This window comes from Gossypium hirsutum, chromosome A12 (assembly GCF_007990345.1).
Source record: "Gossypium hirsutum isolate 1008001.06 chromosome A12, Gossypium_hirsutum_v2.1, whole genome shotgun sequence".
NCBI lineage: Eukaryota > Viridiplantae > Streptophyta > Magnoliopsida > Malvales > Malvaceae > Gossypium > Gossypium hirsutum.
Genome location: NC_053435.1, coordinates 80,306,821 through 80,378,909, shown reverse-complemented (window position 1 = coordinate 80,378,909; position 72,089 = coordinate 80,306,821). Strand labels below are relative to the sequence as shown.

At 32.6% G+C, this 72,089-nt stretch overlaps 2 protein-coding genes, 2 non-coding genes and 2 pseudogenes across 5 annotated transcripts; 3 read left to right on the top strand and 3 right to left on the bottom strand.

Annotated features, from left to right (window-relative positions):
• The first annotated feature begins 15,268 nt into the window (after nucleotides 1-15,268).
• On the top strand, nucleotides 15,269-16,146 carry LOC107923840 (RING-H2 finger protein ATL67). The gene has a single exon (XM_041082790.1). It carries the CDS (start codon nucleotides 15,426-15,428, stop codon nucleotides 16,023-16,025), a length of 600 nt encoding a protein of 199 aa, XP_040938724.1. The 5' UTR covers nucleotides 15,269-15,425; the 3' UTR covers nucleotides 16,026-16,146.
• Nucleotides 16,147-17,880: 1,734 nt separating this feature from the next.
• On the bottom strand, nucleotides 17,881-25,357 carry LOC107923851 (golgin candidate 4). 2 transcript variants are annotated; one of them, XM_016854011.2, is made up of 16 exons: nucleotides 25,212-25,357; nucleotides 24,929-25,141; nucleotides 23,940-24,038; nucleotides 23,562-23,690; nucleotides 22,852-22,968; nucleotides 22,458-22,596; nucleotides 22,289-22,353; nucleotides 21,539-21,706; nucleotides 21,331-21,417; nucleotides 20,981-21,127; nucleotides 20,128-20,424; nucleotides 19,965-20,030; nucleotides 19,635-19,837; nucleotides 19,337-19,391; nucleotides 18,988-19,173; nucleotides 17,881-18,417 (listed from the first exon to the last, which is right to left on the bottom strand). In XM_016854011.2, the coding sequence occupies exons 2-16, from the start codon at nucleotides 25,139-25,141 to the stop codon at nucleotides 18,109-18,111; spliced, it is 2,280 nt and encodes a 759-aa protein (XP_016709500.1). In that variant the 5' UTR covers nucleotides 25,212-25,357; the 3' UTR covers nucleotides 17,881-18,108. The 2 variants fall into 2 exon arrangements, with proteins under 2 accessions (XP_016709500.1, XP_016709494.1); XM_016854005.2 differs by having other exon boundaries at nucleotides 24,929-25,311.
• A 3,809-nt stretch (nucleotides 25,358-29,166) lies between these two features.
• Nucleotides 29,167-29,320, top strand: LOC121211620 (small nucleolar RNA snoR145). The gene has a single exon (XR_005906839.1). It is a non-coding gene; the product is annotated as a small nucleolar RNA snoR145 (small nucleolar RNA).
• Nucleotides 29,321-32,106: 2,786 nt separating this feature from the next.
• LOC107919523 (heat shock 70 kDa protein-like) lies at nucleotides 32,107-37,775 on the bottom strand (annotated as a pseudogene).
• A 20,877-nt stretch (nucleotides 37,776-58,652) lies between these two features.
• LOC107919534 (uncharacterized) lies at nucleotides 58,653-61,987 on the top strand (annotated as a pseudogene).
• A 4,372-nt stretch (nucleotides 61,988-66,359) lies between these two features.
• LOC121211710 (small nucleolar RNA R71) lies at nucleotides 66,360-66,466 on the bottom strand. Its single transcript, XR_005906929.1, has one exon. It is a non-coding gene; the product is annotated as a small nucleolar RNA R71 (small nucleolar RNA).
• Between the last annotated feature and the right edge of the window lie 5,623 nt (nucleotides 66,467-72,089).

Sequence of the window (72,089 nt, the reverse complement as noted above, 5' to 3'; positions counted from 1 at the left end):
TTAAAAAACAAGCCAAAAGTTTGAAAGGTGATTTCCAATTTTTTTATTTCTTTTGATTGGTTTGCAATTTTAGCACGAACACATGAAGAGGGACCCGAATCGACGCCAATGAAAGCCCAAACATCTCAGAGATGCATAGATGTGGGCGAGGGTCGAGCGGTGTTAAAGATTTGTTTAAATCTTCAAAACTTATTTCATTTTTTTGAAAGAATAGCATAAGATTCACATTTTAAAAAAAAAAAGAGAAAAAAAGGGAGCGAGGTTACCAGATCTCCAAGGTCGTGGCCTCCGTTGGCAAGATCCGGCCATTATCCGCGCCATTGGCCATCAAATTGATGGAGGTTAGTGGCTGCATGATGAAATAAGCCCTCACAGAGCAGGGGTTCTGTCTTTCATCTGCGTTTTGAAAAGAAAATAAATGGGAATAAGGATTTTAGCATCAAAATAAAAAACGATGCCGTTAAAGGAGGGGGTCCGCACGTCAACCCGCTTGGAGACCCGGATCCGCGTCTTTTCACTTTAAATGGTCAATTTGCACGATTGGTCCCTTCCTTTCGCATTAGAGCGCGATCAGGCCTACTTCAAATTTCTTTGTTTTTTAAATTTTGCCCCCAGAATTTCAACTGGATCCGCGCTTAAGCGTTGCATTTTGTTATTTGGATCATTTACATTTTCAATCCTAGTACATTCACACGCATTGCATTTTGACCCTTATTTTTGTTTTAATGATCTATTTTATTTATTAATTATCCCTTCTGATTTGATTTTATCTCAATTAAGTTTTATTTCAACTTGTATATTTCATTATTTTTTTTTTAAATTCACTTTAACATTCATCTTTTAAAAATTTTTATGTATATTTTGAATTACCTTGATAAGTTTACTTTGTTTTTTTTTTGTTTTTTTTCAAAATTATTTTTTAAATTCCTTTTTATATCATATCATTTTAACATTCTGCATAATATTTTATGTGTTCTTATACATTATTATATATGTATAAAATTCATGGTGAAGTTGATTTTATTCTACATATATTATTAATATTATGTTATTTTATACATATAATTTCTTTTAAATTTATTCACATATTTTATTATATATCTTTATTATTTAAAGGAAAAATCCTACATATTTTATGTATTATTTAAATTATTATATATATACATGTATATTGGTACATATGTTTGATTTATATACATCATTAAATCCATGTTATTTTATTCATATAATTTCTTTTAAATTTATTTGTATACATCATTATGTTTTTAAAATCTATTACATATACAATCTATGATAACATTAATTTAATTTTATATATATTATTAATCTCATGCTAATTTTTACAAATAATTATTCCTAATATATATGCATGTTTTGTGAATCTATTGTGTGTATTATATCCTATCATATATTTTTATTATTCTTTCATAGTTTATATATTATTTAAGTTGTCATGTACATTGTCAATTTTTAAATGAATTTATGTTTAAAATATTTTGCATATAATTTGATTCAAACTTTTATTCTATAATATTTATTTCAATAAATATATACCATTAGTTTTTATGCAAATTTGCCAACTTATATTATATATATATATTATGCGTTTATTAATTCATCATTACTTTGAAAATGTCTTATGCCACTTCAAATTTCCATTTTATTTTGTAAATGTTTTGTGAATTGTTTTATATTGTGCCATATTTATTGTTGATGTATATCATTTAGTCATTGTCTTATCCATTGTATCAATTATTCTCCATCCATGATTAAGAATTTGGTTGCATTTTACTTAGAATAGTTGTACATAATTGTTGGATTTATTAATTGTGGTTTATTGTACTATATTATTTCATGTTCATTAATCCTTTTCTATGCAAATGTTTCGATACAATGCATTAAGTATTCCATCTATTTTAAAACAAATAAACGTGTTTTGATCAAATTTCTAATTTTCCTTATTATTCAAAAATTCTGAAATAAGGCAGTATCCAATATTTGGGAATTCGGGAAATCGTGCCTTACCGTGCTGGGTATGATTTTTCGGTGAACTAAATATTTGGATATCCTTTTATAATTTTAGTGTACAAGTTTTTGAAAGTCAAAAATCAATCGTATTTTTGAAGGTATAAAGGATCGTATCCAATCGTGCTGGGTATGATACTACATATCTTTGAAACAAGAGAATTTTGACAGTTAACTTGAGCTATTCACACATTGTAAAGAGTCATGCTTTGAAAGATCTTTTTTCTTAAAATCTTTGATATAAGGATAGCATCGAATCAAATTGGTACCAATTTTTTTGGGCGTAATGAGGGTGCTCACCCTTCCTCATGCATAACCAACTCTCGAACCCATTTGTTTTTAAAATTTTTACGTGAACCAAAATTGTTTTAAGTGGAACAAAACATTTTAATAGGTTACCCAATCACACCTAAGCAAAGAGATTGGTGGCGACTCCACATTCGATTTTAAAAGTCAATCTGTTTTTTTCTTTCAAATAAAAAATGGTTTCGACAGCAGGTATCCCAAATCGCTCACTGTAGGCTAGCTGAGGGCCGTAACTACTCGCTATCAAGGCCCTTCAAGGCAAGAATCCAACTCGAGGCCAAATACAGAAAGCCTCCAATTCACACCCATCCCGATAACATATAGAGAGTTGTATCAGAATCTGTTTGACGCACATGTGGTATCCCCGTTCTACTTAGAACCCATGCAACTTCTGTTCTCAAAATGGTATAATGCGAAAACTTAATGTGAGTACCATGCAGGAATAAGAGGACACTCAATTGAAAACTGCACCACATTTAAAAAGTTAATTGAAAGATTCATCAAGATAGGCATCGTGAAATTTGACGATCCATCGGTACTTAATGTGGCAGGAAATCTGTTACCCAGTCATTCAGACCTAAGGGTAAACGCGATAATTGAGAGTGGAGGAAAGAGAACCAAAACCAATGTTGTAGAAGTAAAAGCCCTTACTGAAATTGATTTTGAAACAAATAATAGACATGGGATTAATCATTTAGGATTCGAATAAGATACCCAAAGGGATAATGAGCTACTGTGAGTTCCACGCGGAAAAAGGTCATGAAATCCATGAGTGCGCCGAATTCAAATTTTTGGTGCAAAGTCTAATGGATAACAAAGAGTTGGAATTCTTTAAAGAGGTCAAAGCCCGGAAGGAATGTTGGGAAATCTGAACATTAACACCGTATCCGAAGAAGGAACTGGGGAAGAAAACTTATCAGACATTTGTCCTTACATACCTGGGAATGTTTTTAACAATAGATCCCTGTATTTTTTTAGAGCTAATTCAGAGTAATGTTCAAAACACGCTTATTGCTCTAAGCCTAGGAGCGATAAGAATCCTCTTGTGAAATAGGCTTATGTCCAACATATTTATTTTAATAAAATGCATCTTTGCGTATCATCTTGAACAAATATTCTTTTATTCTTTTCATTTCATTCATAATCATACTATACAAATAATTATTTTTAGATTCTTTTGTTCTTTGTTTCTTCCTTCATCCCTATAACAGGTCTCCAGATATCAATAATATGAGCAACGCTGCTATTGACTTAAAGTCTCATTTTGAGCAAGATATGTGCCTAGAATAACCTTAGGACTTTGAAGAGGATCGAGACTGTAGCTTATCTCCTGATTTGTTAAGGAAGGTAGAACAAGATGAGAAAAATCCTACTTTACAAATAATCTGTGGAATCCATGGCCTTTCTTTTTGTGGGGCATGGATGTTATTGGGCCGATCTCGCCAAAAGCTTCTAATGGGCATTGATTCATCTTTATGGTTGTCAATTACTTCACTAAGTGGGTGAAAGCTACTCCATATGCCAATGTCACAAAGTCAATAGTCAACACATCCTTGAAAAAAATCATATGGAATACCAAAAAGAATCATATTTGACAATACACTAAATTTGAACAACAGCATGATATCAGAAGTTTGCAGTCTATTTAAGATTAAAACACCATATCGCCCCAAAATGAATTGTGTAATGGAGGCAAAAAAAACCATGGGGAAAATGATCTAGACTTGTAAAGATTGGTATGAAAATTTACCATTTACCCTCTATGTTTATAAAACGTCTGCCAGGACCTTCACCGGGGCAACACCTTCCTCATTGATTTATAAAATGGAAGCGGCTTTGTCCATTGAAGATGAGATTCATTCTCTCTGAGTTCTGGCTAAGCTGAATTTGGATGAAGCCAAATGGATCAAATCTCGATATGATCAATTGAATTTGGTTGAAGAGATAAGGTAAAAAGTTATCCATCATGTTCAGATGTACCAAAAAATGCAAGATACAAGATTACAACAAAAAGGGTTCATCCCAAAGAACTCTATGAAGGAAACCTATTATTGAAAAAGATCCTTCCTATACAAAAAGACTTCAGTGGAAAGTGGAGGCCAAATTGGGAAGGGCGTTATGTGGTAAAGAAAGCCTTCTTTGAAGGAGCGTCAATTTTGACCGAGATGGATGGCAAAGAATCTACCTAATCCTGTGACTTCGGATTCGATCAAGAAATATTTCACTAAAAAAATAAAAAAAAAACAAAAAGAAGAAAAAAGAAAAAAAAAGAGGTCAAGGTGAAAACCCGTAAAAGGGCGCCTTGAGACCAATAGGGTTTTGAGTTGAAAACCCAGGAAAGGGCAATTCAAATTTTGATCAAAGGTGGAGCATGTGGTAGTCTTGTCCTCTTTGAATTAACAAGAATGAAGGATGCTACATCTTGAGGCATTAACAAAGTACTATAGGTTTTCTAGACATATATCAAGTTCAAAGGGTCCTAGAGGAATTTGGGCGGAGAAGCTCATGCTACGATATCTGGGGAACCTATTTTCATCTTATTCATTTTGTACTTTAGCAGATTTTCCATCTTGATCAACTGATTCGTTTCAAGATTTGCTTTCAATAAAATTCCTTCTATCCATAGCGATAATCTTTTTCAAGCATTTTTCATTGAAATAACAATTAATGGACTAAATAATATTCAAGCAAAAGGAGTTCTGCATATTACTCTGAAAGCTTCTAAATAGTACGAGGACCTAAAACAGGACTGTTATTTAGAACTAACCAAACCTCAAGGTTGGAAACAATTGAGAAAGAATAGTCTAAATTGTGGTTATTTCTTCGGGTTTTCTATCAAAGATACCAGCTGAACAATAAAATAGGGTAATGCATCAGTGATAGAACCTTGATGAACAAAGAGCAATGACAACCTAAGCATTAAAAATGGATCATTCTCGAAAAATGACATTATGCATTCATTCAAATATCATTCATGCACATCTAGTTAGGAGCATTCGGTTCATCCTGATCATGACATCCTAATCACTAGGCATAAATAGGCCCATAAAATGGATTCTACAAGTCATGTTCCCCGGAGGGCAGTGTAATAGATCAGTGAAACCATAAATCCTATACCCCTGAAGTTGTAGTAGGATGGATTATAGTCATCATGGCAACTCTTATCTCCCTGAAATTGCAGTGGAGCAGATTGAAGCCACTAACCTTATTTCCTTGAAGTTACAGTGGAGTAGGTTAAAGTTACGAGTCTTATCTCCCTGAAGTTGCAGTAGAGCAGATTGTAGATAGCGAATCTTATTTCCCTGAAGTTGTAGTGGAATAGATTAAAGCTACAAATTACAAATCTTATCTCCCTGAAGTTGCAGTGAAGTAGATTGAATTTTAAATCTTATCTCCCTGAAGTTGTAGTAGAGCAGATTAAAAATAGTGAATCTTAGTTCCCTGAAGTTGCAGTAGAATATATTAAAGCTACAAGTTACAAATCCTATACCTCTGAAGTTGTAGTAGGTCGAACCAAATCTACCATGACGAATCTTATCTCCTTGAAGTTGCAGTAGAGCAGATTGAAGCCACTAATCTTGTCTCCCTGAAGTTGCAACAGAGAAGATCGAAGTTATCATGGCGAATCTTATCTCCCTGAAATTACAGTAGAGCAAATTAAGACCACAAATCCTATACCCCTGAAGTTACAGTGGGATGGATTGAAATCACTAAAACAAATCCTATCTCCCTGAAGTTGTAGTGGAGCGGACTGAAACCACAAATCTTATCTCCCTAGAGTTGTAGATGAGCATATTAAAGTTACAAATCTTATCTCCTTGAAGTTGCAGTGGAGTAGATCGAAGATAGCAAACCTTATCCCCCTAAAGTTGCAGTGGGGTAGGTTGAAGTTATGAAACCTATCTCCTTGAAGTTGCAGTGGAGCAGACTAAAGATAGCAAATCTTATTTCCCTAAAGTTTCAGTGAAATAGATTAAATCTACAAGTTACACTTCCTATACCCCTGAAGATGCAGTGGATTGGAATGAGGCTACTTGAAGAAGAGAAGCAACGAAAGAAATCGAAATCTTACAAAACCAGGCAAATTTGGCCCTTTTTAAAGTCTGCTCCATTCTCGTTACACGATAATGAGCAAAGAGGGGCAGTTGTAACGGGCCAAATCTACCTGGGCCCAACAAGTAGAAATCAAAACACCAAAAAAATAAAATACAAATAAATTAAAATAGTCCAAAATTAACCAGTTCAAAATTACAATGGCCCAATATAGACCAAAACCTAAAAACCCTAGACGGCCCAAAAGCTCACTACCTAAACCAATTTTAGGCAAAGTAAGAAACCCTAGCCCTAGGCGCACCGCTGCCCTCATGTACGTCCTCAGCGTGGCATCCGTTGCAGCTCTGCCACAGTCACCTGCAAACACTCAAAGCAGAACAGAACAACAAAGAATAGTAATAGAAACAGTAGCAAATAAAGACATGAACAATAACAGTTGTAACATAAAATGTTCGGCTATAAAAGCCATGAAAATAGCTTGTAACGGACACGATTTAAAACATAAAATAGAGAAATCAATCAAAGAACGAAAGTTTCAAAAGGTGCATCTTTTATTTATTTATTTTTATTTGAAATAAATATATAAATAAATAATGAAATTTTACCTTCGATTTTTTCGTCATCATTGAGAACAGTCAATCTTCCGTTGTTGTCGAGAAACTCCGGCAATCCAAACGTCATAGAACCCATTCGTGTTCCAACGAGGGTCGGAAAGGCAACGAAGACGAAGGTCTTCCTTTGCGATTGGCCTTTTTCTTTTTCCTGCTTTATTTTAAAAAATACATCCTAGACCTAGGTTTTAAAAGATTTAAAAAAAAGGTTTTACGATTTCCGGCCACCGTGGACGGCTGCGCTGTCGCTGTCGCCGGTGACCGGTGGCCAGTGAGGCAGTCACTCACTAGAGCCTTGGCCGGACTCAAGGGCCTTTCAGAAAAAAAAAGAAAAGGGAGAAGAGGTTTTTTTTAACAGGTTAAAAATGATTTTTTTTTCTTATTTTTCACTTAAATAGGCCATTGAAACGGCATCGTTTTGGCTAGTTCCAAAAACCCCAAAACAACGTTACGGACCGACCCGACCCGCTCCAACCTAGACCCGCGTGTTTTCCTATTTCGGGTTATTTACGCCTCTGGTCCTTCCGCATTTCTGGATTGAACCAAAGCTACAATACGGTGGACTGGAAAGAGACTACCTGAACAAGAAGAGCACCAATGAAGTCAAGACTCGGCAAGACGGAGCAAAACTGGCCTTTCATTATGTCTTTGCTCTATTCCCGTTATACGATAATGAGCAAAGAGGGGCAGCTGTTATAAGCCAATTTTGGCCCAGTCCATTTACAAATAAACCAAAATAAATAGTCCTTTTTTACAATGGCCCGGCAAGCCCAAAACCAAACCACCCGTACCCAATTCACAAACCCTAAACTAGCCCATTTACAACCAAAACCCTAGCCCCATTTTCGGCTTCCACTTGTTCTGACACCAACCATCAGCCCCATACCCTGGCGCCCCAGCTCTCCATGCCACCATGTCAGCCACCACGCCCCTCGCATGCGGAGCCACCACGCACGCCACCACGCCTCTGAGGGTCATCTGACACCTGCAAAGTGAAGCAAGCACTAAGACAGAAGCAGACAAATAGAGAATGACAAAAGAAAAACAATATTTTTCTACTATTGTAATCGACTATAAAGCCGAGAAGAAATCAAAACAAAGAGGGGATTTTGTCTCAATACCAAGGATTCTAATATACAAGCAGATTCAAAAAAATAAACAAGGAAAACACAAGAATAGCATTAATCCAGTAATCAAAACACAGACATCAAATATTAAGGTGATTTTTATTTTTTTTCTATTTTTAATTTCGCTTTCAGACCCTTTTTTACCTATATATATAGAACATATTAACATAAAAAAGAAAATTTTCAAAAAGAAATTACCTTTTGAACTTCCAGCCACTGCGCGCGGTGGCCGGCGCCGTCGACGCACGGTGGTCCGGCGACCGGACCGGTGCCCCCCACGCCGGAATCCCTCCCCTCTCCCTCCTCTCTCTTCTTCTCTCATTTTCTTTTTCTTTTTTTTCTCTTCCCTTCACAAATAATTTTTTTTTCTGAAATTGGGCCCATTTATAGCCCTCCAAAACGACGCCGTTTTGGGGGCTATACTTAAGGCCAAAACGACGTCGTTTTGGCCTAACCCGATCCGACCTGACCCGTCTTACCCTAGGATCCGTGTGTTTTTTGTTTGATGGTCTAATTGTGCAATTGGCCCTTTTGCCTTTTCATGTTTTAGCAATTGAGTTTTTTAATATTTCCTAATTAGGCCCCGAAATTTGTCGCGCTTTGTGATCTAGTCCTCTGCCATGCGCGGCGTTTTAGGAAGAGGGAATATTGCACTTTTGGTCCCCCAGAGTTGTCCGCGTGTTCATTTTGGCTCTTTGCCCTTTATTTCTTTTTAAATTTGCCCCAAAATTCTGTTCTTAGTTCGATTTAGTCCTTTTTTCGTTTATTTTCATTTCTTTTTTTTTTACATATTATTAATATTATTACTATTATTTTATTTATATTATTATCTTTATTATTACTGTTAGTATTATTTTCATTACTATTATTTTTATTAACATATTAATTATTTTCTAACGTATTATTATTACTAATTATTATTATTTCTAGTTTTTTTATTATTATTAATATTAGTGTATGTATATTATATATGTATGTATATATATTTATATATAGTACTATTTTAATTACTTTATTTTAATATTACTATCATATTATATTTGCTTTTTATATATTTCATTATTATTTCTAATATTATTATTATTATTAGTCGTTATTTATTTCTAATATGTATATATTATGCAAATGTTTAAATATTATATTATATATTCTTCATATATGTTATATATATATGTGTTCAATATTATATTTTTTATATATTATTATATATTTTAATATTATTAGTTATATTTTTTTATACTATTATATGTATATTTATAATATTATATTGTATATTTCTAATACTATTATTTATATATGTATATATGTGTGTATATATTTGTGTAGTGTACAAAGTAGTTTTTTATTGTTATTATCATTTTCAAGGTATGTATATATTGTACATGTTTTATGTATGTTATGTATATATTTTTAATATTACTAATTATATATATTTCTTACACATTTCCATGTACATGTTTTTATACCATCTTATGTATATATTTTTAAATACTATATTGTATATATATATTCTTAATACCATATTGTGTATATATCATTATTACATTTATTTTATTCCTACTATGTTTGTTATTAATATCAAGACATATATTTTATTATACTTGTATGCATATTTTATATATAGTATTATTTTCGTATATCATTATAATTATTATACCCATTATTTTCACTATTATCACTTATTATTTTATATTACTATGTATATATTTTTCATATACGTCATGTGCACACATTTTTCATATGTATATATGTATATATTATGTATATATTTTAACATTATTAGTTATATTCTTACCATCAAACATTATATATAGTTTACATACATATCCCTAATATCATGTATCTACATTCATTATTTCCATTTCATATTTAATTCTAGTATCATATATATCTTTATTGTTTATAATATTATTGTCACATTTATATTCGCTTCAATGTACCTCTAGATTTGTCTTTTATTTATTTTTTATTTATTAATTTGCTTTGCATTACTTCGAAAACCATATTCTTGTTTTCTAATTAATTTCAATAATCAAGGCAACGTACCGATTTAATATTAAGCCATTGATTTCATCGCTATGTTGGGTGAAAATTAATTGACTCGTGTTAAAACGGTATGTCCTTCTCAAAAATCAAAAGAATTGAAATTTCTCGTCTTTTCAATCGGATCACGATTAAATCTTACTTTGAACTTGCAATTTTGAAAATTAAGACAACGCTTGTTTAATAAGATACCAATTTTGGGCGTCGCGAGGGTGCTAACACCTTCCTCGCACGTAACTGACTCCCGAACCCAACTTTACTCTTGCTTTTGATGTAGACCTAAATTCGGCCTTCATTTCTGTGCAAGAATAAGTTTTCTTTTCTAAAAAAGGAGGATTTATTAGGTGTCCGGTTACACCTCGGAAAAAGATCAGTGGCGACTCCCTTTTTTTTAAAATCGAAAATTGGTTTTCAAATGTTTAATAAATCGCCACAATTAGCGACCGAAAACGAAAATTTTTACGTCACTACAATATCTTTTATATTTTATTAAACATATTATGTCATTATCACTATGAATTTATGTTGCATTATTATTATTTGCTAAACATGATTTTTTTTAACATTTCAGCCTTTTTACCATACCCAAATAAATTAATTACATGATATTTCAAATGTTATTTGTTTTCACACAATGCATATTAAAAAAATGGAGATTTTTAAACCGAGATTAATTTTCATTATTTTGGAATTAGAAAGATCGTATTCTAACTTACGGAATATGATTTCTTTTTAAAACCGAGATAACCAAATATCTTTTAAAATAAATAAAAATTTTGGTGTTTATTCTCGTTTCGAAGATTTAAGACATTGTGTCTTAACTTACGAGACGTGATCATTTTCCTTGGTTAACGTAAAATATACCCTTTTTTTGTAAAAATTTAATTCAATGATGTTTTAATAAACAATTGTATTTTTAAAATCTCTCCAAATTTTTAATTTTCGACATTAAGACATTAATTAATCAATTAGGTACCAATTTTGGGCGTTATGAGGATGCTAACCCTTCCTTGTAGTAATCGACTCCTGAACTATAGTTATTTAAATGTTTTCTATTTAATTCGATTCACAAATTCAAAAAAAAAACTATAGTTATTTGAAAATTTTTAAATTTTAAATTTATTATTTATTGGCTAGAAATTTCATTTTTATTTAATTTATGGTTAATTTCATTAATTTTTAATATAAAAATAAATATTTTATATTTAAATTAGATAAAAGAATTACTTAAAAATACTATATAAAAATATTAAAAACCAATGAACTAAATATTAAAATGGAAAATTGTTAATTAAGTGCTTATAAGATTATTAAATTAAATTTTAATTTATGGTAAAATTACATTTTGGCCCCTCAAAATAAATAAAATTATGTTTAATTGCTTAAAAAATACTAAAATAAAAAATTAATACATTATAAAATTATATTTTGATCTCTTAAAAATTTATTATTCAATTATGGCCACTTCTAAAAAAAATTCTAGATTCATCCCTATTTAAACTAATATAAAAATAGGAAGATCAAATTGTATATAACTAAAGTATGGTGACTAACTTCCTAATTTTAAAATAAATGAGTGACTAAATTAACAGTGCAAATTATAGACATATTTTCATATTTTCATTGACCAAACTATAGAGAACAATTTAACTTAATACTTGATTATACAACATCTCTAACATCTCTAATGTCGGTAAAAATAGAATTACGTAATAAATATATTTTATAAAAAATTGATATAAAAATTGAATTAATCTTTTTTAAAAATTATAATACTTTAAGTTTAAATCTCATTATAAATGTGTATTTTTTTTTATTTTTTATATAAAAGATATAAAACGACCAAAAACACACTTAAAGTAATTATATTACTTTGCAAACATGGTATCTTAGTCATTATCCAACTAAATTGGTGCTCAGTTGACTCATGGCTAGACTTGCACATGGGTCGGTCCACCCAGCCCGGCTTGAAGGCCCGCTTAAAAAGTGGGAGGGTTTGGGCAAAAATATAAGCTCGAAAAATGAGCTTGGGCAAAAAAAATAAGGCTCATTTAAAAAATGGATTAGGCCTCAGGTAAAGCATTTTTGGCCCCGGGTCCAGCCCGAATTCACAAAAGAACAAAAAAATTGCTATTTTTTGTTGTTTTAATGTTATTTTATTGTTGTTTTCTCCCTATTTTGCTACCATTTCACTATTATGTTACTACTATTTTGTTGTTATTGTTTGGATATTGTATAACGCTTGTTTATTCTTAATTTTGTTATTATTTTAGAGGCATTTGCTTGTTAAGTTGCATCTATCCTAGTGTTATTTAAGTATACATATTTTTTAAAATTTATTCAAGTTGTTGGGAAATATTTATTTTAATACTTTTAGTATTTTTGATGTATTATATATATTTAAAATTATATAAAAATTAATATAAAAAACTAATACAGGCAGGCCGAACTCAGGTTTTAGCATTTTTATTTTTTATATAAAAGATATAAAACGACCAGAAACACACTCAAAGTAATTATATTACTTTGTAAACAAGGTATCTTAGTATTATCCAACTGAGTTGGTGCTCGGTTGACTCATGGCATCAACTCAATTAAGTAATTAATATAAAGTATAGAAACACCCTCAAAATAATATAATTTACTTTGTAAAGCGATGTTATTTTAATCATTACCCAATGAATTGGTGCTTGGTTGACTCGTAATATCAACTCAATTAAAAACGTTTGATATATTTAGTATAGATAAATAAAATTATTTTTATAATTATTAGTAAGAAAAATGTGGTATTAAAGTAGATGGAAGTGTAAGAAAAAAGTGGGAGCCAATGATTTGCTTTTAGCCTTTAAAGAAGCATCAAACCCATGACTTAAAAAGAATAAACTATCAGACTGTAATACAGCTCCATTTTGTTAATTTGTTGTGCTTTTTTCATACAATCAAACCCCATTTTGTGGATTAAAGTTTTTTTGTAATTTTACTTTCATCATCTTATTAATGGTCATTAAACTCTTCATAACAAGATAGTGATAGAAAAAGTATTATGGAGTTTTTTGTATTAAGAATTAAATTGTATTTTGTTCTTTTTTTTAAAAATAGATAAATTAGTCTTTGTATATTAGATAAATAATAAATTAATCATTCTGTTAAAACTTTCATCAATTTCTACTATTAACCATGAATCACACATTTGGTTGTTCCGTTAATCATATTAGTTCTTAACAGTAAAAATGAATGAAATTTTTAACAAATATCACCAATTTACTTTTTGGTCTAACATACATAAATTAATTTCCTTATTTTTAAGTAAAAAATACAATTTTTTAATAGGAAAAAAAACATTAATAACCATTGAAAGCAGCTATGCATAATTGAATTGGTACATTAAAAATCTATCACACAACCTGTTTAAGTGGAGCCTCTCTAGTTTAGGTCACAGCTAATACAATTTTAAGGCTTATAGTTAAGGCAACAGCTGGTGGCTAATGTTTATTGCTTATTGGCTTTGAATGCATAGAGGTAAGCTATCTATAGTAGATTACTTGTATAAAACAAGATATTTGAAGAAATTTTGAACCCAATTTAAAAAAAAAAATCACTAATAATTTCACTCGATAAGATCACTATCATCAATTATTTACATTAGAGGTAAATCTGAAGAGGATAGATAGGAGTGTTGGCCTCCCAAATAAACTTGTATTTTAATCTCTAAAAGAAAAAAATATGTCTAATCCCTTTAAAAATGATGAAAATAATAAATTATTATTTAATTTCAACTTCCTCTAAAAATATTTAAGTTGTATCATTAACCTAACAAGAAAATTTTACACTACAAACACTTTACGATAATCCTCTAATAAAAAAAGAACACGTAACCTATATATCGTTAACCTATATACACATAACTCTATGAAGTTCAATCAAAGCAAGATAATCATCCTGTACTCGTATCTCTCTAGGCTCTCAATTCCCACAACTACCAAAGTCATTTTCACAACTCTTGACCTGTCAAATGAACTATCTTTGCAACCTTCTCCATCCTTAAATCCATCAACAAATACAATATATATAACACTTCAAAACCTAATGGTAATAAAAAAGTAATATCAATCTTCAAAAAAGAAAATCAACATGAGATCAACCTGCTATTTATAATTTATACGTTAGGATTTTATATTTGGGACTTAGGGTGCATGTTGTATCACGTTTTAGAAGTGTATATATATATGTATGTATGTATATTTGTGCATATATGTCCCCACTTTCGAAATACTTTATTTGAGTTAGAACACTTTTCCTTTTTTAGAGATTAAAAAGCAGGGAAAATTCTACCTTTGATTTCAAAAGAAAGAAAAGCACCCTCTACTCTTTTCACTTTTCTTTTCCTCTTTTTTACATTAGTCATAATAAAAATCCTTTAAAAAAAACTTACAATTATAGCATTTCAAACCCCAAAACTTACAATTTTGAGTTTGTGTATTATAGATGAAAATTAGTGCTCATAATTTTTTTTTGTGTAGAGATTAAATTCAACTCGATTTTGGATTTATTCATAGTAGAATGTGAGTAATGAAAAAGGAATTTCATCGATCTTAATAAGGAATTCAACAGAAAATCTCGAGTTTGAGTCTTGTATATGAAAAAAAGTATTGATAGATCTTGTTCTAGTTTACATATTCAACTCAAACTCATGTTTAAAATTAGTTGAAATCAAATATAATTTAAAAAAAAAAGTTTCATACAATAAATAAATTATTACCCACAAGTGTCAGATGCTATAGCAAGTTGCACTTTCAAGCGAAAACTCACGTTGAAACATTATAAATAACAATATTAGAAGTATCACAAACTCCAAAAAGATAAATCTTTATTAGTAAAAGTATCATAAAAATCTATGAAATTGATTTTTTTATTAAAATTTTTATTTTTTTATACAGTTAAAAACTGATATAACTTACGGAATAATCAAATAGCAATATGTGACTATTATGTATATTATATTATGACGTATAAAAATTAATATTTAAAAATAAAAATAGATGAAATTTTGAAGTAAATTTATTATTATTTTTAAAAAAAAAAAAGCTAAATGAAATCTTACTGTCAGGGGCTCTACTTGGAAAAAACAGCTGAAGTATTAAATTAAATGCAGCGGCAAAAGCATTCATCTACCCACCTTCTCTTCCTCAATCTTCTTCTTCCTTTTTGTTTTCTGTGTTTTTTTTTTTAGTCCCCAAATGGATTCTCCCTTTCCGTTCAAATGGCAACCCCTCCCCTTTCATCCCCTACTTATCTCACCACCAATTTAGGCGTCGGCTACGCCATCGTCGTCGCCCTCGGCTTCCTCCTCCTCCTCTCCACTCTCCTCCTCGCTTCCTACATTTGCTTCCGCTCTTCCTCACCCCTTCCACCTCGTGCCATTTCCCCAAACCCCATTTCAACACCCACCGCCGCCAACTCCGACGGTATCGTCCTCCCCAGGATTGTTTTCATCGGCGAAGAAGACCATGAAAACGACGAGGAAAACGTCGTCGTCTTTGGGCTTGATCGTGCCGTCATAAACTCTTACCCCAAGTTCCGGTTCAGCAAAAAGGAGGTGTCTACGGCGGTGGAGGTGACGGGTTCTAGTGCTGGGAACACCATTTGTTCGATATGTTTGTGTGAGTATAGAGAATCAGAGATGTTGAGGATGATGCCTGAATGTAGGCATTGTTTTCATGTAACTTGTATTGATGCTTGGCTGAAACTTAATGGGTCTTGTCCTGTTTGTCGGAACTCACCGCTTCCGACACCGATTTCTACGCCTTTGTCGGAAGTTGTACCTTTGTCTCAGTACGATGCTGATCGGAGGTGGTGGTGACTTTTGGCTTTTGGGTTACCATCTTTTTCATTTTTTTTTTCTTCAATTTTTTTCCTGTGTGGAAATTTGGTTTTTTGTCATGGATGCTTTTTTTTGGCTCAATGAATGGTGATTTGGTATATTTATGGTTTCAGTCTTTATACTTTTCACATATTTAAAATTTAGTCCCTTTATTTTTTTTAATCTTAAGAATTCATTTTTCTGCTCTTTTAATCTAATTAAAATCCAATTGAGAATAGAAGTGATCATGGGTTGAGCTACCCGGCTTGACCCAAAGGCTCGTCTGAAAAATGAGAGGGTTCGGGTAAAAATGTAAGCCCGAAATATTAGTTTGTGTAAAAAACGAGGCCCGTTTAGAAAACAGACTGGTCTCAGGTAAAATTTTTTTGGCCTTAGCCTGGCCTGACTTGAATTATATACTAAATAAATTTTTTTAATCATATTTATTTTTTTATTTTCAATTTTAATATAATCACTTTTATTATATTTTCAATTTGTGTATTGTTTTAAGAATTATTTTAGTTTTATTTTTTTATTTATTTCTTATTTTAATATTTATTTTTATGTTTTTAAATGTATTTAATTTATTATATAGGCTTGGCTCAGGTTTAACAATTTTCTTTTGGGCTGGGTTTAGATAAATTTTTAGATCCATATTTCGATCTGGGCCAGGCTTAGGTCTAAAAAATGGACTTAAAATTTTATCTAGGTCCAGCTCGACCCATGATCACCTTTAATTGAGAAGACATCAAAGTAATTTTATTAAATTAGATTATGTGTTTTCTTTAAAATAAAAAACTTGCTCATGGGACCAATAGTACGCGTCTGGAAGTCTAAATAAACAAATAAAATTTTGGGTAAATTCACAATTAGTCACTAAGTTATGGATAAATTTTCATTTTAATCACTTAACTAAAAAAGTTACAATATAATAACTAAATTTTTTGAAATTGTTTTTTTATGGCTCAATTGTTAAGTGATGCTGTTTTAGTCGGTATAATACTAATTTTAGTCATCAATTTTATAGTTTTTGTCAATTTGATCCTGATAATATATAAAATGATTAAAAAACTCAAAATTATTTAAAAATAGAATTTTTTTCATTTTTGTATAACAAAAAGATAGGTCATGAAAAATAATGTAAAAAATAGACAATCAATAATTTTGCTTAATATTTCTTTAAAGAATGGGTATTGAATCTTTTTATACAAATAATATAGAGAGAACATTTAAAAATAATTTTCCCTCATTTTCTCACTTTATCTATTTTAAATTTTTATTTTCTTTTATTTAAAATTTAATGTTTACAATTTTTAAAAAGAATTTCAATTCTTATTATTTAATATATAATTAGGGTTAAATTGACAAAAATATAGATATTGTAGACTAAAATTATTATTATACTAATTAAAAAGTGTCAATAATCGATTGACAAAAAAAATAATTTACCCATAATTTAGTGATTAAATAATTTGTCTAGAATTTTTTAAAATTGTGGTGTAAGATTTTCGGAAGTGAATCTGAATTTATGATGTTTTCAGAAAAGCAAAATGAAAATCAAATTAAAAATATAGAAAATTAAAATTTAAATGTAGGAAAAAATTTAAGGAAAATTGGGTATTTAGAAATGTTTAACGGAGATAAGTTGACTTTGAATTTTCTTTTCTTTTTTTTTTTTTAAAATCAAACCTTAAACACTTATCCACCAGCCAGAATGGCCCTTTAAAAGAAACGAGATGAATGTAGTAATTTGGTCCAAACGTTGTGGTTGGATAGTGAATTTTACATTTGGGTTTAAAATTGATCATCAATAACCTTATACCATCATACCAGATAGTCAACAATGGAACAAAAATACAAATAAAATGCCACAAATTTATTGTCATCTAGTATTTCTTTGTCATCAATATCCATTTTCCCGTATAAACAAAGCAACAGTGAACAATGGGAGGGATTTCATCTTTTATTTCAAGTATATGAAGGAATTGGTCGAAGACTTTTGAAGATAGAATCATCTCGGCTACAACATCCAATAAAGAAAACTATACCTTTTGGAATAATTACATCATCCGAGAAAACCCTTTCAGTATTTCGGTAGTAATCTCGATAAACGACCACTACCTTCCGATGTCGTGAGAGGAACGGTCGAGAATTCAGAATCTGAATGTTCATACTGCCGAAGATTTCCTACTGAGGGAGTGGGGCTCGGAGAGAAACTAGACCTAGAGAAACCAGAACCGCCAGTTGTTTGGTCAGACGCAGATGTAGTAGGTCCTGTAGCATTTGGATTTCTTCCATTAAGGTCTTCATTGGATTTACTAGCACCTTCCGCCCTCTTTTCTCGTTCTTCGGTTTCCTTGAGTAGAAAATCAACCCAAAGATCTGCAATTGACTGAGGAAAAACAAAAATCCAGGTGTTCATGATACTGGGAATAGTCAAGGCTGACTTATATTTGATTGTTTCCCATTTTGACGCATCTTGAATTCTACGTAAACTTGCATGTCACGGATAGTGAAAATGTAATAGGTTTCAGAGACTACTGGTAAAAGTACCACGGAAGCTCCTGTACTAGGAGTCTGATTGCATCTTGTCCTAACTAGATTTACTGTAAAAGACTGATCCTTAGTACATTAGCATGAGATACACATGGTCAGGTTATTTCACTAGTCACGCCAGTTTTTGACAGTATGAATGAATGAAATTTCGTAACAAAAAAGATCAATTTGCTCTTTGATCTAATGTACAGAGACTAATTTGCCCATATTTTGCGTAAATGGGGCAAAGTGCAATTAACTCTTACTATAAGGGCCTCCATGATATTTTTACTGATACTACTAGTTCAGGGACACCAAACCAATTTTGACCCATTTCTTAACACAAATGACAAACGGCTAAATAAGAAACATTATTTATGGGAATTCGGACATTCGTTTTCTGAATAAGGTGAAAAAAAGAAGTCACCTGATTATCAGGGGCTATACTTGCAGGTACATCAGCCGAACCTCCACCCAAGATGCCACCAACCAAACGACCAGGTAGACCCAAAACACCCCGAACAACACCTTTGCCAGTACCTTGTTGAGCAATACCTATCCGCTGCTTGTCTTCATCTGAGAATCCCAGCATCCGAACCATAAGTTCCAAAACCTGGAATTCATATTAATGTAAGTGTAGGAGAGTACAGCAAAGTTTTTTCTAGCAGAGATCAATGCCACAGCCTCGATTACCAAATAATAGCTCGCAAAAATGAAATGGATAGAGAAATTTCATTATCTAGTTGTGTCACATAATTACTCGAACCATTTTATACCTCTTTGCTGTGGTTTCTCTGGAAGTAGGTCACAAGTAGTTTGATCACAATACGCCTGCAAAAAAGTCAGTTGCAATATTAACGTTCTAGTTATTCATAGAACATTAAAAAAACGAAAGAGCCACAGCAGTTTCAAACTCAAATAAATAAATAAATAATCCACTAACAAAATAATAATCAAATATATTCAATTGTGACATAAGTTAGTGTCAGTTAACATGGTAATGGTTAAATCCAGTTCTAAAATGTAGACAATTCCTCATAGTAAGAATATGATTCAACATCTAAACAGGCTAACCTGTCAACAAGATAATCAGAGTCCATCGACATTCTGTTAAGCCTTGTCATGCTATGCTCAAGAGCACGCCTTAGCTTACTGTTATCTTCCTCAAGCTTGTTTACTCTTGCTTTCCCTTCTGCTAACATTCTTTCAGTTTGCGAAAGCTTTGCCAGAATTTCTTCCTTTTCCCTTTTTGATAATTCTGCTTGTTGATCTGCATCCTGGAGAATGCACAGATGATCAGAAAGGAAAATAAGGGAAAAGCTCTTGACCTCGAGACACATGCTTTTCCACATTCCAACTCATGAAAGGAACTGTGTAATAACTAGGAAAGGAGGGAGACCATACTTTCAGAAGACCAGAAAGTCTAGAGGATTCTTCTCTAGCTAGAGCCAAATCTCGCTCCAAATGCTCCTATAACAGAACAATATAAAGCATTAAATCAAAGTTTTGTCTTTGGCCAGTGCCATCTTGAGTGTTTGTCCATACACAACGCTAAAGATTTACTTACCTTAGCTTCAATTTCAGCATAGTACTGACCGAGAGCAGTTTGAAGATTTAGTAGTTCAACATTTTTTGCATCTATTGTTCTCATGCAGTTTGCAAGTTTCTTATTAAGATCATCTATGATTTCCTTAGACTTCTGAAGTTCGTTGTTGTTTGTCATCTTAGCTTCCTCCTGACCTGCCATTGCCAGCTTCAGGGCTTTCTCGAATCGTGCAATTTGAGCTCTTTGATATTCATTGCTCTCACGAAGTTCTTCAATAATTTTGCTGTCTTCATCCATTTTTTCTGATTCTTCAGATTCCTAGAAAATATAGCAGAAAGATAAACCATGTTTAATTTGACTGCAGAAATTGTAAGAAATCACATTAAAATATACAGGATCCAGGATCCTCATAGAATGTAACAGAGGAAACAGAAAGTTGAAGCTGATCCTATTAAAAACTTAAAGTTAGACAACCATGCTACTACTGTTTTCTCTCATGGTGGCATATTCCCAACATCCTCATCCACATAAATATAGAACAAAAAATACATAGAAGCTAAAAAGATCAAGACTGCATTTCTTAATAAAAGTTCCTCTGCTCTTTTCCCAAGGAGAGGGGTTGAATTATGGTAACAAGGTAGAGCATTATATATTTGTAAAATATACAAACAGTGGCCAGACAATTACAGTTGCATGCAAGACTCTACTAGGTGGTCATATTGTAATATCAACAAGTCAAGAATAACAAAGAAATCCTTTTAACATCACATAATCTATGCTAAACAATTTGACAGATGCCATTATAAGTGAAACTTGAAGACGTATATGACTAAATTTTCACCAAAAACTCCATAAAAGTTCAAGGGGGTGCAACCTTTTCTAACAAATGTTGCTTAAGACGATTTAATTCTTGTAAAGCCTTATCCCTTTCACGGCAGGTTTCTTTCAGATCCTTTTCCATTTGCTGCAGTGATAGTTCCATTTCTTTCATCCGGGAAGAACTTCCTGATGAATCTAACTTCTGGAGAAAAAGTTATTACACACAAAGAATTGATAAAATTGAAATGTTGCATATAAAAAGTTTCAGCAAAGAAAATATAACAATAACCAATAATGAATCAAACTTTGCTAATGCATAACATATGCACGCATGCACATCCAAACCAACCCAAAAAATTGGCACCTGCAGAGAATATAGTTCATGCATAGCAAACTGGATATTACCAGAGTCTCTGAAGCATTGGGATCGATCTTGCCAGTTAAAGATTTCCTGCTACTTTCCAGGGCAGCTTCAAGTTCATTCTTCTCCATCTATGAGAGGATACAAATGGAAGTACATGCAGGATGTTAATATAAAGGAGCAATATAATCTTTATCGATGATAATACACTTCTTCAAATGGAAACTATTAACAACACAAGCAGGTATCAACCTTTAGACGAGTGTTCTCTTTCTCCAAGGTGGAAATAGCTCTTTTCAAATTATCCTGTGTATCATCTGCACTTTCATCCTCCTGTCTATTCAACTCCATTTGCAAACGTCTTATTTCTACCATTTTTCCATTCAATTCACTGCGTAATTTGCTCAACTCAGTGAACGTCTGTCAATGCTCAGTAAAGTAAGAATATTTGACAATTAAAATCCAGAGAGAAAGAAAAATAGAGAAGAGTTTATGCATGATTCTTTTAGATGGGACAAATGAGGAACTCAAAATGGTCTTCAACTAACATAGACTGAAATGATTTGCTAACTCCCAAACGCTATTCAAATGAAGAACACAATTATACAAAAGTAGCAAACAGATAACAAGCTAAACAATTAGCCGATATTGAATAAACATTATGCAAAAATTCACAGAAACATAATAATTTCAAGGAAGACCCTAGATACTGGGATTGATGTTAAAAATACAGAAATGAAGTACAGCAACTAGATTATACAATTGGAACATGCTAATTTGAAGCGATAGAAAGCACGAAAAGTTTGTCAAGTCATCATCGCTATCCACGTTGATGATTAAGGGTAAATGTGTATGAATACTGCCTGAATTGAAGAAAACACATTAAGCAATTTTCAACAGAGGAACCATCATGTGCTATAAAAGAAGGGGTGGAGGCAAGGTCATTTAAAAAAGTCAAAGCAATGATAACATCTATCAACACCAAACAATTTAGAAGCTTACTTTATCCTTCTCTGACTTCAGTAACTTAAGCTCCTCCTGAAAAGACTCATTCTGCTTGTGCTCCTCTGGAATTTTACAATAAATAAGAAGAAAGATGATATTTCCTTTGCTTGACAACAGATGATATTGCAAGCATCATAAATGGGTCCTCAAGGTGTACAAATTATACCTTGCAATCTCATCTGTACATTCACTAGTTTATCATGCTCTTTTTCAAGTTCCATCTTGAATTGCTTTATTTGTTGTTCATGACTAGCTTGAACTGCCTCCAGGGACCTATTTTTCTCTTCCAGCAAATCTGCAAGCTCCTAGAAGGCATGCATATATATAAAATTTTCATCAAGTTCACCTGTTATCTTAAGAAACAAATAGAAATACAGAGGAAAATTTTTATTTTGGAATAAAATGGAAAAAACCAAGAAAGAGCTTAGTATCCCCTAAAACGAAAGGGGGAAAAAAGCAAAACAGCACAAGGTTTCATGACCAGGTGAACAGCAATTACATTCCAACATCCTAATAGTGCCTCTTATAATAAAATAGAGGGGGAAAAATAGTGCCATTACCTTTTCTCTTCCATCATGTTTAGAGGTAAGACCATTGGACATTTGGTTTCCACCATGACGATGTTTTACTAGACTTGCCGACTTACGCAGTTGGTGTGGTGACTGATCACCATTTCCCTGGAGAAATGGCTAATGCCAATCAGCCAATAAACAATGATTTAACAGACAGAGACATGCACATTATGATAGCAGCTCACTTCTGGCTTGGTGGCAGCAGAATCATAATTCAAGACAAACTTACAACATATCCAGTGGAAATAAATATATGTTCCAGTACAAGAACAACAAGAAAGCTCAATAATTAATATCACACGTGTTATGTAATTGAGCCACCAAACCATCCAAGTATCCCGACCAACTCATTTGATGAAGGAGAGACATCAAGACCACAAGGTTACAAGAAGTAAAAGACCAATCTTTCATTCTATAAACAAGGTTTCATCTCTACATTCAACTTTCTGTCGCATCCACCTATTGGGAGGTTCAAGGTTGCCACAGGTATGAAACATAATACAACAAAACCTTTTCAGACCTGCTTCTCTAGTTACAGAAGCAATAACATCAGAAACAGCAGACTCAGTAGTAGCACATTATGTTTGCTTTATTACATGGAACTACATATGCCTTCGGAATTGCAGAACCTAATGCATTAATTCCAGGATTTCTCAATAAACAAACCTCAGACAACTCTAACTGAGAGTAGCAACTACCTTGGGTGCATTAATTCCATTACTAGATACTTTGGAACTTTCGCTTCTAGCTGCACTCAGAGCTGCATTTGTCGCATTCAAATTTTGTTTCAATGAGCCATTCTCTTGGTTCAGCCTCGAAATTTGCTCCTGGAAATGGAATGCAAGGAAAATAGAGAGAAAGAAGCCATTTGAAAATGTTTAAAAACTAGAAGAAAGCTGTAAATTATTTGCACTATTATCATTTGTAAGAACTGAATTTTAGACCAACCCTGGAAATAAACTAGAACAACCACAGCATGCCCTTATTGCCATATAATATATCACCGGTCATAATTGTAAACTACCAAGTTGGCACAAGATATTTTTAAATCAAACAATACGAAAATTATCAGATACCTCTTTTTCTTTTAATAAAGCAGCATAATTGAATGATAAAGCCTTAATTTCTGCCTCGGATTCCTGAAGCTTCTTAATTTCTGCTCTGTATCTTTCAATCTACAAAAATAATCATAACACAGTTTATTTATCATGCATGAAAAGTAAAATACCACAAATTCCCTAGAAATGCCAAGCCCACTAGTAAAGTAACTTCCATGAGATTAAAGAATAAAAAGTCATGCCAACAATTGACTCAATCAAAAAGCAAACAGTCATCTGTGACACCAAAAGAGGATCTTAGGAAGCTCTGAAAGAGGTTACATTCAACCCTAAGCCAAATGCTCTTCAAATATTATGGCAGAGACCATATTATGAACCTGAATAAGTTTTTCTAACTAGTCCTCGCAATGAAAATCTTAATACTAGAAAAGATTACACTCAGCTACTTGGGTTCTAGGAGGCTCTCTATCAACACCAAGATGACAAGAACAAATCCGATATAAATGTTACTAGTATAGCTTGTTAGACTTACAATCATCAAATAAAAGTTCTATGCGTCCATGTAAAGATCCTTGAACTATCTCAGCACTATTTCATGTTATCAACAACTTCAAACCTCACCAAGATATATATATAAGTTTAAGCAATAAATCTTTGGAAATTGAATTCATCAAGTCAAAGTTTTGGATCTACCACTAGGTATTTACAGAGTACTTTCAGGCTTAAGCTATCACTTCACAAAGCTTGATTCCAGATTGCCAAAGAACAAAATATTACCAACTCCAACTATCAAATGTGATATATATATCCCTAATAAAAGATCGACACTAATATCCTCAATTAATAGAGACTGTTCACTCATTCGCGAACTCAAACTGTAGTGTGAACTAATATCATTCCATGATTCTACAAATTCATCAAAAAAACAAGCTGAATCTATTCCAAACTAAGAGGCGCCAAACATTAATTTAAACAAAATCAAGCGCGAAAACTAAATGCAATAATACCTCAGAATTAATCGGCGAATCGGTTCCATTAGCGATCGGAGAGACTGAAACGGGCTTTGAATGGGCAAACCTATGAGAGTTCCTTCTATCAAAGAATGGCGAATGATCTCCATTCCCTGAACCGTAGATCTCGCGTTCTTCGTCCTCATCGTCGTATACATCAAGCGCGATCTTATGCAAATTCTCTTTCAAATCCGCAATCGAACTCCACATCTTCCAAAGCTCCCGCAAATCAAATTCGTGGAAAATAAAAATAAAAAACGTAGATGGATTTCAAAAATACCTGAGATTTTCTTCGATGAAATTAGGGCAAAAAAGAACCGATACGTTTGAACAACGGTTTTGAGGATTTAGAATGTTTTTTATTTATTTTTGCAGATATATAAACAAGAAATAAAAGGGTTAATTAACGTATGCTTAAACAGTACTGGTTAAGATCCATTGGGCGGATCCTGAAACGGGTCCGTTCGGGTTGGCCCGTTTATACCCGATTATTTTTATTTTTATTTTTATTTTTTGATAATATCCTATTTAATTTTTATTGTTCGTTATAATGGTAGGTAAAGGCGGTTGAAATTTTACGCCAAAAAGAAAAAATCGTAACGGCTTTCCTCTCCTCTCTTTGAAAACAATAAAAGAGTAAATTGCATCTAAAGTTATTAAATTATTATTAAGTTTACATCTTAGCTATTTAATTATAAAAATTTATAAAATAATCACTTAATTATTCGAAAGTTTTAATTTAAGTCATTAAATTATTTTAATGTTTTTATTTAAGTTACTAAATTGTTAAAATTTTTTAAAGTTTGACTAACAAGCTCAAGGAGGAAGACAAAAGTTTATCTTTGAAAGGCCGAAATTGAATTATAAAATTTTAAAGAAATCGAAGTATAATTTTATCTTTGTATATGCTTGTTACTTTAGAACTTTAATGGGATTAAGTTAAATTTTTTTCAACTTGGAGGCAAAGTGTATTTTTACTATTAAACTATTTTATAATTTTAAAAGCTTAAAAGAGATTGAAATGAGAATTTGTCCTTGAGAGAGCTCTAAGCGATGATTTGACGATCAATGCGGTGGATTAGTACCCATCGAGGAGTAAAAGAACATACCTCAGATCCAAGTTGATCTGGCAATCGTTATAGGAGATCAGAGAAGAAAGCTATTTGAGTTTTGGTTCGCAGATTCATAACGTTTAAAATTGTTTTATGAAAAAAAAAACCTTAATTGTAGAAAAAAAAAGAGAATAAGAGTTTTCGATTAATGCAGACAATTTGAATAAAGAAAGTCATATAATAGTAATTTTAACCACATAGTGACTTAATAAAAACTTTTGAAAAGTTCAGTTATCATTTTATAATTCTTTAAAGTTAAGTATTTAAACATAAACTTATTAATAGTTTAGTGACTTTCGACATAATTTATCTAAAATAAAAATAAAAAGTGGTAATTTACCGATAAGATTTTGGTCTTAAAAACGGTCCGACCGACATGATTTTCTTATTACATTTGTTGAGATTCGTTTTCGTTGAACATGCCACGATGATTAAGAATATGAATTTACACATTAGTATCGACAAAGTCAAAGGCCCAATTTCCATATTTATTGGTAAATTCCACAAGGTTTCCTTGAAATATGATCTAAATTTTAAATCAGTTCACAAACTTCAATATATTTTAATTAGATTCTTAAACAATCAAATATCCTATCAGTCAATTCCTTTCATTAACCAAGTCATTAGCTCGGGCATTAAGCATAGACTCAAATATGACATAGAAAATATTTAAAGCACATGGATCAAATTATAAACACATACATTGTAAACACATACATACTTATTGATTAGCCAACTTAGAATTAAAATGTTAAAAAAAAGTCAAATTTTGCTATTAATCCTTGTATTATGCATAAAGTATAGATTTAGTCTCTATATTCTAATTTGGTTGTTTTTAATCTTTGTATTTTTTTCAAATTTGAAAGTTCTAATCATAACCCAAAAGGTAGTTATTAAATCTAATAGGTTGAAGTTTTTATATTAGTCTCGTATTATGCATAAATTGTGAATACAGTCATTTTTAGTCTTACTTTTGGAATTGTGAATTGTCAATCATGACTCAAAATAGTAACCATTAAATATATTAATTAACATAACGTGGCTTTTTTTGTGTGAGTATTACGTGAAAATGATAATTTGATATGACATTACCTATATGATAATATATTTACCGCAAAATATTTTGAAAATAGCAAAATTTAACAGCTAATGTTTTAGATTAGGACTAGAATTTCAAAACTCAAAAGTACAATGATAAAAATGATCAAATTAAAGTAAATGGACTAAATTTGCAACTTACAAATAGCACATGGACTAGTAATTAAATTTAACCTAAAATTAGTCCTAAATTTTATTAACATTATTTGTTTTTTAGGACATCAAATCCAATATGTCCACACGATAAGTATACATATTTTCGCAGTTTGAATCACATGTTAGATTCAAACTTCATTCAACATCTAAAAATTATCGCTATACAGATGAAAAGATCAATTTAAATCTTTGCAATGAGTAAGAGATTTATGCTTTAGGTATGTAAAAGCTAGTATTTTTTTGGAACTAGATTTGTGCTTGAATTGATTAGATCATTAATTATTAGTTTGATCCGTTCGTCTAGTTCAATCAAATAAATTTTTTAAATTTTTTAAAAAAAATTAAAAAAATATTAATTCTAGTTCAACCATAGGTTCAATCGATCCATATAAGTTTACAGGCCAATCGATTTTTTACCTCTCTCTAAACCAATATCCTAGTCGAATGGATCTAGTTCAAACAACTTTGGTAAAATCCAAACTATCATTGCAAATGCAAGAGGTAAACACATATTCGATTCATGTGTTTCAAACATTATTTGAGTTAGAATTGAGCTGACATTTAACTCTTAAGGTTCTTTTTTTTATTATAAAAACACATAAGTTAATGGCTAGACTTGTTCATAGGCCAAGCTACTCACCCACACTTCAGGGTTGGTCCGTAATTTGGGAGAGTTTAAGAAAAAATATTAGGTAAAAAAAAGAGTTTTGGAAAAAGAAAACTAAACTTGTTTAAAAATGATTTTAGCTTGAGCATGAACAATCAACACCCTAGCCTAACTCATTTTTTAAGTTTATAATATTTTATATTATGTTAATTTTATATATTATGTAATTTATAACACATGAAAATTAAATCTTTAATGTAAACCTTAAAAAAATGTTAAAATCACTATATATAACAATTTAGTAAATAAAAAATATATAAATTTATTAAGTATTAAATTAAAAATAATATAGAGATATATTTTTAAAAAGTAATACGGTTGAACCTAAAATAGACTTGGCTTAGGTTTTTACAAATATTGGTGGGTTAATGCAAAATTCTAAGCATATATTTCGGGTTGAATCAGATTTGAGTGAGTATAAAGTGAGTTAATATCATATATATATATATAGGACCTGACTTGGTCCAAGAACACTTCCAATGACTAGTAATTATAACATTTTTGAAGTTTAAGGATCAATTTAGAATCCAGACCTTAATTGGAGGATGTCTAGTCGAATTAACCCTATTTCTTGAAAAACCCTAATTGGTCTATTGGGCTTGGACTGAGTCTCTAGTTAGCGGTCTCCTCCATCGGCCCAATGAATATCCAGCTCGTTCTTTATAAAGAGCAACAATCCTCTCCGCCTCTGTCATTCACGTAATCTAGGGTTTTAGCATTCGAGTCCCCCTCATTGTGCGGCGTCTCATTCAGCTCCTCTGGTTCGCTTTCTCTCCCTTTTGCGTCTCTCAATGTATTTTTTTTAAATTGAAGTTTAAAAAAGTCGTGATCTATGCGATGAAGATAACACCTGGAAAGGAAATTCGATTGCGCGAGTTTAACTAATTCCGCAAGATGAATCCTTGATATTTCTGGTTCGTATTCACTGAGCATCATCGTCATCATCATCTTTTTTCTTTTTACTGGCTTTGGATCTGTAATTTTTTATTGCGAAATGTGTTTTTTTGCTGGTGATGGAGAAACGAAGGGCCTATGGATGGAGTGCGAAAATCGATGCACTTTAATCCAAGTTTGCCTTCGGAAAACAATGTTGAGATTGGACGATCCGGATCGACGTCCATTTTCGATTCGGTGTGTTATTCAGTTCTTATTTTCGAACATTTTTCTTAATTTCTTGAAATTAAATTGGAATTTTTTAAAAAATGCGAAGGTCCCAGCAGATAGGTGAGAACTCTATGAATTGAGACCTTTCTAACAAGTAAGCATAAAAATGCCTTCGCAAATTAAATTTTGCCGAATCGTAGGATGCCCAATTAATCCATTTTTGGAGCGTCTGGAACCCTCGGCTACATTCACTATCCAATTATTTTTTAAAGAAAACCCTAAAATCAAATAGTTTTCAATAGATCCTAATAAGTTGACAGTGATTTAGGAAATAAATCTTAATAAGCAGAAGCTATAACTGTATTGTAATTTGTAAAGCAGTATTAAATAGCTTTAATGATACGCGTTTGCACAATTAAAAATTTCAATCCAAAAATTTTAAAAATAAACAAAAAATTGAATCAATGGTTTCAAACAGGATTAACTAGAATTAATAATCGAAAAATTAGGTTTGTCGGGAATGACTATCTTCGACATTCACTAATATCATTAAGTTATGGTGAAACCTGGAGTGCTGGCAGGGAATCTGGTTTATCTAAAATAGAATTTTTTTTATTTAGCTGTTGGAAATTTTTAAAATTTTATATTAATAAAATTTAAATTATATTTTGGCCCTTACAAATGGTGAAAATTTAATTTAAATTTTTAAAAATTTTAAAAATAAAACAATTAAAATAGTGAAATTATAAAAATAGGGCTTCGAGTTGTCATCTTGATTGTAACTTCAAAGTTTTTGTGTCTTAAAATACATTTTGAATGTTTCCATACTTGGGAAATGGGATCCAAAAATTTTATTTTCAAATACCTTCAAATCATACTAAAACTATTAACGATCATTTCAAGTAGTAATTAAAACTCATAAACTATGTAATATCCCCTAATATTAACAGTTCAAAATACATTAAACTCAATATTAGAACAATTAGAACAATTAGATACCATACTTTATACCATGAAATTTGTTTGATACCCTTTTTTTTCTAAAGTCTTAATGATGTGATGAGACATGTGTTTCAATCTATTCTTTCACTTCTATGTCGAAAAATAATGCCAAAGTGCACATGAATTCAAACCTTATTGTCACTTTGTTTATTCCACAATAATACTATTATTATATTTTGTGAATTTATCATAATACTAAATAAAGTATTCAATGTTTATAAAATTCACTAATATTACCATTAACTACTTTGTCATTTCACGATATAACATGAATTTTTTTTTATCAAAACTTACTTACCATAACTTTTTGCTCATGCTAGACACGTTTGAACTAGATGAATACATGAAACATATCACGATACACAAAGCACAAAGGTGCGGGAAACACGAGCATCAAAACACAAAACAAAAAAAATGAGGCATTGAAGTGTAATATCACGATTAACACGAGAGTGCTTTACCACTAGTCTACATGGGCTCTTGAATATAACCGAATTAACATTATTTATTCATGGAAGTTTTGCATTTTTTTAATTTAGTCCTTATTTTTATGAATTAAAGAATAATTATAAGTTTCAATTATAATAATCACAAGATTTTTTCCTTGTCAACAATCTCAAATCACTTGTTTTTCCCATCTCCTTATAACTTGATTCACTTTTCCAATTTCTTTCTTCAACATGTCAAGAACATAAATGATAAAACTTTACATGAGAAATCTTTACTTTTAACATCATTTCTATACTTTTCTAATAAGATTAAACTTGAGGACTTGATAAAACCTTGATATTTATACCTTATTCTCTTGATTTCAAACCTTAGTTTGATTTTTTCTCTCCTCCAAATATGAACACACATCTTCTTCACCTGAAAATCACCTTGCTAGGATGTTGTATTCTTGATTTCTCTAAGGATTTTTATAGAAATTTGATGGTTTTAAGCTTAGTTTTGATGATTATTGTGGAAAGAGACCAAATTGAAAGAAAATGAAAACTTTTCCTTTTATGAATGGTGGTGGCGTGAAATGAAGAAGAAGATGGATGAGTTTTCTAGACTCTTCATAAAAAGATCCTATTAATTTAATAATTAAACTATTAAAATATCATTAAAAAATCGCTCATTTTGTCCTTCGCAATCTCTACAATTTCTTCTACAATTCATGACGCTTAGCTTAGTATATTTACAGTTCTAGTCTTTCCTCTTTTTCCACTCAATTCAATTTAATCATTTAAACTTTTATTTTTTACACTTTTACCTCAACATTTTTCATTCTCTTACAATTTAATCTATACCCCAGATTTACTTTTCTCAACATAGAGTCTTTTCAATTCCTTTTTGTATCGATCTACCTTATCTACTAACATTGTTAATTATTATTTTATTTACTTCTTCTAACTCATATATATATTCTCAAATTTACCCTGTTCATTTCAGGGGGTTTTAAAGACGTTATAGTGAAAGCTTGGTACAAGTGAGCAAGAGTCATAGCTCCAAACAAAACTTCGAGCGAAGTTGAAACAAGTGAAGGAAAGGCAAAGGTTCAACCAAGACAAAACAAGGGACTTAAATGCTAGTATACTTAAAGCTCGAGTTAGGTAGCACAAAAGGATCCAATACTTAAATCAAGTTTTCTATATGTAGATTTCTATGTGAGTTGCCATGTTTAAAAATTTAACATTTTAGTTAATATTTCCATTAAAAAAACAACAAATTAACTTTTTTTTTCTGAAAGGTTGTTGGTCAAATTTGACTCTTTTCAAAACATTGAAAAGCTGAGTTTAGCTCGAAAAAAGAGTAAAGATCAAATTGACAATATATATAAACATTAAGGGCCAAATTTGACATTATGTCAAAAATTAAAGGCCAATATGATAATTGGGGTATAATTTAGGGGCTACTTTATTATTTTACTATTACACTGGCTGCAACAGCTTTTACATCTACAATGTTTCGTTTTATTTCTCTCAAAGCTCAGCTCCATACATACATATGAAACACCATCAAATTTCATAAGCATGACAACGTGTAGACTAGAATTAATCCACTTCTTCAATCTTGGGTCCTGCACCAGAGCCACCAGATCTAGTCTCAGCACCACCATTGATGGGAACATCACCACCACCACCACCTTGGTACATCTTAGCAATGATGGGATTACATAATCCTTCAAGTTCCTTCAATTTCTCTTCCAATTCATCAACCTCAGCCAATTGATTCCTATCAAGCCATTCAATGGTTTCATCAATGGCTTTCTCTGTCTTCCCTTTATCTGATGGATCAAGTTTCCCACAAATCTTATCATCTTTAATGGTGTTCCTTATATTATAAGCATAGTTCTCAAGTGCATTCTTAGCTTCAGCCTTCTTCTTCACTAGTTCATCCTCAGCTCTGTACCTCTTTGCTTCTTGTACCATTCTTTCAATCTCTTCTTTACTTAATCTTCCTTTATCATTAGTGATTGTAATCTTGTTCTTCACTCCTGCTGTCTTGTCTTCTGTAGACACATTCAAAATCCCATTTGCATCAATGTCGAAACAAACATTGATTTGCGGCACACCTCTCGGTGCTGGTGGGATACCAGTCAGCTCAAAATTTCTGAGCAAGTTATTGTCTTTAGTTCTTGCCCTTTCACCTTCATACACTTGAATCAAAACCCCTGGTTGATTATCAGCATAAGTAGAAAAAATCTATTTTTTTGTCGGAATCGTTGTATTCCTCCGAATCAACACCGTCATCACACCGCCGGCAGTTTCAATACCAAGACTAAGAGGTGTAACATCAAGAAGAAGCAAATCTTGTACTTTATCATCCCCTTCGCCACTTAAAATAGCAGCTTGTACAGCAGCACCATAAGCAACTGCTTCATCAGGATTTATACTCTTACAAAGTTCCTTACCATTGAAGAAATCTTGTAAAAGTTGTTGAACTTTAGGAATCCTTGTTGACCCACTGACAAGAACAACCTCGTTAACTCGACTCTTATCAAGTTTAGAATCTTTAAGACATATCTCAACAGGTTCCATACATTTCCTAAACAAATCCATGTTCAGTTCTTCAAACCTAGCTCTTGTAATAGTGGAATAAAAATCAATACCTTCATATAACGAATCAATTTCAATGGTGGTTTGAGCAGTAGATGGCAATGTCCTCTTTGCCCTTTCACAAGCAGTCCTTAGCAGTCTCAATGCCTTTGCATTACTACTAATATCCTTGTTATACTCCCTTCTAAACTCTTGTACAAAATGATTCACCAACCTATTATCAAAATCCTCGCCGCCAAGATGAGTATCCCGGCGGTGGCTTTAACTTCAAAAATCTCTTCTTCAATCGTCAACAATGAAACATCAAAAGTACCCCCACCGAGATCAAAGATCAAAACATTTTTTTCACCAGATTTCGAACCTTTCTTATCCAAACCATAAGCAATAGCAGCAACGGTTGGTTCATTGATGATCCTTAAAATATTAAGTCCAGACTTGTGACTTCAACCTGCTCCACTACAGCTTCAGGGAGACAAGGTTTATAGCTTTAATCTGGTCTACTGCAACTTCAGATAGATAAGATTTGCTATCTTCGGTCTGCTCCACTGTAACTTCAAGGAAATAAGACTTGCGGCTTTAACCTGTTCCACTATAATTTCAAAGAGATAATCTACTCTACTGCAACTTCAGAGAGATAAGATTTGCTATCTTCAGTCTGCTCCACTACAACTTCAGGGAGATAAGACTTGTGACTTCAACATGCTCCACTACAACTTCAGGGAGATAAGCTTTAAAGCTTTAATCTACTCTACTGCAACTTCAGAGAGATAAGATTTGCTATCTTCGGTCTGTTCCACTGCAACTTCAGGGAGATAAGACTTGTGACTTCAACCTGCTCCACTGCAACTTCAGGGAGATAAGATTATTCTCAATGACTATGATTCGACCCACTGTAACTTCAAGGATATAGAATTTGTGGTTTCACTGATCTGTTACACCACTCTCTGGGAACATGACCTTAGAATCCATTTCATGGGCCTAGTTATGCCTAGTGATTAGGATGTCATGATCAGGATGAATCAAATGCTTCTAACTAGGCGTGTATGAATGATATTTGCATGAATACAGAATGTTGTTTTTCAAGAATAATCCCTTTTTAATACTTAGGTTGTCATTGTTCGTTGTTTATCAAGGTTTTGTCACTGATGTGTTACCACGCCTTCTTATTTAGCTGGTATATTTGACAGAAAACCCAAAGAAATAGTCACAATTTAGACTATTCTTTTCTCAAATAATCCCAATCCTTAACTTCGGATAGTTTTGACTAATGGTCCCACTTCAGGTCCTTGTACTATTTAGAGAGCTTTTCAGAGTAATACATAAAAATCCTTTTGTTTGAATATTACTAGTCCATTAATCGTTATTTTAATGAAAAATACTTGAAAAAAATTATGACAACGGACAAGATGGAATTTTATTGAGAGCAAAGCTTGAAATGAATTAATCACGATAGAAAATTTGCTAAAGTACAAAATAAGGATAAATTAATCAAGATAGTGCATTTTACCAAAATACAAAATGAATAAGATGAAAATAGGTGCCCCAGATATCGTAGCATGAGTTTTTCAGCATAAAACTTCTCGAGGACCCTTTGAACTTGATACGTGTTTAGAAGAACTAGAGTACTTTGTTGATGCCCCAAGATGTAGCATCCTTCCTTCTTGTTAATTCGGATCGAACAAGACTACCACATGCCCTACCTTTGATCAAAATTTGAATTTTCCTTTTTTTGGGTTTTCAGCTAAAAACCCCTTTGGTTTCAGGGCGCCGGGTTTTCGCATTGGCCTCTCCTCTTTTTTTTTTAATTTAATTTTAGGTGAAGTATTTCTTGATCGAGTCTGAATTCACAGGATTGGACAAGCTTTTTCCATCCATCTCAGTCAAGATCAACGCTCCTCCAGAAAAGGCCTTCTTTACCATATAAGGTCCTTCCCAGTTTGGCATCTACTTTCCTCTGAAGTCCTTTTGTATAAGAAGGATATTTTTTAATACTAGGTCCCCCTCATGGAATTCTCTGGGACGAACCTTTTTGTTGTAAGCTCGCATCATTCGTTTTTGATACATCTGACCATGACGGATGGCTTTCAACCTTTTCTCTTCAATTAAGTTTAGTTGATCGTATCGGGATTGGATCCATTCTGCTTCATCCAATTTCAATTCTGCCAAAACTCTGAAAGAAGGAATCTCAACTTCAATGGGTAAAACTGCCTCTATTCTATAAAGTAGAGAGAAAGGCGTTGCCCCGGTTGAAGTTCTGACAGATGTTCGATAAGCACAGAGGGCAAATGGTAACTTATCATGCCAATCTTTATAAGTCTCAATCATTTTCTCCATAATTTTCTTAATATTCTTATTGGCTTCTTCTACTGTACCATTCATTTTTGGGCGATATGGTGATGAATTGTGATGTTTGATCTTGAACTGACTACAGACTTCTGATATTGTACTGTTGTTCAAATTTAATGCATTGTTAGATATGATCCTTTTTGGTATTCTATATCGACATATGATTTTCTTCTTCAAGAATTTGCTGACTGTTGACTTTGTAACATTGGCATATGAAACGACTTCTACCCACTTGGTGAAGTAGTCAATGACCAAAAAGATGAATCAATGCCCATTTGAAGCTTTTGGCGAGATCGGTCCAATGACATCCATACCCCACATAGAGAAAAGCCATGGAGAAGTCATAACATGGAAAGGCGAAGGAGGGACATGAATTTTATCTCCGTAAATTTGACATTTATGACATTTCTTGGCGTAATTAATGCAGTCTCCTTCCATGGTGGACCAATAATATCCGAATCTTATGATCTGCCTGGCCATTGTGAAACTATTGGCATGTGTCCCGTAGACACCCTCGTGGACTTCTTCCAAGATTTTTTAGCCTCAACAACGTCCACACATCTTAGTAGCACCTGATTCTTTCTTCTTTTATATATCTAAGACATAGTCACTAGCCAGTCTTTTCAGCGTCATTTTATCGTTCTTAGTTGCCTGGTCAGAGTATTCACGATTCTTCACGTATCGTAGTATATCGTGGTTTCAAGGGTGATCGTCTTTTTCTTCTTCTTCTTCTATATTGTAATAATAAGCCAGAGTCTCATAAATACTCATCTGGATAGGTTTCACATCCTCTTGTTTGTTCACTTTAACCATTGAAGCCAAGGTAGCCAAAGCGTCAGCCATTTGATTTTCGTTTCGTGGAAGATAGTAGAAGGTGATGTCCTGAAACTCTTTAATTAGCTCCAGAACCAGCCTTCGATAATTAATTAATTTGGGGGCCCTTATCTCCCATTCATCTTTGAGTTGATAGATCACTAGTGCAGAATCCCCATGATACATGCTTCGTATTTTGCTATATTATTCGTGCAATCAAAATCCAATTTACTAGTAAATGGATAATGATCTCCGTTTGAGGATATTAGGACTGTCCCGATTCTGTTACCCACAGCGTTTGAGGCTCTGTTGAAGTTTAGCTTCCAAGGATAACCTTTTTGAGAGTCTTTTTCAGTGGTTGCTACATACATTAGATCTTGATTCGGGAAATCAAATTACAAAGGCTCGTAATCTTCTAGAGCTCTACTGGCCAGAAAATCTGCTATTGCACTCCGTTTTATAGCCTTTTGATTCACGTAGACTATATCGAACTCAGACAGCAATTTACCACCAGGCCATTCTTCTATTCAAAACAGTCGACTCCATCATATATTTTAGAGGATCGAGTTTTGAGATGAGCCAAGTTGTGTGGTATAGCATATACTATCTCAGTCTTCGGGTTGTCCAGGTCAAGGCGCAACATAACTTCTCGATCGATGAATACCTTATCTCGTATTCAGTAAATTTCTTATTGAGATAGTATATTGCTCTTTCTTTTTTTCCTGACTCATCATGTTGCCCAAGCATGCATCCTATTGAATTTCTGAATACTGCCAAGTGCAGTATCAACGGCCAGTCTGGGCTGGGAGGCATCAGTACTAGGGCATTGGATAGATAATGTTTGACTTTCTCAAAAGTATTTTGACACTCCTCATCCCAAACGCCTGGATTGTGTTTCTTAAGGAGACGAAATATGGGGTCGTATTTCTTAGTTAATTGTGAAATAAACCGGGCGATGTAATTTAGTCTTCCTAGGAAACCTCGAACTTCTTTTTGAGTGCGTGGCGGAGGCAATTCTTGTATAGCCTTCATTTTATCTGGGTCGATTTCGATCCCCTTTTCACTGACTACAAATCCTAACAAATTTCCTGACCTAGCCCCGAATGTACATTTTGCTGGATTGAGCTTCAACTGAAATTTTCTCAATCTCAAGAATAATTTCCTCAAGACTTGTACATGCTCTTTCTTTGTTTGGGACTTTGTGATCATATTATCAACATAGACCTCGATTTCTTTGTGTATCATGTCATGAAACAAGGTTACCATAGTCTTTGGTACGTTACTCCTGTATTTTTTAGTTCAAATGGCATCACCTTATAGCAAAATGTTCCCCGCATAGTCACGAACGTGGTCTTTTCCATGTCTTCAAGATGCATCTTGATCTGGTTGTATCCCAAAAAACCATCCATGAAGGAGAATAGTGAATTACCTGCCGTATTATACACTAAAGTGTCGATATGTGGCAATGGGAAATTGTCTTTCAGGTTGGCCTTGTTCAAGTCCATGTAGTCTACGCACATTCATACTTTTCCATCTTTTTTAGGGATGGGAACGATATTGGCTACCCATTTTGAGTATTTAACCAATTGTAAGAAACCAACATCGAATTGTTTCTTGATTTCTTCTTTTATTTTCAGCAAGACGTCAGGTCTTATTCTTCGGAGCTTCTATTGAACTGGTTTGCACTCTTCCTTTATAGGGAGTCGGTGTACCACGATATCAGTGTTTAGCCTAGGCATATCTTGATATGACCATGTGAAAATATCTTTGAACTCTTGGAGTAATTCAATGAGGTCACGTTTTGTCTTTGTGGTGATACAAGCTTCGATCTTCACCTCTTTATCTTCTCCTAAACCCACAACTTCCACTGATTCTTTGTAGGGTAGGATTTATTTTCATCTTGTTCAACCATCCTTAACAAATCAAGAGATAGACTACAGTCTTGACCATCTTCAAAATCTGGGGTTCCTCTGGACACATATCTTGCTCAAAAGGTGATTTTGAGTCGTTAGCAGCGTCACTCATATCATTGATATCTAGAGACCTGTTATAGGAACAAGGAAAAATCCAAAGAACAAAAAAATCCAAGAATAAATATTTGTATGGTATGATTATGAATGAAAAAATAAAAGAATATTTGCTCAAAGTGGGACAAAAGATGCATTTTATTAAAATAAAGATTGTTGGGCATAAGCCTATTTCACAAAAGGGTTCTTATTTCTCTTAGGCCTAGAGCAATAAGCGTGTTTTGAACATTACTCTAAATTAATTCTAAAGATTACAGGGATCTCCTCCGCAGTCCAATTGTTCAAAACACTCCCTGGTATGTAAGGGCGAATGCCTGATAGGTTTTCTTCTCCTATTCCTTCTTCAGATATGGCATTAATGCTCAAATTTCTCAATATTTCTTTTGTTGTTTCTTTTCTTGTCATTTTTCGTTCAGGGTGAATAGTTCCTCATGATATGAAAGTCTTGGATATATGGGGAAAGGTCATCGGTTCCCACTTGACTTCTCCTCCATTCAATCATACTTTTCTTCTTTCTTGCTTTTTTCCTAACTCTCTCTTTTTTTTCTTGGCATCTATTTTATATCCTAAGCCAAAGCGGTCTCGTTTGTCCATGAGCATGGGTGCCTTGACCTTTCCTTGTAGGCGTTTTCTAAGCCCCCTCCCGGGCAAAGCTCCTTTCCCAACCATCAGTTACAGGCCCATCATTATAGTCTTGGAGATTTTAGGTGTCGGGATCTTTTTCCCTTCGACAATAAAGGTCGCGTTCACAAATTCCAGCGATCAAAAAGAATATTCTATCGTTTTATCATCTGTCCCTACATATGGCATGTCACTGGTTACGGATGCAATGATGTCTTCTTTCGCGTTTATCGTTACCAGTCGACCCTCTATTACCAATTTGAGTTTTTGATGTAGCGATGATGGCACTACCCCCACTGAGTGAATCTATAGCCTTCCTAATAAGCAATTGTAAGAAGGCTTAATGTCCATCACTAAGAAATCCACATCGTACTTGCTTGAGCCGATCAAAAAAGGTATTTCAATCCTCCCCATCACTTTCCTTTTGGTACCGTCAAATGCCCTCAATATATTTTGGTATGTCTTTATATGGGAACTATCCACTAGTAGCCTATTCAGTGTGGATAGAGGCAGGACATTCAATGCAGATCCATCATCAATTAATACCCCGGGCAATGTATATCCCTTGCAGCGGATGGTGATGTATAGAGCCTTTGTGGACCCCATTCCTCCTGGCAGTATTTCGTCGTCATTGAAAAATATGAAATTGTCAGCACTTATATTATTGGCAAGACAGTCCAGCTTGTTAACAAAGATATCATCTGTGACATAAGTTTCGTTTAGTACTTTCATTAATGCGCTACGACGTGTCTCCGAGCTTAAGAGTAAGGCTAACACTGAGATGCGAGCTGGTTGCTTATGTAACTGTTCTACAATGCTGTACTCGCTATGCTTTAAGAATTTCAAGAATTCTCTAGCCTCTTTTTCAGTCACTGGCTCATTAATAGGTGATTCAACTCTAATCGTCTTTTCTTTTTCTTGTTCTACCGCCAAAGCCTTTCCTTTTACGGGCTCCGCTCTTGAATTCGTTGGATCGTAGCGTTTCTCACTACGTGTGTAAAAATTTGTATTTTGACCCTCCTCTAAGTGTTAATCGGGTTCTCCTTTCCTGGGATTGTCACGTTATAGTCATAGTTTCAAGGAACCCCTTTGCTATCCTTGTAGGGAAAGGATACATGTTTTTAGATTATGACTCTCGGTGCCAGTCGAATTCTTGCTCCATCATTTCTTAGTCGTAAAATGATCACTACCAGGTAGTTAAATTTCTGGACCCCTTTTGTTAATCCTTCTTCTAAGGCATAAACCTCTCATTCTTTTGATCTCTTGATCCCTTCATAAAATTCCATCTCTTATTGTCCATCAAATTTTACACTGTGGTCTTGAACTCAGTGCATTCATAAATGTCATGACCCTTCTTGGCATAGAACTCACAGTATTTTCTTAATCCTCTGGGCCTTTCTTCTTAATCTTGTGTGATTAAACCTCTATCTATCATTTGTTTCCAAACCTAATTCAGTGGGGTTTCACTGTCGCCACATCAGCTTTGATTCTCTTACCCCCATTTTTGATTATCGTATTTACCCCTTTATCAGAATGATTGGGTAACAGATTCCCTGCTACGTTAGGTCCTGATGGGTCATCGAACTTTACGATCCCTATCTTAATGAATCTTTCAATTAACTTTTTAAACATAGTGCAGTTCTCGATCAACTGCCCTATTATTCCCGCATGGTACTCACATTGAGTGTTTGCGTCATACCATTTAGGGAATGGAGGTTGTATGGGTTTCAGATAGAATGGGGATACCACATGTGCATCGAAGAGACTTTGGTACAGTTCCCTATATGTTATTGAGATGGGCGTAAGCTAGAGTCTTTCCATGTTTGGCCTTGTATTGGAATCTTGCCTTGGAGGGTCCTGATGGCCAGTAACTACTGTCCTTGGTTGAGCTATAGTGATCAGTTTAGAATAACTTTTGCTATATGTGCTTGCATTGTTTACCTCGTGCTCGTTCTTCCTCAGGGCTGATCTTTTGGAGTTTTTCCCCGCATCTATCTTACCACTTCTCACCATATTTTCGAGCATTTTACCAGACATTACTATATCTAAGAAGCTCTTAGTAGCGCTTCCCATCATATTATTGATGAACGGGGCTTTTGAAGTATTGATAAAAAGTATTATAGTTTCTTTTTTTAGGAGGGGTGGTTGGACTTGTGTGGCTACCTCTCTCCACTGCTGGGCGTATTGCCTGAAGCTCTCATTTTGCTTCTTTTCCATATTCTGTAATGTGATTCTATTGGGTGTCATGTCCGTTACATGACTGTACTGCTTCATAAAAGCTTGTGCCAGATTTTCCACGAATTAATCTTGGTATAGCTCAGTTGATTGTACCATTTAGTGGCAGACCCGATAAGACTGTCCTGGAAGCAATGGATCAGAAGTTGATCGTTATTAACATATCCTGTCATCCTTCGACAGAACATCGTAATGTGAGCTTCAGGACAACTAGTCCTGTTATATTTTTCAAACTCCGGAGCTTTAAACTTTGGTGGGAGAACTAAATCTGGGACCAAACTCGGGTCCTTAGCATCAATTCCACAATGGTAGTCAGCATTTTCCATCACTCTGAATTTTTCTTCTAACCACCTGCAACGATCTTCAAGTTGTTTTAGCAGTTCCACTTTTGTTTTTTCCATTTCTGCCATATCATTTAGATCAGGAACAATGAGATTGGTTGGGCTATTCTTGGGATTGGAACTTGAGCCTGTTTGGTAGTTCACTGGTGTCGAGGTACCGGTTTGATACTGTTGGGGTCTGATTGTAACGGGTACCCTTCATAGATACACCTCTAGCTATGCCTGAGTATTTATCGGGGTAAGACTCGGGGGATAAATAGGATTCTCATTATCAACCTCTGAATTGACTGCAATGCTCTTCTCTTTTTCACGTTCTCCAATCAGTAATTGCGCCAATTGGCTCATCATGTTTCTTTGGGATTCTAGTATCTGATCTCTCATCTCTTGTTGTACTTTCGCTAATTGTTCTTGCAGTTGTGTTTGTAATTGGTCTTGCATCTCTTTTTGGAATTGTTCCAATCTTTGGTCCATTTCTTTGGTTTTGGCGCGAGTACTATAACGATGTTCGGTTGGTTGACTCTTGTTGGTTTCTAGGTTAGCTGAAATAATTTTATTTTAATTAGTGTCCTTTCATGAAATTTAATGCATATGATATAATGTAATGAAAATGCATGGGATGAATGCAAAAAAAGCATCGACTCTGATTTAATTCCATTTAAAATAACTTTACTAGAAAACAAAATTCTTTACATAAAATAAATTACATATATAGCTTTGCCCTGATGCTAAAAGTTTTAACTTTCCTAAGAAGCCAAGCTAACTTTAGACCCCGGTCCGATTCTAATTCATACTTCACACTCAGCATGTCAGCTTGAACTGCCAAGGTTTGTAAATGATCGGCCACCTCTCGTATCTGAGCCACAGCTTCACCCATAATATAATCTCTGTCCTTAACTTGATCCTGAGAACAGTGGAGTTGCTCTTGCCAACGTTCATCATTTGCTTCAAGAAGTTCAACCCAGAGTTTGCAGTTTTGTAATGCAGTCCTGAGTTCTTCTATCTTCCTTTTCAGCTCTTCAATCTTATTTAAGATTGCCTTCAGCTCAATTACAGAGTTGCGACTATGATACTGATGAAGCAACTTTTCTAGTTCTACTATTCTAGCCTTTAATTCGATTTTTTTATTTCGGCTTTCTGACAAGCTCTTTTCTAGGGCCTCTTTTTGAACTTGAGCATCTTGGAATTTTCTCTCCCATTGATCGGCTCTGGTCTTTTCTTCTTGAATCTCTTGTCGCCATTGCTCTGACGTTTTTCCTAATCCGACGGTTCTCATCGATAAACATAACTTCTTATAATCCGTTTTTAAACTATCCAAATCTTCTTCGGCCTTATTCTTTCCCTTTCTTAATTTCTCAGTCTCTAGTTTCTGAACACCAACAACTAATCTTTAATGTATTTTTTCCTCCTCCAGTTGTTCTATTTTCTTTCCTAACTCTGAATTTCTCTTTTTGAAATCCTGTTTTATGATTTCTAGCTCAGAGGGGACCATTTGCAAAAATTGTTGCATTGATCGAGCACCTTCTTAATTCGACCCGGAGATGTTGTCATTGATTTTTCTACTTCACCACTCATTATACTCGGAGGTCACCATCGGACCTACAACTAATCTTTTCATCCGGCGAGTCTGGTTCCAAGTATTAGACATTTCTCGAATCTTTTTCTTGTAGTTATCACCATTATATGAAAACTCACACTGAGCTAGCTCTTGTGTCACCGGTACGAACTGTTTCGATCTGTATTGCCTTAACACCATTAAGGGAGAATATCCGACAGCTCCCCAAATCCCAAGCAGAAGGACCCAGTCAAAGTTCCCATGCCGGTATAGAATCTCATCGGGAACCATCCAAGGGGCTCTCCATTCGACGTCCTCTTCTTGGAGATTTTGGAGGATCGCTATCCATGTTTCCTCTGAAATGTCGTCCCTCCTCGATGTAGCCGCTATTTCTTTTAATGATGAGTAGTTGTCAGAGAAAACCCGATAGGAAACTTTGTCTACTTTTCAGAAACGACTGTGGAACCAAACTAGCAATAGTTGTGCGCATCCTGTGAATCTTCCTTCCCTCGCCCTCCTGCATGCATTCAAGGATCTGAATGTTTCGGCCAAAATTGCGAGAACAGGAGTGACTCTCTTATCAATTCGGTCAAACAAATCTGAAACCGCCTCATCTACGTGCCCCAACGCCTTAGGAAAAACCATCAGTCCGTAAATACTTAAAGAAAAAACATCAACCCTTTTCTTCACATCCGGGTGTGCAAAATCAGATCTCGTAAACTTTTCAAGGGAATACATTTACTATCTCCCTTTTGCTTGATCCGAGCTGCAACCCACTGTTCACTCATTTCCGTGATATTCATTAACTTCTTCACAAAAGTCGGGACATTAACAGCTCTAGAATTGACCTTGTCAGCTTGAATCTTTGGACAACGAAGCAGGGATGTATACTCCTCCACGTGGGCACGAAATCCACATTCCCAAAGGTGAAACAACTGTAGGCGGGATTCTAAATTGAGCCAGAGCTCGAAAAAAATGTTTGTCCACCTTGATGTCGAGTAGATAGAGCAGATCTCCATAATTACAGTAAAAGAGCTGCTTGATCTCATCATCCCAATGGACCCATATTTCTTTCAATTCTTGGAGATTGTTTTGTGTCACGTTGATACGGGTGAAGTCCTATAATTCTGATGTGTACCTCTCCGCCAAACTATCACCTTTCTCTAATTGTGTTTTCTCTGACCATATCCGGACGGCCGCATTATCCTCCACTTTATCAAAAAATTCATTCTCCATGGCAAGCTCTCTATTTAGTGATCGAATGTGAATCGATACCTTTTTTTATGATAGAGATGTCATGCAATCATAATCAAAGCAAAACAAGTCAGTATATTTTATAAAAGAATAAAGTAAGCAAGAAATAATAAAACGCCTATCGGGTAACCACTAATGGTTCGGTACGGCTCTACCTAGGATGGGCTCTTATGGATCACTGTATGTGGTTCGGTTCTAATAGTAAGGGTACCTGAACCGGTAGATTCCTCAATCTTCACCCATTATAGGCTCATACGAACCGAGTTTAGTTCAGAGAAAAATCTCACGAAGACATAGGTAATCCTATACGGAGGTGAAGACCTCACGAAGGATTAGTTTCTCGCTCTCACTTAAAAGGGTATAACCGAGAGGTCATGCAATGCAATATGTAGAAATATACCAAAATACTCGAACTAATAAAGCAAACATATCAAAATGAAAACCACAAAAATGAAATGTGACCAAAAGGATTGTAGATTTAAACCAAATTATCAGTTTTCGGCAAAAAGACAAAAAGTAATCAACTCGTGGCTTGACTCTCTTATTTGGTCCCCAGTGGAGTCGCTAAGCTGTCGAAACCATTTTTTTGAAAAACGGAGTTGACTTGATTTTGAAAATGAAAACGAATAAAAATGGAAGTCGCCACCAATCCTTTTTGATGAGGTGAGATCGAGTCACCTCGTAAAAGTGGTTGTTTTTAATAAACGGTTTGATTTATTTAAACAACGATTTTGGTCCACGAAATTCAGAAAGATGGGTTCGGGAGTCGATTACGTACCTAGTTGATTAATTGGTGTCTTAGTGTCAAAAATTGAGAACTTCGAAGAAAAATACGATCCATCGTTAAATTAATGCTTAATTGAAATTTTTTTGAGAAAAAGAGTGTATTTCACGTTAATCGAGGAAAAAAATTATGTCTCGTAAGTTAGGACACAATATTTTAAATTCCCGAAACGAGAATAAACACCGAAAATTATTTATTTTTAAAAGATATTGGATTATCTCAGTTTTAGAAAGAAATCATATTCGTAAGTTAGAATAAAATCTTTTCTTAATACCCGAGAATATTTAAAATTCATGCTTCAAGAAATGTTCGTTTATTTAGATTCATCGAGAAAATCGAAACCCACCTTTCGAATTCCAAAATACAAAAGATTGCTTATTAAAAAAAACGAAATTTTATGTATCGGGCAAAAATTAATGTGACATGAATTTGTAGAGATAACGACATAAAATGCTTGATACAATATAAAGAATAGTAATCACGGTACTAATTTGCATAATAGAATAATAATGAATGCGATAACATAAATAATGATATAAGAGCAAAAATAAAAAAAGGGTAAATAATAATAAAATAATAAAACAAGCCAATTGTATATAAAATAAAATAAAAAGAAAAGTAAATGAACAAATAAAAAACTAAATTTAATTTTAAAAAAATAAATGTACTAAAAAATAATATTAAATTATTTAATATAATAATAACATATAGGTAAATACAAAAAGAAAGAAAATATAATAATAATAATAATAGTAATAGTAATAATACAATAGTAATAATAATAACAAAAATAGTAATAATAGTAATAAAAATAATAGTAATAGTAATAATAATGGTAATTGTTAAATATGAATCCTATTTTCAGTCAAATTTGAAAAATAGTCTTTCAGTTAAACTCTGTTTACTTGTTTCAATCAAACACTGATTAGTTTAGATTATTTTATTATTATTTGATCTATGAATTTAGCCTATAAATAGGTTTTTTTACAACTTTAAAAAATACACCCATTAGAGATTAGAACTCATAACACATTTAGAGAATTTTGTGTTTACGTTTTGTGGGTTCTTTGTTTTCGGATTTTCGGGGTTTAGTTTTTATCTCCATCTTTTGTACTCTTCGTTCTTTTGCCATTATAGTAAAATTATCTTTGCCCGTGGTTTTTTATCCTCTTTGGAGGGGTTTTTCCACGTTAAATTTGTGTGTTCAATTTCTCAATTTATTCTGCTATTTTCTTGTTCGTTACTTAATTGGGTTAAAATCTTTACAGTAGTAATAATAACAATAATAATAATAGAAATATTAGATAAATTAATTTAATAATAAGATAACAAAAATAACTAAAAATGACTAAATTGAACTTAAAATAGAAGTTTGGGGCAAATCTGAAAATAAATAAAAGAGAAAATGACTGAATCGAGTGCACGAATAACAAGGAGGGATTAAAGGGGAAAATATCCCCACCCTCCAAAACGCAGCACTTTACACGGGACTAAAATGAAATCAAAGAAAAATTCCAGGGCAAAATTAGAAATAAAAGAAACTTAATTGCAAAACCATAAAAAAGTAGAAGGACTTGCAGTGCAATTAGCACCAAAAGAAAAAACACGCAGACCCCTCTGGCGGGTCGGGTCAACACATGGATCCTGGGAAAACAACGCCGTTTTAACGCTTAAATGCATGGCCTAAAACGACGTCGTTTCAGGCTCTTATAAAAGTCCAATTTTTTTTTTAAATTTTCATTTTTTCCCAGAGTTAAAAAAAACAGAAGAGGGCTCCCCTTTGTTCTGGGTTAACCCAAACTTTGGCCTAAGGGTCGGTCATTTCGCCGCCGTGGTCTATCGCCGGCGACCACCGTGTAGGGTGGTCAGACCCTCAGGTATTTTTTTTCTCCTTTTTTAAAAATCTTTTAAATATATATAAATTTTTTTTAAAGGAATAAAAAAATATATGTATATATAAATGGTTTCAAAAGAGAAAATAAAAAGAAAACAAAATCAAAAACCTTGGCTCATTAGCTTGTTTTTTTTCTCTTCTTCAATCTGCTTTGTTGTTATTTTTGCTTTGAATCACTATTTTTTTTGTATTCCCGAATGTCTATTTTTTTGCATTGAAAAATCTCTGTAAAAAATATACATTGAAGTTCTTGTGGCTATATAGCTGAATACATGATAGTTCTTTTTTGTTTGTTTCTTTTCTGTTTGTCTTTGCGTGTTGTTGCTTCCATTCTTCTTTTGGTCTGTTTGCATAGGGGGAAGGCCAACGGGTGAGGCCTCCCATTTTGGTGCAAAGGAATAGGATGATCCGAGCCTCGGGAGTTGGACAAGCTGACGAGGCATGTGGGTGGCAGCAAGGAGGCGCTGCGCTAAAGGCTAGCTAGGATTTCAGCTTTGCTGAAACTAATTTAGGTGCTGGGCCTATCAAGCCATTAGGGTTTTTTTTTTAATTTTTTGGGTTTTGTAATTTGTAAAATTGGGCCAACATATTTTGTAATTGGACTTTTGATTTATTATTTTTTTTGGTTTTATTATTTTTATTTGGTTTCTGTTTCAGCCAGGCAAATTGGCCTACTACAATGACTGTTCATTGAAATTTGATAAAATAGAGAAAAAAGTTTAATAATTTTCTAAAAATCCGAGAATCCTAAGATGACATTTGCAGTTCATCTCATCTTTTCCAATACTGATTCTTCATGTCACAATAATATCAAGAACCTTGGAAAGAAAAACTTTTAAATCTGATTTGTGAGTCATGTTTGGTCTTTTCCAACATTTTGAAAAATGTTTCATTTCTTGTGGTAGAGTTTTCCTATAAAATGAAGATTATATGGAGAGCATTTCATAGTTAAATTTCAAGCAAAAGATTTGCATTCTGAGGAGAAGATTGTTGATGTTAAAAAATTGAAATTGGAAAATCAACCCAATAAACTAAATTAGTTCAAGTAAGTAAATTTGGTGTTGTTGTTTGAATTTGGTTAACAAGTATTTCTTAAAGACGGAATGTGCGTGTTTCAAGTCTCAATTTCTCTAGAAAAGCATTGATAAGTGTAAGCTCCAACTTAGTTCTATCAAGCATACGGGACGCATGTAAGAATCCCGCCTCATTCAATTACCGTTCTATAACACTTGGTGCTCTCGTACTTAAAATGTGTATATATGTTTCAATAATTCAATCTTCATCCAAATTATATAAACACAAAACTCAACCAAAATACTAAATAAATTTCAACAACTTAATAATGATATTAACAAATATGAAAAATATAAGAATATTTTTTTACCATTTGTAATTGAACACTAAATATATATGTGAGATCCAAAGTAATCAGTGACGTTAACATTTTTAAAATCTATAATGTTTATCAAATTGAATATAATAAATTAATTTAACAATGAAATAGTTTAAAACTTTATAATATTATTAAAATACCACTAAATTAATAATTTATCTAACATAAAAATAATATATTTCGACCCTATAATGATAGATGCAAACAACTTAATCCTATTAATAATTTTTTTTTGGTGAAAAAAATTAATCACATTAAATAATCCTAATCCTATTTATACCTACCTATTAACCCAAAATTTCTCCTAATAATTGTCTTGACTCCTCATTAAAATTTTTAGACGGATCCCACATTTGGATAGCAATGTACTGTCTTGCCCAATAAAGCGATATTTTAATGAATTTCGTTATACTCCATGTTAAACATTGAAAAACAAATAAGTTTCTATTCTTCCATAAGCATGATACTATTTAAATCAAAAAAATAGTTCAGAGAGCCTTAGCTCTTGGCAACCACCCACTAATTTTTAAATTTGTCCCCACCTAATTTGAGATGCTACTTGAAAAGAATTGGGATCTCTAGCCTCTAGGTATGAGATAAACATATTAAAAATGTAAATTACCTTATGTTACGTGAGAGAGAAAATATTTTAGAATTTATTTAAGAATTTAAATAGAAAATTAAGAGGAAATGAATTTTGAAAATGAAAATTAAATTTGGAACTAATGAAATTGAGTGAGAAAACATTGAAATTAGTTTGGGTATATGTAGTATGCCCAATTTATCCGGGCCCTAAACAGACTAAACAAATAAAATAATAATTAACAATTTTTTTTACAAGCCCAAAAAAATGAACCCAAAATTACAAGGCCCAACAGGGCCAACATACTAAAAAATTTCAGAAAGCTAGAAACCATAGGGTTTTTGGCGCCACTGCTCTCATGTGCATCGTACTCTTGCTCCAACACGCACGCTGCCTGAAGCTCCCCTCCGTCAACACCTGCAAACAAGCAAAATGAAGAACAGTAGCAGAAACAGTGGTAGAATTGAAAACAAACAATAGCAAACAGTAGCAAATCATATATGTAAATGGCTATAAAAAGCCGCATCAGTCCATGTATTTTTTACAGAAAGAATTGAATACAAAAAAACGAGAAAAAATACAAAAAATCAAGTTAAAAAAAGGTAGCCTTTTTTTTTCGTTCTTTCGAAATTTTAAAAAGAGAAGTCAGATTTAAAAAGAGAGTAATTTTTTTTGTTTTTGTTATTTGTCTTTTCAAAAAATAATAAAACTAAAAAATGAGGCTTTTTTTTACCTTTATCGTCGTCGTCAGAGCTTATTCAGGGCTAAGAAACTGTGCCGGAGAAAAGAGGAAACTTTTCAGTTTTTCGGGCGCCGTAGACGGCGGCACTGACGTCAGTGACCGGCGGTTGGCGCGGCGACCGATGGCCAGAGCCAAGGCCGGATCTGAGGGCTTTAAGAGAGAGGGGGAGAGTTTTTCCAAATTTTTTTTGAAGGTTGGAATGGAATTTTTTTGGGAAACTTTGACTTTTATAAGGATCAGAAACAACGTCGTTTTGGTCCATTGCCTTAGCACCAAAACGACGTCGTTTTGAGCTAGATCAAACTGACCTGACCCGAACCGCTTAGGATCCGCGTGTTCTTGGGCAAATGGGTTATTTTCGCCCTTAGTCCTTCCGCTTTTGAGGCTGGTTTCAATGTGGTCCTGTCCTATTTTCTTTTTTTGATTTTCGCCACGAACTTTCATTTTTGTTTCAATTTAGTCCTTGGACCATTTTAGAAGGCAAATACTTGAACGGTGTCGCTTTGGGGATAGGGGATAATTTCCCAGTTGGTCCCTTTATGTTTGCGCGCATTCCATTTAGGTCGTTATTTAGGTTTTATTATTTATTTTAATAGGATTTATACCTTTAATTCCATTTGAATTTCAATTAAGTCCTTTATTTAATTAAATTTGTTTATTTATTTTTTTTCAAAAAAAAGAAGTACCTAATTTGATATATCTATTTATTTATTTGCTTATCATTCTTCTACTATTTTAATACTTAAATCTAATATGATTTGTCTTATATATATATTGTAATAGCCCAAATTTGACCGGGTTTAAATAAAGAAAAATTAGATAAATAACTAAACATTTATTAAAAAGTCCATTGAAAGTCCAGGCCTACTGTTGCTACCCAAAGCCCAAATACAAAAACCCATATCCGGGTATAACCCAATAGCCAAACCAATACCTAATACCCCTAAGCTAAACCCAAACCCAAATAAGACCCGTTACACCCAGCAGCCCATCAGACTCATTATCCCTGCTAGCTTAAGTCAGACCTCACCCATTACATTATAGACCTTGACCCAAAACAAAACAGCCCAAAAGGCCCAACAGACTTAAGAGAAACAGGGAAACCCTAGGGTTTCCTGAATACTGTGGCGCCGCAAACATTTCTGGAAGCTTCGGGGAGTGTCTGGCAACCCTCAAATCGAGGCCACTGTTTAATGAGTTGTCCCAAGGGGCTTCAATGCTCATCAATGCCCCGATCATCGGTCGTCCCTTGGTCTTGCCCCAAATTACGTCATGACCATCACCAAGGCTCCATCAGCACCGTGATCAGTGCACGCGTCTACACCAGCATGGTCACTGCCGGATCCCTCGCTCGATTGCCTGCAAGAAAAGGAAACAAACAGCAAATATGCGAAAAAGTAGAGTAGAAAATGGCAAGGAAATCACAGCACATCAGTCAAAGATACAAGAAATCAGAGATTTCTTTCCTTATGTAACAAATCAGTAGGCTATAAAAAAGCCTTTGTAACCCTTGTAACGAGGACACAGATCTACAGAAATAAAAAAAACGAATACAAATAGTTTCAAAGGTGATAATCGAGTGACTTGTTCTCTATTTTTTTTTGCCCATATATATGAACTGTTTAGCAAAATACTAAGGGTATTTGAAAAGGAGAAGAACTACCTGTTTTGGATCTTGAGAGACGAGGATTTTTAAACCCTCCGATCTTCATATACAGTGGCCCTTAGGGCGGCGCGTGGACCGGCGCGTGGCGTACGAAGGCCAGAACCGGAGCTCCCTTCCTCTCTTTCTCTTTCAGAGAGAATTTTTTTAGTTTTTTTTAAAAATCGGGGTTCAAATGAATTTTAAGCTGAGAAGGTAGCTTATATAGCTTGAACGAAACGGCGTCGTTCTGCGACCCCCAGGATCTGCGTGTTGACCCGATTACCCGGGGAGGATCCGCACATTTTTTAAAATTGGGTTAATTTCCCAATCAGTCCTCCTACCCCTTTTGCGTTTACAATTAAACTTTATTTCATTTATGATTTGGCCCTATTATTTTATTTTAGTTTTAATTAGGCCCTGACAGTTGTTAAATTATATTCTGAGAAACATGGCCGTTTTGGGAATAGGGTATTTTGCCCAGTGAGTCCCTCTAATTTTACGCGCGTTCTAAATAGGGCCTCAATTCAGTTTTGTTTCTTTGAAATTCTTCTTGTAATTTTGTTAAACTCTAAATTTAGTCCTATATTTATTATTCTATATATATATTTTATTATTTTCTTTATTTTAATTTTAATTTTATATTATATATTATAAAATTATTTTATTATAAGTATTATTTTAATTATATATGATTATTACTTATTATGTATTATTTCTCTTAAATATTATTTTACATTTCTTTATATATTATTATATTTTCACATATATTATATTTATTAATTATATATATATTGTTTTATATGTTACTTTATATTATATCTATTATTTTTCTTATATGTTTATATTACATTTTATTATATAATCTTTATTATGTTTTATTTTTTATGTTATTGTTTTTTATATATATCATGTATCACAAATTATATTATTTATGTTTATATTATATATATATATTATTTTAAAAATGTAAATTATTATTAAATCATATTTTTAACTCACATTATATGCACATTTCATTTTTTTATATTTATTCACTATATATTATTTCATTTTAAACTAATATTGTTATATTATGAAATCTCTTACATACTTTCAAACCAATATATTATTATATAATTATTATTCTTTTATTCTTGTTACTATGTTATTATATTATATATTATATACTATTTTAAAATGGTTATGAAACGTCTTGTTTTTAATTGTATGTATATTTTGTTAGCAATCAATTACTTTTTTTATATGTTTTATATTGTATGTATCATGTATGTGTTAAGTTTATTTTTATTATAATTATATGCAAATTGACACTATATTTCTTCTATTGGTATACCATACATTATTTGATTATGTTTTTATATCATGCATCATTTAAATATTATTCCATATGTTTATATACTTTGTTTATTCATTTTCAATACATGCCATACATATATCTTTGTTTGCATTCTTTTTGCTTTATATATATTATTCTTTTTATCGTAGAATTCATTTTTTTATTTACCTAGTACAATAATATATTATTATGATTTATAATGTAGTACACTTCTCCATACATCATCTTTAAAAAGACAAGGCTCCAAAAATTTTCGAAAAAATATAAATGCAATGCTTGGTGTTTGGAAATTTCGAAAAGTAGTGCCCTAACTTATTGAGTTGCAACTTTCCTCGTTAAGTTTGAATAGTCAAGTACCCTTCTAAGTTTTTAAGATTTTCAAATACGAGCAACTGTCTTGGAATTTCAAAGCGTTGTGTCCTAACTTATTGGATGTGGCGATTTGTCGTTTCGAGATAGGGATTTCCAAAAGGTTAACTTAGTGTCAATGTTTCGATACGAGTGAACCCAAATTTTCAAAATCAAAGAATTTTAAAGAGGATTACATCTTAAAATTTTTTAAATTTCCGACATTAAAGACATTTGATAATCAATTAGGTACCAATTTTTGGGATTTACGATGGTGCTAATCCTTCCTCGTACGTAACCGAATCCCGAATCCGTTCTTTTATTTCGTGGACCAAAACTAATGATTTTAAAACAAAATGTTTTAAAGGTGATCCAATCACACCTAAAAAGATTGGTGGCGACTCCCGTTTTCGTTTTTTTAAAATCGATTCCCATTTTCCAAAACTCGATTTCGAAAATGGTTTCGACATATATTATTCTTTACTTTTCAATCACCTAAACTTAATATTATTTATACCTATTATATTTATTTGTTCATTACCTTTTAAAATACTTAAATTTAAATTATATATATTTATTTTACTTATTTACTTTTATTTATTCATTCACTTATTTGTTTATTTTTTTTACATTTAAAATTAAACTGTTTATATTCTTTCATTTGCACAAATCTTATTATTATTTTTATTATATTATTTTTTTCCTCGTTACTTATTTATTCCCTTTTTTGATACATTCATATCTATTATTTTTATCATGCATATTCCACTTTCTTTTATTATTATCTTTTTTATTGTTTAATTAACATTAGATTTAATTGATTATTGTCATTGCTTATTTGTTGTCTCATTATTATAGATATATCGTCATTTCGCTTATTCGTGTTATCATTCTATTATTGTTCCAATAATGTCTTTAGCCGTGTTTAAATATTTATTCTTTACACTATAATCCAAATAAAATAAATATGCATAGTTTTAAACATTACATGTGTATTTATTCAAAAACTTTTGGAAATAAAGACAATATTCCGTGTTTAGAGTTTCGAGAAATTGTACCCGAACTCATGGGGTTTTGTAACACCCCGAAAATTTATACAGTAAGATATTACTCTTAATATAGTAAAATAAGGAAATAAAGTGACAAGTAAAGGAAAATTGAGTTATGTCACTGGGAAGTATATTATGACATATTGATTCAAGAAAAGACTAAATTGTAGAAGTGAGAAAAGTTCTGTGGCCCAAGAGTAAATACTCAAACTTTGAAGGATTAGAGTGTAAATATGAAAAAGTTGAAGGGCTAATAGTGCAAATATTTTAAGGGTCGAAGGATCTAGAAACCAAGGAAAAATTGATGAATTAGGACCAAATTGAATAGGTGAAGAATTATAAGGGACTAAATTATAATTTTACCAAAATTAAGTGATGACTCAATAATGAAATTTTAAAAGATCACTAAGGGTAAAATGGTCAATTGGAAGAGAGAGAAATCTAGAAAGTAATGATGATGTTGGAGATATTTTAGATTAATTAATTAATTAAATATTAGTTATTAATATTTTAATTTGATTTTTTATATAATATTTTATTATTTTATTATTATTTTATTAGTATATATAAAGAAAGAAAGATGATGAAATTCTCATCCATTTTCCATGTATTCACGTTAAGAAGAAGAGAAGAGAAGAAAGAAACTTTTCATTCTTTACAATTTAGTTTTTCTACCAAAAATTCACCATTTTCACCTAGAAATCAAAAGAATTTCCATAGCTACCAAGGGAGAAAAATGTTAAGGAGACTATGGGGAGTTAGAATATCAAATTGGATTCAAGGAATAGAAGCTGAAGGAGAGAGAAAATCAAATTAAAGATTAGAATCAATAGAACAAGGTAAGTACATCAATATTTCAATATATTTTTAAGTTTGTTATTATTAAGAAAACATGGAAATAATGTTATAGTAGAGTCTTCTTATATAAGGTTCTATGATTTTAATGAGTTAGTGAAGGGAAATAGGAGAAAGTGATGAGAAATATTGTAGCGAAAGGGAATAAGGGTGTTATAAACATGGTAAATAATATCTTGCACTAAAATAGTTTTGGACAGTAGCAGTAGGCTAACTTTGAAAAATCACCAAAAATTGTGGAAGTTGAATAAAACATGAAATTAAAGCTTATTGAGGCTAGTTTCTTATAGAAGAAACGGTGTAAGGAATGAAATTGTAAATCATGAAATATGATAAATTTTGTGAGACAAGATCAGTATGATTTCGGGTTTCCCTGCTCTGTTTTCGGAAAATCATAAAAAATTGGATAAAAATAATTAGGGGCTTAAATTTATATGTTTATAATCCTAAATGAGTCTATTTTCAAAAGAAACAAACGAGAACATCATTTGAATCCTGTACAAGGAGATAATTAATTTTTAGTAAAGAAGGGTCAGAACTGTCAGACAGTAGAATAGAAGTGACTTTAAAGAATAAAATGTACTTATTGGCTAAGCCAAAAATTCTAAAAATTTTATGGTAAGAAGATATGTAAGTCTAGTTTTAGGGAAAATTATCTGATCTTAATTTTGAGGTCTGTAGCTCAAGATATAAATAATTTAGTGACTATGACACAAATGGACAGTTTTGAATATACATATAAGTGAATAGTGAAAGTATTGATAATGTTACTTGTAGCATGTTATATAAATTAAGGAGGAGGAATGGAGAGGAGGAGGAAAATATGTATGAATATTCAGCTAGCATGGCTAATTTGTATATTTTAGGCTCAGAGACTAAATTGAATAAAAGTAAAATTTTAGGGGTAATTTTGTAAGGATATAAAAATGACCAATTTGAAGGAAATGAATTGACTTATTGTCTAAATTAATAAATTGAATGGAATTATCAATTTAGATCAAGATCGGATGAAAATTGGAGAAAATGAAAAATTACCAAAATGCCCCTAAATATGGTTATTTTTGCAATTTTTTTCAGGTAAATTTGTGTATCATAATTGAGCATGAAAATATGTTAAATTGTATGTTATATTGGATTGAATGTGAAATATTAGTACATTCGTATAATATGAAACAATATGAATACGAAATGAATTATTACCATATATGCTTGAAGTATATATATAATGATTTGTACATGTTATATGGACACATGGTGTGGAAAGTATGTGCATATAGAATTTGATTTATGTTAAGTTTGATATGAATTATTATTAGAATAAATATACGTGAAATATATGGAAATTACGGTACATGAAATTTTAATATAATGAAAAAAATGATTTTAAACGGTAAGAGAATGATATATTTCATGACATGCAGATATATGATTATCTTTGATTTATTGATACAATAAAATTATGTAGGTGGAGACAATTATTAAACTCAAGTGTGACGTATTGATAAAATAAGTATATCAATATTGACTTTATATAAAATATGTGTAAGTATACTAACAATGTTGATTTGCTAAGACAAGTGCCAAGCTATTGATTGAATGATAATATATTTATCTATAGGATGCATTGAATCGGTAAGTATTTAACGAAAATTTTTGCTAAATGATATGTAAATCCGAGTAATGCTCCGAAACCTTGTTCCGGCGACAAATACGGGTTAGGGGTGTTACAAGTTTCGATTCTCTCGTTGAACTCAAATAACCGAATATCCTTTTAAAATCAAAATACATAAGATTTAAAAAAAATAAAAATAAAGGCAAGCTCATTCTCAAAGGTTCAAGGTGTTGTGTCCTAATTTACCGGAAGTGATATTTTGCTACTTCGGGACGAGAAAGTCTTAAACGCACGTTTTGATTTATCCAAGCGATTTTAACTAAAAAAAACATTAATAAAGAATGATTCTATTTTTAAATTATTTTCAAATTTTCAACTTTCGACACTAAGGCATAAATTAATCAATTAGGTATCAATTTTGGGCGTTACGAGGATGCTAACCCTTCCTCGTGCGTAACCGATTTCTGAACCCATTTCTCTAAACTTCGTAGACCAAAATCGTTGTTCTAATAAATCAAACATTTTATTAAAAAGATTAAATTACGAGGTGATCCAATTACACCTCATATAAAAAGGATTAATGGCGACTCCCATTTTCGATTTTCATTTTCAAAATAAAAATCGACCTTTTTAAAAAAATAGTTTCGAGGGGATTTAGGGACCTTGGGGAATTTTTTCTACCGTTGCTTTTAATTTTTTTCACTTAAAATTCATTTTGCCGTTGGGCAAATAGTTAAAAAAATCAGGAGTCTTGAATTTTTAGCTGTTGGCATCCAACAGTTGAAAATTAATTAATTTTTTTTTAAAAATTTGTTTTGCATAGATGCAACGAGGCCGAAAGCATACCTTGTTAGATTGAATGTGTTCAGCAGGACACACTATCACCCACGTAGCATCCTGCTCCTCAAAATCAATTTATTTTTTAAAATTTTGTTTAAAAAAAGTGAGCTATTTCCTAGTTACTTATAATATGTCGTGGTATATTGTTCAACATTGCTGTATTTAGAACCAATATAAGTTTTAGGTCAAAATATGATGTCATTTCGTATAAATTTGACACTTAAAATTTTAAATATTTAATTCTCTTACTTTTTTACAATTTAAAAATTTTAATTTAATAGTTGACGCTGATAAATATTTTTCTATCAAAATTTGTTATTAATACACCCCTGAAATTTTACTAATTTTATAAACAAGTCAGTATGTATGCATGATAAAAAGCAAATTCTAAAAAAAAAATCAACTGTTTCAACGATTGGACTAAAACTTTTAAATAGAAAAAACAAGGGTTAAAATTCAAATTTTACCAAAAATATAAGAGCTGTCTATTCAGTATTCACCTAATTTTTAGGTTAATACATTTCCTATTTGTTTAAAGATTCTTGTAATGGGCCATTTTGAATATTAAGAAAAAAATTCAGTTTCGAAGATAATGTTGTTGTGAGGAGTAATAGCAAAGTTAGGAGGTTGGCAGGTGCCTCGATCCTCTTAAAATGAAAAAAAAATTATTTAAATTTTTTATAATTTATAAAATTTTAAATTAGTAATGGTAAAATTATATTTTAACCCCAAAAATGATAAAAAAATAATTTACTCTTTTAACAATTATAAATATATAAACTATCAAAATAATAAAATTATATTTTTATTATCGTAAAATATATACAATTTAATTCTGCCTCTCAAAAAAATTTTCGTACTCATCACTGAAAAAGAACAATCACCAATCCTAGCATGAACAATAAAATAGATGTAAAGGATATCTTAGTTCTAAATAACCTTGAGAAATATATAAAGGATGCTTACGGCTCTCTACAATGATTTTAAACAGAAGCTGAGATGCTCTATCTCCCAACATTGTTATGATTCCAGCCACGTAAATCTGGCAAAATTTAACCTTTTGTGCCACATTGTTCACCTTCTTCCGATACTTTCAATAAAATTACTTTAAAAGTGTGAGGGCTGCTTTTCTATATAAACCCCCACATCTTCATGTTCTTTGGCACCAATCAACAGAGATTTAACAAAAGAAATTCAATATGAATATTATCAAGGGATTTCCCACTATTTTCCTTTTCATTTGCTTTGTTTTAATTATTACAGATTGTTTCATGGTTGAAGCAGATACTTGCAAACCCAGTGGCAAGCTGAGAGGGAAAAAGCTTCCGCCAGGGCAATGCGATTCTAATTGTTGTGAAGACGGAAAGTTTTATACAACGTATAAATGTTCACCGCCTGTGTCGAGCCATACAAAAGGAAAATTGACAATTAACAGCTTTGCTGCTGGTGGAGAAGGTCGGAATGCGACAACCGTTACCACTCGGATGATGAACCTGTGGTGGCACTTTCGACTGGGTGGTTTAACAATAAAAAGAGGTGTTTGAAGTATATAACAATCCATGGAAATGGAAAAAGTGTGAAGGCTAAGGTTGTGGATGAATGTGATTCTGCGAAGGGGTGTGATTCAGAGCATGGTTATCAGCGTCCTTGTCCCAACAACATTGTTGATGCCTCAAAAGCAGTTTGGAAAGCTCTTGGAGTTCCTGAAAGTGATTGGGGCTTAATAGATATCTACTGGTCAGATGCCAATTGATTTTTGAATCATATTTTTAATTTCCATTTGCAATTGAATAAAGATTTAATATGTGATTTGGGTTAATGTTAAAATCAACACTCATGTAAAAGTCATACAACATACGTTGTATATTTGATAATATGTTAAAAGCAATAATACTATGTCCTGGAAGTCCAAAGTGTCACAAATTTATCCTAATTTCATGTTCCAATATATGATTGATATTTTGAAGTCCAAAGTACAAAGCAATAAAGTCAGTGATGAATGTGATTTTATGATGGGATGTCATTTGAAATATGATTATTAGTCTCCTTGTCTTAACAACATTATTGATGTTTTAATTTGAAAGCAATTTAAAAGGCTTTTGGAGTTCCCGGAAGTGATTAAGTGAAATGAATATTTACTGGTCGGATATTAATTGATCTCTTCAATTATAATTTTAATGTCTATATTGTATTAAAATAAACTTTTCTTGTGTGTTTTAAGTTATATTAATATTAATGTAAGAGTCATCCATTGTATGCTTTGTATGATGTTAAAGCATTAAGGGTAAATTGCACCAAACATTCTCAAACTATCTTTCAGATTTTAAATTGATTTTTAAATATTCAAATATTTTAATTGAGTTCTCAAAATATTTGTATTGTCTCAATTATATCCTTCCCATAAGCTTAGTTTTCACAATTGGTATGTCGATTTAGATCTAACAAGAAGTATTTTTAAAATATGTAAACCAAGATGTCAATACTTATGTACTTACCTTATGGACAATTTCAATTTGATTAATATATGCTTAGTCAGATTCTAATCTTATCGTTTTCACCTTCTTATAATTTAAAACATAATTGCAAGTTTAAACACAGAAATCAAGATTACAGCCTCGTTACTTATAGGAATATTGTTCAACATTGTTGGATACAGAGCCATCAATATAATTTTGACTACGGAAGTTGTCGATTTAGTTTCCGTACTTTTATTTGATTAATTTTAGTTTTTAAATTTTTCGAATTGGTGAATTTTAGTCTCTCTATTTTTTTTTCAAAATTTGAAAGTTTAGTTTTGATTCAAATAGTAACAGTTAAATCCGTTTGGTTAAGTTCAATTACTAGTCCTAGACTATGCGTATAGTTGTAGATTTAGTCTATTTTATCCAATTGAATCATTGTAAGTCCCCATAATTTTATGAATTTTGAAATTCAATCTCAATGTAAATAACAGTTGATAATTCATTAGCTGCATTTCTAGTGAGTAATACATGGAAGTAATAAGCTGACATGATAATACACATATAATAATGGCACATCATGACTTATTTGCCCCTCTAACTTTACCAAAAAAGTCATTTGTCTTCCATTTAATTTTTCGCCTCTTTTAACTCTTAAACTTGCGATGTTTGTCAAATCACCTGAAAATGGATAGAAAAGCTAACATCTACTAACTTTCCAAATGTGACATTCACGTGGATTGCCATGCGGATGCCATGTTAATAATTAATTATTTTTAAAATATAAAAAATTCAAAAAAGTATAAAAATAATAAAAAATATATTTTAAATATTGCGGATGCCACGTCAACAAAGTTAACAAACCTAAACTTTTTCATCCAAACATTGCAAGTTCAATGACTAAAAGAGGCGAAAAATTAAATGGAGAGTTAAAATGTCCTTTCTGTAAAGTTAGAGGGCCAAATAAGTCATTATGCTTAATGAATTTAACAATTATTAAATAGAGGCCAAAATAGTTTATTTCAGCATAATAATAAATTTAGGTTTTAATGTTTACATTTTTTTATTAAATTATAAAAATAAAAAAATAAATCAAAACCATAAAAATTCATAAAAATTCAAAAATATAATCATGAAGTACATGTGAATTGCCATACAAACTACTATGTTAAAAAAAATTTAACATTTTAGTTAGTATTTCTATTAAAAAAACATCAATTTGACTATTTTTTTCAAAAAGTTGATGGTTAAAATTGATACATTTTCAAATGTCAAAGACCAAATTTAACTAAATAAAAAATAAAAAGAACCAAATTAATAGAAAATATAAACATTAATGACTAAATTTCAGATTATGCGTTTAGTTTCCAACACATATTGCTTTGTCCAATGATGATTTTTTGATGTTTTAACTTTGTTATGATTCCAGCTACGTAAATGTGGCAAATTTTAACCTTTTGTGACACATTGTTTACCTTATCCGATACTTTTTATAAAATTGTGAGGGCTGATTTCACATCTTCATGTTCTTTGGCACCAATTAACAAAGAGTTAACAAAAGAAATTCAATATGAATATTATCAAGGGATTTTCCACTATTTTCCTTTTCATTTGCTTCATTTTAATTATTACATATTGTTCCATTGTTGAAGCAGATACATGCAAACCCAGTAGCAAGCTTAAAGGGAAAAAGCCTTTGCCGGGGAAATGCAACCACGAAAATGACTTTGATTGTTGTATAGAAGGAAAGCTTTACACAACGTATAAATGTTCACCGCCTGTGTCGAGCCATACAAAAGCGAAGTTGACAATTAACAGCTTTAAACCTGGCGGGGATGGTGGCGGACCGTCAGAATGTGACAACCATTACCACTCAGATGATGACCCTGTGGTGGCACTTTCGACTGGATGGTTTAACCACAAAAAATAGGTGTTTGAAGTATATCAGTATCCATGGCAATGGAAAAAACGTGAAAGCTAAGGTTGTGGACGAATGTGATTCTACGATGGGATGTGATTCGGTGCATGATTACTAGCCTTCTTGTCCTAACAACATCTTTGACGCCTCGAAAGTAGTTTGGAAAGCTCTTGGAGTTCCTGAAGAAAATTGGGGCGAAATGGATATTTATTGGTCGGACACCAATTGATATCATTGTTAGATTTGTAAAATAAATCTGAAATAAAACTTAATAAACCAAGATCTGTCATGTCAAATCATCAAGAATAAATCAAGAACAAAACTAGATGAGGAAGCGTATATGAATCCATGAATTCCTTGAAGTTTTACCGGATCTTAGGGATTTGATCTTCCAAATTAGCACACAAGAAATTCAAAGAATATCTGCTCTCTCTTTCCTAATGGTGGGATATTAGAAAAGATATATTGTGTGTAATTTGGGGACCATAACCTTAATATTTATAACCTTGTCATATTAGTTCTAATTTCTAATTAGCCCATCATTAATTAGAATTTGATTAGAACTCAATTACTAGAGTATCTACACATATTTGACCCATACTATATTTAATAATTAAAGACCAATAAAAATTTAATTAAATTAGATCACTTTTAATTTGGGTTAACATATCATGATAGTAAATAATAACATGTAATTACCATTATTATATATGTGATGTCCATATTTTCCAACAATCTCCCACTTGGGTCACATATATATACTAATTACTCTATAATTACATGTCATTATATAACCTTATGAGCTTAAAATTTTACTATCATATCCAAAAGGTATTCCAAAAAATCTCGTCCATTAATTATGTTAACATAGAACCAAAGTGACTATATGTAACTAAATCCATGCCTTGTAACACCCCTAACCCGTAAACATCGTCGGAATAGGTTAAGAGGCATTATCAGACTTGTAACTCAATTCAGAATAATTATTTATCAATTATCATTTCATTTCAGTAACCATCATTCATTCATATTCAATATTTACCTAAATCAAGCATACAAAGCTTTAATCATGTATTCGGGACTAAATCGATAATATATTAAAACTTTGGAAACTTAGAAAAATTTCAACATTTCAAATGTCACACGCCTGTGTGAACAGGCCATGTGCCTCACACGGTCACCAGACATGCCCGTGTCACAGGCCGTGTGAAAATAGGGCATACATACTGACTTGCACCATACGACCGAGGACACGCCCGTGTGCCAGGCCGTGGGAAAATTAGGGAGGTTACTGACTTAGGTCACACGATTGGCCACGCGCTTGTGTGCCAGCCTGTGTACCACACACAGCCAGTAGACACATCATGTGTCTAGGCCGTGTCAAACCTATAGGGTATACTGACTTTAATTCGAAAGGGTACCCCAGGGGACATACGGCCGTGAGCATGACGTGTGTCGCACACTTCTGAGACACACGCCCGTGTCTCTGCTCGTGTGGACAAAAATAGGCTATTTGTAAAGCTATTTTGCCATCCTAAAAAAACACAAGCTTTCACAAGCATAAATGACCACATTTATACAACTCAATAGGCAGCCAAGATAACCATTTCAATACACATTATTTGCCATATCAAACCTAACAATTACACGCCCAGATACCTATTTAACATCTTGCATAATCCATTCATTTAACAACTACATATCAATACCTCACTTGCATATTTTCATCCAAACATTACCTTGCCAAAACATACCATAATTGAACACATAATTCAACTAAAACAAAGTACCAAAATAAGCCAAATCGCATGGCCTAACTTATACACAAAACATACCAAAGCCTTGATATCAAGTAACATAACTAACATCATTTAAACTAGCCTATACATGCCATATTTACACATATTCACAAGTTTAAAATACCAACCGAAAATTTGATAGTGTGATGTGCAACTCCGACTTGTCCGAAACTAGCGAGCTAGCGAGCCTCTACAAAACATAGAAAAGGAAACAGAGTAAGCTTTATAGCTTAGTAAGCCCGCATAATTCAAAATTAAACTTACCATTATACATAATTAAAGCAACATTAAAAATGCCAACAATTCAATTAACTAACACCTAATCACAAGTATACATCACATGTTAGTCATTTTACAAATACATGAAACCATCCATTAATATAATACTTTGTATCATTCCAAATTCACATATCATATAAAATTAATAACACTTATAACCCGTAACTTATTCGTATAAATAGTATTTAGCCCTGTTGAAACTATTAGAAATTCAAAGGATACTCGAGTGAACAACGTCAGTAATCCGTAAATTCATTATTGTATATGCTCTTTCAAGCCATGATCGGTAAGCTCCTCTTGAGCTAATGAACAGTAAGCTCTAATGAACTAAAATGGTAAGCACTATCGAGCTGAACAGTAAGCTCTATTGAGCTGAACAGTAAGCTCTATTGAGCTGAACAGTAAGCTCATACGAGCTGATATATCGGTAAGCTCATACGAGCTGTGGTGAGTCCGCAACAAATGCAGGAGCTCAACCAAAACGGTAATCCCAATAACATGTAACTCGTATACAATGAATCTATACAGTTTAAATGGGGCTCAGTAACAAATACATTATAATACATATGATAAACCATAAATGTAACATATTTTAATCCTATTCTTAATGTGTTTATGGATGATTAATGATGTAAATCAGAGATTTTAATGCTCCTAATCCCTTAAATTCATGTTTTTATACTTAGGAGAGCATTTGGAAGCAAAAGGAGCGAAAAAGGGGCCAAAATCGGAGTTTTCAGGATATACACGGGCATGCCATGCGCCCATGTGCCAGCCCATGTCGATATCGCTCCCTATTTTCCAAACACGCAGAAAAAGCTAATTTTTAGGGTTTCTGAGCATTCAAAAGTCTATAAATACATACTAGAAAAAGACCTAAGGGGGAACGCAGAGCAAAAAGTAGAAATTACTCGAAGGAAGCTGTTGGAATCGTCTCAGAAGCAGATCCACGTCAAGATTGAAGATCTCTATTCAAATTTCTCTCGAAGTTTATTTGGGTTTTTCATGTCTTGTTGTTTTTCTAAATTTGAGATGTCTTCCTTTTATATTATGAACTAAATTCCCTAGCTACCTAGGGAAGATGAAACCTAAGACAGATCCTATTATTTAATGTTCTGAATTTAATGATAAATACTTGTTCTTGTTCTTAATTATGTGTTCTTAATTCTTGTTTTAATATTTTCAGGATATTATTCCAAGTTTAATGTGCTTAATCAGTGGAGCAAAAGTCCCTGTTTAAGAGTAGATCTACCATAATTAAGCAGAGTTACATGCAACCTTAGAAGTAGGGCAACATAAATCTGCCGGATTAGAGTCATATCTAATAAGGGAATCCATAGATAGAGTTAATGCGAAAATAGGAGTTTTAATTAGAAAGAAATTTCAATTAATCAACCTAGAGTCAGTTGTTTTTAGTCTCGAAAGAGATATTAACATAATTTAGGGATTTTTACGGATCAAGACAAGTGAATAAATCATTTGATTCAGAGTCAGAATAATAAGTGAGGTCTATGTGGATTCTTCCTTGGGTATTGTCTTTATTATTGGTTTATTCGATTATTTTCTTCACTCTCTGTCGTGTTTATTAGTTAATTAGTTTAGTTAAATTTAGATTAAAACAAAATCCATTCTATTCTAGGCTAAATAATAGAAAGATAGTTAATCCTAGTACTTTTAATCCTTGTGGATACGATATTCTGGACTCACCATAGCTATACTACCATTCAATAGGTGCGCTTGCGTTTTTCATGATCGTAGTCTAGTTTAGTGAACCATAAAACGATCATCAAGTTTTTGGCGCCGTTGCTGGGGACTAAGATATTAGGAACACTTGATTTTTATTAATTTAGCCATTTTTTATTTTATTGCATTTTATTTTTGTTTTAGTTTTATTTTTAATTACTAATTTTGCTTTTGTTTGCTTCTGGTAGGTTCTTGTAGTTTATGACTAGAAGAAACCTGTCAGGACCTCTACTTTTTAACAGTGAAATTGAAAGCACAGCTTGTAGAAATCATAGAGAAATAAGGCGAAGTTTACAATATATAGAGGAAGAGCACAAGGATGATACCAATAATACCAAGGAGATGGCTAAAAATCTGAATAATCCGCTACCTCCTATGGTTGCCACGAATTTTGTAAATCAAAATCCTGCTCCTCGTACTATGTACGATTATGCTAAGCCTGCTCTCATTGGGGCTGAATCGAGTATTGTTAGACCTGCCATTGCTGCAAATAATTTTGAACTGAAACCTAACACTATACAAATGATTCAACAGTTTGTTCAGTTTGATGGTTTGTAGGATGAAGACCCAAATACTCATTTGACCAATTTCTTAGAGTTCTGTGATACTTTTAAGATAAATGGCGTTTCTGATGACGCCATTCGCCTACGATTATTCCCCTTCTCATTGAGAAATAAGGCTAAGCAGTCGTTGAACTCCCTACCACAAGGTTCCATCACTACTTGGGATAAAATGACCGAGAAGTTTTTATTGAAATATTTCCCACCAGCTAAGACAGCTAAGTTGAGGAATGATATCTCCTCCTTCGTGCAAATGGATTTAGAGACTTTATATGATGCATGGGAGAGGTATAAGGACTTATTGAGAATGTGCCCTCACCATGGGTTACCTCTATGGTTACAAGTTCAGACTTTTCATAATGGTTTGAACCCCTCAACTAGGCAGATGATCGATACAGCCGCTGGTGATACCATAAATAATAAAACACCTGAGGAGGCTTATGAGTTCATAGAGGAGATGTCACTGAATAACTATCAGTGACAAGTCATGAGGACAAAGCCTAATAAAGTAGCCGGTGTTTTCAACCTCGACGCGGTCACCATGTTATCAAACCAGGTAGAGCTCTTAAATAAAAGGATTGATGGGTTATGTGTTTCTATGCAGGTACATCTGGTAATGCAGTATGATGCAAATGGAGGAGGAATGAACTACATAGAATATCCATCCTACAACCTTAGCACAGAGAACGAACAGATCAACTATATGGGTAATAATTCTAGACCTCAGAATAATCCATATAGTAACACTTATAATGCAGGTTGGAGGAACCATCCCAATTTCTGTGGGATGGTCAAGGACATAAAAAACCGCAACCCTCTCCAAGTTTCCAACAACCACCTTACCAGCAGGAAAAGAAGCTGAACCTTGAGGAGATGCTAATAAAATTCATCTCAGTGTCAGAAACTCACTTCTAAAACATTGAAACCACACTAAAAAAATCAGAAAGCGTTGATTCAAGGGCTCGAAAGTCAAATTGGTCATCTTGCCAAGATGATTTTAGAACAACCACAAGGTAGCTTGCTGAGTAATACCGAAACTAACCCAAGGGAGCAACTTCATGCGATTACTGTTCGAGATAAAGAAAGGTTAGTTGAAGATGAACCAAAACTGAGACAAGAAGATATGGTAGGTAAAGGTAAGGTTGAGGTACGCCACGAGCAAAAATTGGTCATTAAGGAATATAAACCTCATGTGTTGTAACACCCCTAACTCGTATCCATTACCGGAATAAGGTTACGAGACATTATCGAATTTATACACTAACGTTTATACAAAACCGAGTTATAAATATGCATTTCAAATCAATTCTTTTCCAATGTTCAACTTAAAGTCCCTAATATGGGCCTACGGGGCCCAATATAAGTTTTCGAAGTGGTTCAGGACTAAATTGGCAACTTTAGAAATTTTTCCTTGAAGATAAGGGCACACGCCCGTGTGGCCTGAGACATGGCCGTGTGGCCAGCCCGTGGGGATCCCATGGTCGTGTGGCCATCCCGTGTGGAATTTTAACTTGCAATTTCTTAAGTATCAAAAGGGTACACGGCCTGGGCACATACCCATGTGGCTAGGCCGTTGTGGTACATTGATTTTTCACCATTTTTAAGCCATTTTTACAAGATTTTGACACACGACCGTGCTTGAAACCCGTGTCCTTCACACGACCAAGACACACAGCCGTGTCTTTGGCTCGTGTACTATCCTGACTTCATATTTAAGGACGCAGGGGACACATGGTCATATCACACGCCCGTGGGCTTACCGTGTGTCACACACGGCCTAGATAGACGCTCGTGTGTCTATCCGTATGGACGAAAATAGGCCGTTTTAGACCACTTTTCTCACCCTTTCACCCATTTCCTGCACTTAAACACAATTTTACACTAATAGAATCCAACCAATCAATCATTTCAAGCCAAAACATGTATATTTCATTCTCAAACACAAAACATCACATTCAACTTACTTTGCATACTAAATCGTTCCTATAATTTTATTATCAAATCAACCCCTATGCATGCCATATAAATCAAAAAGTTGTTTATCAAAATCTACCGGATTAAATCTGGATAGTGTGAACCTTGATGTAGATCCGATCCTCTGTTTGTAAATAAATCAATCTACAAAACAAATAACATACACAAGTAAGCTTATAAAAGCTTAGTAAGCTCATAGGCATAAAATATAAATCTTACCGAACATGGTACACAAACATATATCTTTTAAGTTAACTAATTCATCCTATAAATCAAAAATTCATTAATAAGCTCATTTGAATAATTTCCATGTTGCTATTCACAAATTTAACTCATTTGGGCCCATTTCTCATTCACTTCTATTGTCAAATTAGGGAACAATAATGGAATTGAGTGCTTCACAATCACATTGCCATGGTAAAACCACGGACTTGACAATAATGGAATTGAGTGCTTCACAATCACATTGCCATGGTAAAACCATGGACTTGCACATAGTCACATATCACACACCGAAGCCATAGCCCGACCATGGTCTTACACGGATCACATATAATACCGATGCCATATCCCAGATATGGTCTTATATGGAATCACATTATCACATCACATCGACGCCATAGCCCAGCTATGGTCTTATATAGGAACACGTATCACATTGCACCGATGCCATAGCCCAGCTATAGTCTTATACGGGCGCACATATCACATCTTTTTCGTCAATTCATCATGGTTATAAAATGAAAGCACTCAAAACCATTGTTCCAACTAATTTGTACTTTTAGTTAAACATTATTTAGTAATTAATACTATTGTAAGCCAATTTTGGCCTATTTACATTAAACCCCAAGACCCAAATATCTAACCTAAACCCGAATGGCCCACTACAACCCATTCCAACCTAATACCCATCTAAATTAACCCACATAAAACCTAAATACCCACAACCCATTACAAACCAAACCCAATACAGCAAGCCCAATACCATTAACCCCAACTACCCGAAACCCTAGCCCCATTTTTGGCTCCCACTTGCCTCTGCCATCTGACCAGCGCTGCAACACCATCCCCTGGCGCCACCTGCCCCAGGGTCACCTCCACTGCCTTCTGCACCTGCAAAACAGTAAAGAGAAAGGACAGAAACTAATAGAAAATAATAATACAATGGCTATAAAAGCCGATTGAAAAAGTTTTGTAAAGGGCTCAGCAGTTCAAAAGCAGAAAATACAAAAACATTCGGCAATCTTAATCAGATTTCAACAACCAATATAAAAAAGCAAATAACACCAAAAGACTTCGATATATATACCAAAGTTGCAGCAAGATATATAAAAAAATGGATCAAGGTCTATTTATTTTGCTTTTCATTTTTTCGAATCTGTGTGTATATATAATCTTTATTCCATACATAAACCATACATATATATATTAAATAAAAATAATCTGTGTGCTTATTTGACCCTCTGCAGTTGCGCTCGTCTTCAACTGGATCCTTTTATTTTTCTTTTATTTTAAATTCGCCCAAAACTTTGATTTTAATTCAATTTTCGTCCTTTTTCATTTTATTTATTTTCTTTTAATATTGTTATTATCATTCCTAATATTATTAATACTATTATTATTATTATTATTATTATTGTTATTATTAATATTCTGGTTATTAACATATAATTATTTTTAATGTATTATTATTACTAGTTATTACTATTTCTAGTATTATTATTATATATAATATTGGTATATGTTTCATTATATATGTATGTATATATATATAGTATTATCTTAATTACGTTATTTTGACACTACTATTGTATTATATTTACTTTTTATATTGCATCATCATTTTTTAATATTACTAGTATATATGATATTAGTGTATGTTTTATTATATAGGTATATATGTATATATTTATACATAGTATTACTTTCTAATTACTTTATTTTAATATTTTTGTATTATGTCTATGTATGTATAGCATTACTAATTTTCTCTTATTATTTTCCCCTGTACATATTACTGTTTACATGTTCTTATTATTACTATATCTATTATTTATTAGTATTTTACTATTACTATTGTTAGTGTTTTTTTTAAGAAAAAAAAATCAATACTTAGATGTACATATTATGTTTTTTTAATACTATATTTTTAAATACCATATATATTGTGTATATTCTTAAATATTATATATTGTATGTATTTTCTTAATAATTATATTATATGTATATATAGTACGTCCGTATTTTATTACTATTACGTAAATTTTTTTAAATATATATATATGTGTGTATATTTGTGTAATATTAATAGTTGTTTTTTAAATATTGCTATTATTTCTAATAAGCGTATACTATGTAAATATTTTAATATTATAATATATATATGTTTTTTTATATATATTACGTATGTATCTTTCTAATATTGTATCTTTATACACGTCATGTATATATTTTTTATATTATTAGTTATATACACTTTTATACTATTTCATGTATTTTTTATATATATTATCCTTATCATTATTATTAATATTAGTATATGTTCTATTATATATGTATATATATTTATATGTAAAGTTATCAACGGTTATTTTAATATTATCATCTTATGCATATATTTTTAATATTATGTATATACATTCATTGTTTCCATTTCATATTTAATTCTAGTATTACATATATCTTTATTGTTTGTAATATTATTGTCACACTTATATTTGCTTCAATATACTTCTAGATCTGTCTTTTATTTATTTTTATTTGTTAATTTGCTTTGCATTATTTCAAAAATCTTATTCTTGTTTTTTAATAAGTAAGGCAATGTATCGATTTAACATTAAGCCATAGATTTCATCGCTATGTTGGATGAAATTTGTCGGCTCGTGTTAAAGACGGAACACCCTTCTAAAAAACCAAAAAAACTAAAATTTCTCGTCTTTTCAATCGGATCACGATTAAATCTTATATTGAACTCGTATTTTTGAAAATCAAGACAACATGTGTTTTACAAGATACCGATTTTGGGCGTCACGAGGGTGCTAATATCTTCCTCGTGCGTAACCGACTCCCGAACCCTAATTTATCTCTGATTTTCACGTAGACCCAAATTTGGCCTTCATTTTTGTTCGAGAATAAATTTTCTTTTCAAAAAAGATGATTTATTAGGTGTCTGATCACACAGAAAAAAATCAGTGGCGACTCCCTTTTTTTAAAACCGAAATTCCATTTTCAAATTTTCAAATAATCGCCTCAATTAGCGACCGAAAGTGAAATTTTTACGTCGCTACAGTTGGCGACTCCACTAGGGATCGCATTTTTGAGAGTCGAGTCGAATTAAACACGTGTTGTCAAAATTTTCAAAATTCCTTGTTCAAATTAATATTTAGTCGTGATCCTAAAATTGTGTTTTTGAAAAATCATGCATTTGCATCGTGTTGTATATATTCTTCTAACTTGTTTTATCTGGTTGTTTTTTCAGCTTTAAATTTTTATGGTTTTAGTTTTGGTTTAGTTTTTAAATAAAATGTAAAGGTTTGTGAGTTTCTCCCTACACACCGTACACTTTCATTTTTGCATCACATGAGCTCTCTACCCGGGCTCCGTCCGCTTAAGTGGAAGTAAACGCTATGCCTTCGTGAGTTAACTTGTCCCTCCGCACAGGCTAGTGAATACTTCCGGGTTACATATGACTTATGCTTTCGTGAGTTAACTTGTCCCTCTGTATAGGCATAAGTAAATGTAATCCCTCGAATTGAACTCGTGAGCCTGTGATGGGCTACGACCGAGGCTTCGTACTACTCTTAGTAGACGATAGTGCGAACAATTCGAGTACCTGTCTAGAACCGAAACTGCATATAGTGAACCGTATGAGCCACCTAACTAGAGCCATGCCGAACCTCCGCTCGTTCAGTAGTCACCAAAATAAGTACACGGGAGAAACGCCTCTTACCTTTTGCACTTTCACTTTTTATGCAAG

What these genes read in the sequence shown, in the direction of transcription:
- LOC107923840 (XM_041082790.1), top strand. Translation starts at nt 15,426, where the DNA reads ATGGCAACCCCTCCCCTTTCATCCCCTACTTATCTCACCACCAATTTA.
- LOC107923851 (XM_016854011.2), bottom strand. Translation starts at nt 25,141, where the DNA reads ATGTGGAGTTCGATTGCGGATTTGAAAGAGAATTTGCATAAGATCGCG. An exon ending in CTTTATTAAAAGAAAAAGAG is followed by an intron (nt 23,691 to 23,939) that starts GTATCTGATAAT and finishes TTCCATTTCCAG; the next exon opens with GAGCAAATTTCGAGGCTGAA. An exon ending in AACATGATGGAAGAGAAAAG is followed by an intron (nt 22,597 to 22,851) that starts GTAATGGCACTA and finishes CATGCCTTCTAG; the next exon opens with GAGCTTGCAGATTTGCTGGA.